Source organism: Lycium ferocissimum, chromosome 11 (genome assembly GCF_029784015.1).
Source record: "Lycium ferocissimum isolate CSIRO_LF1 chromosome 11, AGI_CSIRO_Lferr_CH_V1, whole genome shotgun sequence".
Lineage (NCBI taxonomy): Eukaryota > Viridiplantae > Streptophyta > Magnoliopsida > Solanales > Solanaceae > Lycium > Lycium ferocissimum.
This window is the reverse complement of record NC_081352.1, coordinates 21,216,608-21,288,696: the sequence shown is the minus strand read 5'-3', so window position 1 is coordinate 21,288,696 and position 72,089 is coordinate 21,216,608. Positions and strand designations below refer to the sequence as shown.

The window sequence follows — 72,089 nt, the reverse complement described above, 5'->3', positions numbered from 1 at the left end:
AGTTTCTATTGGTTGACTAATATATTATTATTACTTGTTTTATGGGTATACGCGCTTGTGCGTGTAGTCCATATCAATGAGTATAAAATTTTAAAAATCACATAAATATGTATTAAACAATGTGTTTGAGTTATAAAATAGAATTTAAAAAGTATAAGCTCTTTGAAATGATAGATGTTGATCCTATTTAGTTAATTCAATAAAAGAAAAAGCTGTCCCATAAAAGGAAAATATCAAGAAACAGAAGGTAATATAGTGGCAGCAACTCATGAGCTTTCTGAGTAGTTGCCTAGAATTTAATTACCATGACATGAGAATTGGGGAAAAGGGTGAATAAAGGAAAAGACAAAGTCTTACGCACATGTGAATTACCTGCAACACGTGCCCAGAAATAGATGCTAAAATAGAATATAGCGGCTCCTTTATGGAACTTGTTGACCACCTGTTAAATTATGGTTCAAAGTCACATTTATTATGCATTTTATAAAGAGAATCCAAAATTGGAATTTTCAGAGAAGATAAAAGAACGTGTAGTTTGTATTGTTTTGAGTAGAGTTATAGAATTTGACCTGTCAATTAATAATAATGAAAAACGATTCATCTACCCCTTCCGATCCAAAAGAGAAACTACATATCTTCTCTATCTGACAGTTTATTCTCTTTCAAATGATTCTTCCTTATAACAAAGGTTTATCTTAGAGTTAGTGTGGCGCCATGAAGTGATTGTTTTCATTATGACGAGGCTTGGATAAACCCAATCGATCTCATGGGGGAATTTCATTCTTTATTCATCAAGGGGTGAAATACTTCCTATAGTTTTTGGGTGATCTGGGGTTCCTAATGCCATTATTTATGTTAAGAGTGTATCAGCTTTACCTTGTTCGAATCAAGTTGTTTCATAATAAAGAAGTGCTAATCCCCTCAATCCGTTTTTCTTTTCTTTTTCTTCTCTTTTGCCGTCTATGTCATTGGTCAAATCTCCTTCTGTTTGTCCATCTTTATTTAAGATATGCGCATTGGCCTGGATTTTGTTGACCTTATATGCAGCCAGCTTATATAAGTGCAGAAACGCTCCTCTAAATCTTTAAACTATTCTACAATTCCAAATCCTTAATAGACCTTTTGAATTTTTGTCTGTCCCACTCCTTTATATATACAAGAACTCTCACCATAAAGCTCTTTTTTTTTTTTTTTTTTTTTTTTTTTTTTCTTTTTTTCAAGAAGCTCACCATTAAGCTTTTTTATTGAAATTTGATTCATGAAGTGTTCAATTTTGAGACTGGATTTGGTCCTTGAACAAGAAAAATATCATTAATATATGTGTTTTTTTGGTTAAATGTTGATATGATGTTATAGGTTTGTGAGGCGCGGTTTTTCTGAATGTTCCATCGAACGCATACCAGCTCAAAGAAGGAAAAGGATTAATCTCTCTCGTAGGTCGAAGTATTACATGAAGAAGCTGCTACCTGATAGAAGTGGTATACGCTTCGACAGCCCCTTTTCATAAGAACAAAAAGGAGTTTCTTATCTCTATAGCGGCTCTGCAATAAGCTTGGATTAAGTGGACAATCCTTGTTATCCTGTATCGGATAAGTGTAATCATAGCAAAGAAGTATAAAAAGATGTGCCTGTATAGTAAGTACAAATATAAAATTTCAGGTTTGTAATATTGTCTGCTTCATAAAGTGGCCTATACTTGATTTGGCTGCTAATATTCATCTGTCTGTCATAAAATAAAATGGGTACTAGAATTAAGAAGCAATAAAGGCACGAAGAGTGAGAGAAACGAGCAGTACTATTTCTTTTCTTTTACTATTTTTGGGATATCTTTACATATCAACTTTCAGGCTATATATAATACCTCAATACTTGGAATAGTGTTATTGCTACAGTACACAATACTTGAAGTGGTGTGTTTTCTACAGTACACAAGCGGGCCATTGCATCCACATCGTCCATTCACAACACGGTTCTTTTTTTTTTTTTTTTTTTTTTTTTTTTGCTTTTTGGGTGTTGTGGGGGGGGGGGGGGTGGTTTATGTTGAGGTAACGAAAGTTGAAGAAGGTTACTTCCTGTGATCCATAGATGGTCGTTTGATTTCTTGTAGATTTTGAGTGTATTTGAATTGAGCCTCTAGCTAAGTTGATCTACTGGTACATTAATCATCCTAAGTATAAGCTACCATACATCACAGGAATTGACATTCTTCATTTACACATTTGTTATTTTTTTTATCTACATATAATATTTATGTGTATGGTATCCTTTTACCTGCTTGTAACTCACCGGATATAGTATATCATATGGTCTAGGAATTGACAATTTGCAGATTCAGTGACTTCAACTCTGGATGTCTCCAAAATGGGACAATTGTTAGGAAACAAGGAAGATTATGACTTTATCATTTTGTGTGTTCTATATAAACGTATGTCTCCAAAATGGGACAATTGTTAGGAAACAAGGAAGATTATGACTTCATCATTTTGTGTGTTCTATATAAACATAAAAGATGGCTTCCTTAAAATAGAATATTTGGAAGTTGGTAAAGACCCGTACCTTATTTCAGTACGGAAACCCTGGGACATTGGCTTCTGCAAACAGTGAACTTTCAAGGATTGCATCCCCGCATAATCTATGTTGTAGTCTGCAACTGATTCAGCTTCCGCTTTTGGGAGATCAAACAGAACTCGATTAGTTTCTGCTAACGAGATATAAAGAGAGAGCCTTCACATCTTTCTGAAGTGTTTCTTTCAATATCTTCAATTTGTTCTCAACTCATTTAAAGTGGAAAAGAATCAAAAGTTCGAGTTAATTTTTAAGTTCCACTTCAATGTAAGAAAGTTCGAAAAATTATCCAAATAGCCATTCTTAGGACTGGTTGTTGAAAGATAGTTGCCATTTGAAATGGAATTGAATAATAGTCAATTTTCAGTTACAAAGACTTTCTTTGCTCTTCTTCATTTGAAAGCAGACTTCATCTTTCACTTCTATGATGTTGTCCTAGAGTCTCAACTTATACAAATGAAATTTCCGTGATACTGTTTTGGAGTTCGGTTTTTGCAACTATCGAGTCACTTGTAGAAGCTCCAAAAATCAGCTTGAAAACAGAAATATCAACTCCAATTACTCAAAAATCTCTTGCTCTTTTATATTTGGCTACTATTTGCCATCAGTGTTTTCTTTTCATTGCAAGTAAGCAAAGCAATACAACAACAACAGCAGCAACATACCCTATATAATCTCACAAATGGAGTCTGGGGAGGGTAGAGTGTATGCAGATCTTACCCCTACCTCGTAGAGATAGGGAGGCTAAGCAAAGCAATGCCCGTAGAATAAAAGCTCTTGACTTATGACAAGTTCAATTATGCAACTGAATTCAACTTCTCTCCTTTGGCGCACCAAGCAAGACTTATTTAAAGTTTCAGGGCTTTCGCACTTTTCTCGCCAAGCGAGACCCTACACACTATGTCGGAATTTTAGTGTACAAGTTGTAACTTCAGCATAATATCTAGAAACCAAAGGATGTGGTGCAACGGTTGAGGCTGCTCCTCCCACAGCCAGAGGTCTCAGGTTCGAGTCATGGGTATAAAGATATCCTTGGTTGGGCTTTCCCCGAATGGACCCTAGGTGGTGCGAATTGAATTAGTCGAGCTCCAATGCGGGTATCAACCACCGGATGACAAACAAAACAAAACAAAAAGTTACAAATTGATACTGGTATAATTCCATGGCACTAGCCCGGAATTCGGGGAGACCGTTCAAACTCCAAGAAAATCGGAAACTAGCCATCTTTTAGACCGCTAATAAGCTTCAGCTAGCGTTTGAAAACTATACAAAATTTAGCAACTTTTTAAATATATAAATAAAATTTAGACAAAAATACTTCTAACTAAAATGCACTAAAGAAGTATGTTAGCTTGAAACATTTAAAGTAAAATTTTGGAAGGGTGTGCTGGACTTCAAAAAAAAATTCGAAGTCTGAAATCGCAGTTAAAACTCCAAGAAAAAATCATTTTGCCATACCAAACCACTCATAATTTGGCCTCAACAACTGAGACTGACCGAGCTACATTTAATATATAGTTCAAACTCTTGGAAAAATATCATTTGATTATACCAAACACACTCATAAGTCATAATTTGGCGTCAACAACTGAGACTGCTGTATAAATAGAGTAATTAAAATCAATTTGTTTCTTCAAATAAATCAAAGAAGTTGTCCTTTCATAAAAAAATAAAAAATAAAAAATAAAAAACACATTCGTGATCATATCTCCATAGAAGGAAAGAGGTGCACACACTTCGCAGGGTGGGATAATCACATATGAAAATACATGTACCAACTCTTTCAATTGGCAAAAGAATTTACTTTACATACAGGAAAACTCTTGAGGAAACCAGTAGAAGGAATAAATAGCCTGGCAACTTCAATAGATCAGTAGTACAAGAAAGGTTGTCATCCTCAACTCTTTGATTTTGAGTGCTTAACAAGCCACTCAATGACTGAGTCAATATTGGTTGAATTTTTGCATGATATCATATAGCAACATACCTCCCTATCTGTTATAGATTTCAAGTCCCTGCAAAAAAGAATCCAAATGAAGAAAACATGTAATGCAATGTTAAATTGGGTTGGGGGGGTATCGTGAGGGATAAGAGTCTCATCTTGTTCAAACCAAGAACAGAAACAGAAGGAAATGCAAGGGAATTCGCTTGCTATCACAACTTTTCGACCAACTAGCCAAAATGAGTAAATCTTTCTTGAGAAAATGAGATAATGGTAAAAAACAAACCTAAACTATCGCTTTTTCGTGAGTTTCATACCCCAACGATCACCTGTTCCCTTATCCTGCCTGAACTATCACCATCTATGTATTACTAAAACACACCTCAACTATCAGTTATCCCCCTTCCTACCTGAATGATGGTGACAGTTCAAGTAGGAAAAGGGGACAACTAATAGTTGAGGTGTATTTAATCATCCCCTTTTCCTACCCGAATGATGATGATAGTTCAGGTGGGAAAAGGGGGCAACTGATAGTTAAGGTGTGTTTTAATACATAGATGGTGATAGTTCAGGTACGATAAAGGAATAATTGATAGTAGGGGTGTGAAACTCCGAAAAAAACGATAGTTCAGGTGTGTTTTTGATCATTAACTCATCTTTCTTTAACTTCCTTCTCAATTTTACCAACTTAAGGCAAAGATAAGGTTCAAAAAGGAAGTAAATAACATCCCCTTTCCCTAATCAACCATAGTGCAACTAGCCTGTTTGGCCAAGCTTCTGGGAAGCCAAAAGTGCTTATTTTTAAAAAAACGTACTTATCTTAGAGAATTGTGGCGTTCGGCCAAACTTTTAGGAAAAACATAAGTGCTTTTAGGTAGTAGTAGAAGTTGTTTTTTAGAGGTTGAAATTTTTTGTTTTTCCCCCGAAGCACTTTTGGAACCTTGGTCAAGCATAAATTGTTGCTACAGTATTGGCAAAAGTACTTTTAAAATTGATTAGCCAAACACAAACTGCTACTCTCTAAAAAGTAGTTTTTCCAAAAGCACTTCTAGGAAAAAGCATTTATAAAATTAAGCATATTTTGGAAGCTCGGCCAAACAAGCTAGTAAAAGAAGAGTGACACCAATGTGTGTGCAATTTTATATGCTTACATCTGATCAGTCAAAGCCTGCTTGGAAAGAGCTCCAGGCTTGTCAATCTTATTACCCAATACCAGCAATGGAATACCACTCAATGATGGCTTGCTCAGCAGGTCATGGATTTCACTTCTCGAAATACTAACATTATCATGATCAGCAACATCAACAACGTAACTGCAGTGAGGGACATTTAAACAACTCAAAAACAAGGTATTACAATGGCTACCAGGATAATCAGTAGAATTCCTTCATAATTTAAAAAAACAAAACGAAAAAACCGGCTAAAAGGAAGGGATTCTACCACCCCTAAGGTATATTAGAAATGAATCTGTCAAAAGCCTGATTAGGTAATTTGAACTGGCGGCTGTTCTTTAACAAACCATTGTTGGAGAAAACTAAACGCAACAAAACAAGAACAAGACCAATGATCTACTATCCGCTGTCTACTCTTCCATTACCTCCGAAAGTATTATGATTATGCATAACGATGAAGCAATCAAAAAAAAAAAAAGGCAGTGAATTTGCGTGTATGTGGATTCATTTACTTCCATCTACAAAAGATCAATAAGGAAGGAAGTAGCATGATAGCATCAACTCAATGTAATCAAATAAGCTGAAGATAGATGCATACACTATAGCAGAAACTGCACGACAGTATCTTTCCCACATGCTGCGGAATCTGGGCTGACCTCCAAGGTCCCATAATTTTATAGTCACATTTCCTTTAGTCACTTTCCGCATGTTAAATCCAACCTGAACATCCAACAGACTTTGTATTATTATCACATATCAAAACGATGCAGTGAAATTGGAATTGGCTTACAACTAAGAGCTAGGAAGATGACAACTTACTGTTGGTATCATGTCTTCACTGTATCCACCAGTCTAAGAATGACAGATTGAACAAATATTACTAAGGCATCAGATTTCATCAGAGTACATGAAAGCAGAAGAATACGGAAAAAATAAGCATAGAAGAACAATCACCACTTATCTACTTACAGCAATGACGTTTACAAGTGATGTTTTCCCTGCGTTCTGCAGCCCTATCAAAGAAAGCTCCATTTCCTGCTGAAAGAAGAGGCTGAAGGAAAAACAAGTTCAGTGAGCTGATATGATGAGCTTTTCATAAGAGAAGGAGAGCCAAATCAATCAAAGTCCAAATGCATAAGCAAAATGGCAACTCCAACGTGTGTTATAAGCCCTCTGAAAATAAATATACAAATACTTCCAGTTCTCAAACTTTAAGCCGCAAAGCAGAAGTAACAACTACACACAAAAACTAAGTCGAGTGACTGAAAACAAATAGCAAGAGGCCCAAGTTGCAGAACACGGCGTGAAACTACTAACACTGGATGGATTGGAAATAATCGCAGATCTCTCAATAATTAGTCTGTCAATCCAGTTCATCTCTTGGACCAACCCTCTTGAGCTGCATTGACAGCTCAGGCATAAGATGGAGCACATAGCGCACCATTAACTGCCAAAAATGTATAAAAGAGAGAGGGGCCACCAAGCATTTGTTTGATAGATTTATTTCAAACTATAGAAAGGTGTCCAATCATAGGGATCATCCGTCACCCACACAAATAAATTATGCTTCTTGTGAGAGAGAGGAGGCCTTGGAGACCAGGCAACCAATTGCTGCAGAGACAAAAACACTAGGTGATTTATTCTCATTTGTTCTAGCCTTGGTGGAGACTCGGAACACTTCCCGGTGGAGGGTTGTATCAGGGATCAGCTCTTAGCCCTTTTTTATTTGCCTTGGTAATGGATGGTTTGACACGGCAAATTCAAGGTGAGGTGCCATGGTGCATGTTATTCGCGGATGACATAGTCCTGATTGACGAGACCCGCAACGTCCGGTGAATGCTAAGCTGGAGGTTTGGAGACAAACTCTGGAGTCTAAAGGGTTCAAGTTGAGTAGGACCAAGACAGAATACATGAAGTGCAAGTTTAGTGACGAGACACATCAGGCTGGCGTGGAAGTGAGGTTGGGTACCCAGGCCATCTAAAAGGAAGGAAGTTTTAAGTTTCTTGGGCCTATTGTACAAGGAGATGGGGCTATTGACAATGATGTCACGCATCGTATTGGTGCAGGGTGGGTGAAATGGAGGCTCGCTTCATCGCACGTCCAGAAGATGAAAGTTACGGAAATGAGAATGTTGCGATGGATGTGTGCGCACACCAGGCGAGATAGGATTAGGAATGAAGATATTCGAGATAAGGTGGGAGTGGCATCAGTGGAGGACAAGATGCGAGAAGCGCGGCTGAGATGATTTGGGCATGTGAGGAGGAAAGACACAAATGCCCCAGTGCGGAGGTGTGAAAGGTTGGCTATGAACGGTTTCAGAAGAGGTAGAGGTAGGCCGAAGAAGTATTGGGGAGAGATACTTAGACAGGACATGGCGCAGTTCCAGCTTACCGAGGACATGACCTTAGATAGGAGGCTATGGAGGACTCAGATTAGGGTAGAAGGCTAGTAGGTAGTCTCACGTATCCCGTCGTACTAGTAGTCGCTTTTGATCTTCATTTTCTTGTCCTTTGATTCGTGCAACTATATGTTGGTCCGTGTACCACAATTATCGTATTTATCCGTGGTAGCTACCGTTTACCGTTTTCTCATCTTGCTTTATCATGGCTTTTTCGCTTTCGTTAGTTTCATTTTCGTATTGCTTTGAACCGTTTCTCGCTTATCCGACCTTTTTTCATCATGTTTTCTCTTGAGCGAGGTCTCCGGAAAACGATCTCCCTATCTTCCGAGATGGGGGTAAGGTCTGCGTACATTTTACCCTCCCCAGACCCCACACTGTGGGATTTCACTAGGTATGTTGTTGTTGTTCTAGCCTTGGTGGACCTGGTATCTATTGCTGAAGGGAGGTGGTAGGTATCCCGTGGAATTAGTTGAGGTGCGCGCAAGCTGGCCCCGACACCACTGTTATAAAAACAGAAAAAAAAGCTACAGGCACCTTATGCAAACTCTTTGTTCAGTGGAGGACATGGAAGTCCCCAGCTCGATTAGAACAAACGAATTAACAAACTTTCCAATAATCCACTACGAGAAATTTGAATGAATTTGCAAGTAGTGCTAGCGTCGGTTAAACAGTACTAGGTTGAACCACAAATCAAAATTTCTTGTCATAGAATTAATTGACACTCCCTTGAGGACCTTTTCCGGACTCTGCGTAAGCACAGAATGCTTTGTGCACCTAGCTACCCCAATGACACTTCTTCTATATCCTTGTGCGCAGGGGAGGAGTCTGGATAACGAGTGAAGTGCATTGGGAAAGTTGACTAAGAATATTGCTCTTGATCTCCTTTCCACACTTGGCTCTATCTCCGTGTATTGCATGCCATTTAACTCGGCAATATAAATTTCTAAAACATGAGGCCACTTGATGACCACTGTGATCCAAGTTTCATGGCAAAAGTTGTAGATTCCTTAGTAAATCAATGACACTTGCCACCTTAAAATGAGTCTCTTTAAATTGCACGTCAATCTCAATTACTACTGAGAGAACACACTTTTAATTACTTATGTCTCGAAGAGTCAATAATTATTAATGGCAACCGTGTAGAGTTACACATATCAACTAATTTACGTTCCCGAAACAACTAGAAAAATACAAGTATCAGCAATCATAAATCAATATTCAATTGATAAAATTCCAAATTATCAGCACGCAAAAGAATTCCTTCAGAGGAATCGTTTCATAATGATACTTTTTTTTGATGTCCGGGCATGCTTGAGCATACCTCGACTAATTCCACGAGATACCTGTCATCTCCCATCAGCAACAGGTACCAAATAACTCTATTTTTCATAATGATATTAACAGCAGAGAGCTCGAAGAGGTCTTTTTTTTTTTTTTTTTTTTTTTTTTTTTATATATACCGTGATGTCTGGGTCAGCTTGTTGACTAATTCCACATACCGGATAAGAAATCATCTAATCTTTTGCCTCCGCTAAGAAATAAACCCGAGAACTCATCATTCTCAACTTACTTAATTAACCAGCAGGCCACACCTTTGAATACCAAACTTTTTATATTAAACCAAACAATCAATCAATCACTTAATGCTCAATCTCAAACTAACATTATGAGTCCTTTATATTATATTTCATTCCACTCTATCATTATTATCTTTGTGCTTTTGCTTATTTTTTTTTAGCTCTCTATAATAACTTGATTGTTTCTTTCTTTCTTTCTTTAGCTGCATTTATCTTATTATATATTGCTATTACTGCCTGTTATTATTGTTGTCTTTACACCTTCTCTTGAGCCAAGGGTCTTATCAAAAATCTCAATGTAGGGTAAGGTCTGCGTACACTCTACCCTCCACAGACCCCACCTTGTGGGATTATATGGACCGGGGCAGAGCTAGTAAGGGGCGAGTGGGTTCGGATAAGGTGAAAATTAGTTTTTATGGCTTCTTTCTTTTGTCGACTTGTTTATATTTCTGAACCCCTTATTTAAAATTCTGACTCCGCAACTGATACGGGTATGCTGTTGTTGTTGTTGTAGTACTCGCTTTGGATATAAATATTAAATAAGACGGAAAAGAAAAAAAAGGGAATTAGATCGGAGATATATACCTTCGTAACCAATTGAGCAAAGCTTCCCAAAGACCCATAGCAAATGAGATTGAGAGAGATCTGTAAAATATGTCAGTATACCAAATATGATCTCTCTATCTCTCTCTCACACACACACACACACAAAGTAATGTCTCTGTTAATTTGTCTTTGTTCAAAATTTTGAACCTTTGGGAAATTTCGTTAATTGTAATTTATGAAAATTATGAGAATCGTACATATTCGATGGAATCAGGTGATTATGGTGAAAGATAAAGTTAGAGCGACGGATTTGCCCTTAGAATAACATGGATTTACTGAACAGCCATTGCCTGTGTGAACTGTATGTTGCTGGATTATACCTTTATATTAAAAATAGACTTTCATTTTTATTTGTCCACTTTAATTATTTATGAGAAAGTATTTTTTTTTCTTGTTTTACCTTTAATATTAACGATCCGTTCCCCATATTATTTGACACTCTTTTTTTTTTATTCAATCACAAAAAAAATGATACATTTTAATATTTAGCAATAATTTAACTCTGAAAATTCTCATTTTATCGAAATGATTTCTAGCCACAAAAGTTTCTTCTGCTTGTTTTAGGCCACAGAATCCAAGAGTCTTTATTTTTTTCTTAAACTTTGTATCAAGTCAAACATATTCATATAAATAGGGACGAAAAAGTAATAGTTAATGGGTATTATACTCCTTCCGTCGCATAATAAGTGTCACCTTAGGAAAAAACAGACATATTAAGAAACCAATAATGTAATGTAATGTAAAATTTATTAAATTACCCTTGTATAATAAAAATAAATTACTTTTTCCTCTTGATTAGAGCATGCATAAGTAGTAATCCTTTTGACATTGGGAATCCAACAATACCAAGTTACTATGTGGCTTTTCCAATAATCATTTAGATGTTACTTCAACTTATCAGTTTTTATCTAAGGGTAGAGTTTGAAAAAACTAGTCAATTTATGTCTCGATTTTCTAAAATGATACTTATTATGAAATATATTTTTTTTGGGCTAAGGTGACATTTATTATAAGACTGAGAGAGTAGTTAACTAGGTACTTCATTTAATATTTGTTAAAAGGAGCGTGAAGTCTAACAAATACTCTCTTTGTTTCAATTTATGTGAACTCATTTGATTGGACACGATATTTAAGAAAGAGTAAAGACTTTTAAAACTTGTGGTTCAAAATAAGTCTTGAATATTTGTGTGGTTGTAAATTATTTCATAAAGTGAATTTGTTTTTAAATTAAAAAAGAGGTAATTTATTTTGATATGGATTAAAAAGGAAATAAATTCACATGAATTGAAACAGATGGAGTAAAAGTGAACAGAGCCGTATATGATTATAATGGAAGATTAGAGTGACGGATTTGCCCTTAGAAACACGGATTTACTGAACAGCTATTGCCTGTGTCAAGCGCACTTCGCTGTATGCCAATTAGGCAATTACACTGTCGGACAATCCAACTGGCTATTGGCTATTGGCTATTAGACGTTATAAAATAAGCACACTCGTGAAGAAGTGTGCGTGTACTTCACGTAAATTAAAGTTTATCTATGGGTGAATTAGCCTCAATTATTGGTGAAAAATAAAAGAATTACTCCAATTATTGGGCAGTCCCACTATGCTCTGATTTTCTTGGAGGATATTGTTCAAAAGAAAAAAAAAATGGGTCTCCAACTGGAACATTTTTCCAACCTTGCCCTTTCCCTCCTTTATCAATTATCACGGTAAATATTTAATGATTTATCTACGTCAAGTATTTATTTATATCATTTAAATATAATAGATGTAATTGGTATATATACTTTTTAATGCTTAATCATAGTTAAACATAAATATTGCATTGTGCCTTGTACAGTGTATATAATTTTTTATCAAATGGTATATAATTATTTATCACTTAATCATAATTAATATGTATTTTTACTTTAATTTATTAATTTTTAAAATTAATTATTTAAGTAGATAAATATCCGACCAATCTTACAAGGAAGCTAGCTGCCTCATGTACAAGTCACTAGACGACCTATGCCCGTGCTGCGCACCGGCCCAACACTTTAGATTATAATGCATCTATGTACGTAGTTGTGTTTGAATAGTGATTATGGGGTGCACTTTTTTTTTTTTTTTTTTGGTTTCACTATTTTTATGCATATTATATATATACATATACTATGTTCAAAACACGATTAATATAACATTGTAGTTTATGCTCCGTATCTAAAACTTTATTATATTAGTGTTTCCTACGAATATAAAGTCTGCACTTTTTTTTTAACATTATATTTTTTTTAATATGGGGTTCTTTTTTTATTATTTTTTATATTGCTTGATATTATTAATATGGGGTCTACTTTTTTTTTCATGAGTTTGGAGATGGTGAGTTTCACTTTTTTTTTAGATTGCTCGGTGTTATTTAGTATGGGGCCCACCCCCCCCCCCTTTTTTTTAAGGGGCAACGGACGACGAAGTATGGGTCTAAACCCATGCTTTATATAGTTTTTTTTTTTTTTTATATTGCTTGGTGTTGTTTAGTATGGGGTCCACTCTTTATGGGGTGCACTTTTTTTTTTTGGACATTATTAGTTTGCACTATTTTTTTATGCATATAATATATATACATACACTATATTCAAAATACCATTAATATAACATTGTAGTTTATCTTCTTCCGTATCTAAAACTTTATTATATTAGCATTTGCTACGAATACAAAGTCTGCACTTTTTTTTTTTTAACATTATATTTTTTTTAATATGGGGTTCACTTTTTTTTTTTTGATATTGCTTGATTTTGTTAATATGGGGTCCACTTTTTTTCCCCATGAGTTTGGAGATGGTGAGTTCCACTTTTTTTTCTTTCTTTTTTTTTAATTTTTTTTTATATTGCTCGGTGTTATTTAGTATGGGGCCCACCCCTTTTTTTTTTTTTTTAAGGGACAACAGACGACGAAGCATGGGTCTAAACCCATGCTTTATATAGTTTCTTCTTTTTTATTTTTTTATTTTTTTTATTCTTGGTGTTGTTTAGTATGGGGCCGCTTGCCTTTGGACGTTATTAGTTTTCACTATTTTTATGCATATATATATATATATATATATATATATATATATATATATATATATATACTATGTTCAAAACACGATTAATATAACATTGTAGTTTGTGCTCCATATCTAAAATTTTATTATATTAGTGTTTGCTACGAATATAAAAGTCTGTACTTTGTTTTTACATTGTTTATTTTTTAATATGGGATTCACTTTTTTTTTTTATATTGCTTGATTTGTTAATATGGGGTCCACTTTTTTTTTCCGTGAGTTTGGAGATGGTGGGTTCCACTTTGTTTGTGTTCCGTATTTAAAACTTTATTACATTAATGTTTGCTACGAATACAAACTCTGCACTTTGTTTTTGACATTGTTTATTTTTTTAATATGGGGTTCACTTTTTTTTTATTGCTTGATTTTGTTAATATGGGATTCATTTTTTTTCTCCGTGAGTTTGGAGATGGTGGGTTCCACTTTTTTTTAAATATTGGTTGGTGTTTTTTTTTTAATATTGGTTGGTGTTTAATATGAGGACTACACTTTTTTTTTTAACGGACGACAAAGCATGAGTGTAAACCCATGCTTCTATATAATTGCTTGATTTTGTTAATATGGGTCCACTTTTTTTTTCCCCATGAGTTTGGAGATGGTGGGTTCCACTTTGTTTGTCTTTCCGTATCTAAAACTTTATTATATTAGTGTTTCTACAAATACAAAATCTGCACTTTGTTTTTGACATTGTTTATTTTTTTAATATGGGGTTCACTTTTTTTTTATATTGCTTGATTTTGTTAATATGGGGTCTACTTTTTTTTCCGTGAGTTTGGAGATGGTGGGTTCCACTTTTTTTTACTTTTTTTTTTTTAATATTGATTGGTGTTTAATATGGGGACCACACTTTTTTTTTTTAATGCTTAACGGAGAGTTTGGAGATGGGGGGTTCCACTTTGTTTGTCTTTCAAATGTCTAAAACTTTATTATATTAGTGTTTGCTATGAGTACAAAGTCTGCACTTTGTTTTTGACATTATTTGTTTTTTTAATATAGGATTCACTTTTTTTTTATATTGTTTGATTTTGTTAATATGAGGTTCATTTTTTTTCTCCGTGAGTTTGGAGATGGTGGGTTTCACTTTTTTTTTTTTTTTTATATTGGTTGGTTTTTTTTTTTTTTTTTAATATTGTTTGTTGTTTAATATGGGGACCACACTTTTTTTTTTTTTTTTTTTTTTGGTGGGACGGACGACGATCCCACCCGTGCTTCTATATAGTCGGATTCAATTTTTTTTTTTTATATTGTTTGATTTTGTTAATATGAGGTTCATTTTTTTTCTCCGTGAGTTTGGAGATGATGGGTTTCACTTTTTTTTTTTTTTTACATATTGGTTGGTGTTTTTTTTTTAATATTGTTTGTTGTTTAATATGGGGACCACACTTTTTTTTTTTTTTTTTGGGTGGGACGGACGACGATCCCACCCGTGCTTCTATATAGTTAGAATTTTGGGTGGGACGGACGACGATCCCACCCGTGCTTCTATATAGTTAGAAAGTCATGCTGGAAAGCTACTGGTCCCTGACACCATTCACTAAAGAAATAGGAGTAGCAAATTTTGCTAGCTCAGCACTTTAAATTTACTAATAAATTTTATTTAAATATTTCAATTGAGCACCTGGGTACTGCAAAATTATTTCTATTAAGCCGTTTCGGCTTAGTTTCGGAAATTTTTTACATGTGTTCTCAAGTGTTTATATTACATAAATAAGTTAACTATAAAACATGCAAAAAAATTAATTATGCACACCAACCTCAATTGGAATAGGCCTGCATTTTTACAGTTTATGAAGGTTAATGTGTATAATTAAAAAAGGTGGCACGTTTTAAGTGATTAACTTATCTTCGTGAAAAACATGCAAAGAAGTGTTTCCAAAATTTGAGTCACAAGTGTCTGATAAGAACAATTATCATATATTCAGGTGTTCAATCAAAACAAATCGCAATTCGAGTGTCTAAATCAAAATTTACTAGCAAATTTAAGGAGGTGTCGGTGTATTCCGTCTTCCTACTAACTTACACAGTGATACTAATAGCATATAAGAGTTAATTTCTTGATGGTCATTCAAGTTATAATAATTATTCAGTATAGTCATTTTTGTTTGCTTTATACTAATAAACATCATTTTTGTTTTACCCATTACGTATCCACAAAATAACTCCTTTATAAAAAGTACTGAAAAATAACATAAATGGTCCCTTAATTTTAAGAGTAGGTCTAAATTTATCCTTATAAATGTACTTCTATGCATATTAAGTTCTTTAAATTTGACAAAACTAAGCGTTTTTAAACTCTTGTGAACACATATAATCAAATTAGTGGACAATCACATGGAAAAAAAGTTGTACAGATTTAACCAAAGTTACTTTTACCAACCTTTTCCCCCTTTTTTATGAGATGGTCAGATGGGTAGGTTTGTGAATCATAGAAGATAAGAAAAGGTTGAAAGTCTTGTGTGATAATCAATTACAGTATTAAACTTGACAGCGATTTCTTTTTCCATGTCCTTAGCACGATAACAGCTATCCAAAAACTAGAGCAGTAGTTTTTTTTATTATTATTATTATTTTATTTATTTATTATTATTTGAAAGTTTCAACCTCAGAGTAAATATTAAATTTTTGAATATTTCGATAAGCCTTTAAATTTATCAAGAATTTCATTTAAATATTCAAATATGATATATTTCGATTAAGCGCCTGAACACATGATAAAGTATTTCTATTAGACATTTCCGACTCAAAATTTGAAAAAGATTTTACACATGTTCTCGAGCGCTCATAACGTATATAAGTTAAGCACATAAATATGTCATTTTCTTTAATATCGATATATTTCGTGTATTATATTAGTACATGGGATATAATTCTTAAATATTGAAATACAAATAACTAGAAGATATGAAGTTGTAGTTTGGTTCGGCTTGAAATTTGGTTCATCTCAATAACGTAATAAAAGTTACTCCGTTCCTTTTTGTTTTTCCCTTGTTGACTTGTCAATTTCTTTAAGAAATTATTTATTAGAAGCTTATTTTACTAAATTATTCCATTAATAATATTTAAATTTTTAACTTAATTAATATTTTATATAATTACTTAACAAGCTTATGACAGTTTTACTATCATTCTTAATTATTTTGTTAAGTAATTTAATAATTGAATTAAATAAAATATATTTTAAAAATTATGCAATCACTAAAATTCTTAAAATTTTTCAAGCCAATAATTATTAATAAGAATAAAATAGATATACAATAATAAATTACTATCTTTTAATTTTTTAAATTGAACAAATAAAAATAAATAACTATTTTTAATATTCATTAACGACTAAAATTGGAGGAGAGAGGGAGTACTTTTTCAATGTTTGGAGAAAGTGTCGGGGACCGACAAAGGAACTTTGGTCTGAAGTTTCATCATTGAAGTACCGTTACTTCTGAGATCCAACAAACAACTTCTACTTATTCTCCATTTTGTCTTCTACTCATTTTACTTCTCTTATGTATGTTGTTGAAAGAATTCACTTGAATTAAGCACCCAAAAAATGACTTCTTTTGTGCTGATTTAGTGACAATTCATATACAGAAATGAAATATCCAAAACAGGTTCTTGAAAACTAGTTCAACAGTTGTTTTTCTGAAGACCCCATAATTTGGTTCTTGAAATCTTAGCTGATTTTGTGAAAATTTGTATACATAGCATTTGATGATTAGTTTAGCTATTGGTTGGCTTTGCTTTTTGAGCTGACACGAAAACAATTACTGACAGAAACATATGTCGAGAGATTTTGTTCAATCCACTTCAAGGCTGTGTTCTGGTAAGCTTTTTTTTTAGAGACCAAATAATTTGTTTTATATGTCTTAATCATTTTGTTGGTGTTTGTTTGGCTTATTTTTTTTAGAGTTTGGTTTACCAATGGTGTTTATTGTGGATCTTGAGCTGACCCGTTTGGGTTTTGGATGGTTTTTGCTGAAGAATTGTTTTCACATTAAGGTTAGTTGTTATAGTTATTCCCTATGTTGCTTGGACTCTCCGAAAATGTCATTGGGTGTGTGTTGGATATCCCAAAAGTAGTGCATTTTTGGAGGATTTGATACGGGTGCGATAATATTTTTGGAGAGTTCGCGCAACATAGGTAATACTATAGGGATCAAAATTGCATATTTTAGATGATATTCTTCGTTAGTGTAATATTTAGCCAGAAAAGAGAAGAATTGGTTAGTGTAATGTTTGAGAGATGAACTTAGTCCAATCCGTAGAATTTGGGGCTGATTTTGGTAATATTCTCATCTAGTTGTCGTTTGCTTGGGCCAAAACTGATCAAAATATATAAACTTGGAGGCTATTTATGCTCACTTGCTCAGTGTCAGATAGACCTACTATCCTAAACTTAAAGGGACCATTCGGGTCCTCGTTGATTACATTTGTAAATAGTGTTATTAATGTCTCATCATATGACTTCTTAAAGAAGACTTTAGGATACTCGATTCACTTTTCACTTTTTTTTCCTGTTATCTTTCTTGTTCATATAAGTTATGCACTTTCGTATATTGATAAACTAGTCACGAGATACAAAAAAACCTCCCTATAACCTCATCGTTTGTCAATTTATTTATTTTTATCTTCTATAGCGAACATATAATATAACATAGCATGGAAGATCCGTTCTACAGAAAATATGGTTGTTATAGTGAAATGTTGTTATAAAGGACGGGTATTATGTAGAGGTCTTCTGACTGTATATGTTTGTATGCAGATGTGTCCATGCATATGCCTCTTATCTCAATTATGCTCCACATATATCTTTTGTACTTGTGATTTTAGCTTAAACGCTCTTGAAGATAAAAAGGGTACAAAATGAGGGTCAAGAACAAATTCGGGAAATCAATCATTTTACATTGTAATGCAGGGGGGAGATTGTTTCCACTTGTTGTAGGGTGCCTTCTTTTGCTTCATTTTTTCTCCTTTGCTCATCAAAGAAATGCGCGAAGTTGGGAGACACACTTAAGTACAAGCCAGCGCACACAGTTTCATGTACTTGAAAAGGTTGAGGAGGAGAATATACAGCTTCCACAACCCAGGAAGCGGTCCCCACGTGCTTCCAAACGGACAAAACCTAAACGAGCAGCCACCTTGATCGATGAATTCCTTGACGAGTCTTCGCAGCTAAGGCATATGTTTTTCCCTGATCAGAGGACCACTGTGGATCCGAGGAAGGATTACGGGAACGATACCAATTATTACCAGCCAGGAAGAATGTGGTTGGATACAGAGGGAAACCCTATACAAGCTCATGGGGGAGGCGTTCTTTATGATGCGAGGAAAAAAATGTATTATTGGTATGGAGAGTATAAAGATGGCCCCACTTACCATACTCACAAAAAAGGAGCAGCAAGGGTAAGTTTCAGACTTGGTGCATTTGGTTATAGGTTAATAACTTCCACTCCCTCCGTCTCAATTTATGTGAAGGTGTTTGACTGTGCACATAGTTAAAAAATGAGAGGAAACCTTTTGAAACTTGTGGTCTAAAACAAGACATAGATATTTGTGTGGTTATAAATCATTTCAGTAAGGGTAAAGTGGAAATTTTGAAGTTAAATTGTTACTAAATATAGAAACGTGTCATCTTTTTAAGGACAGAATAAAAAGGGAAGAGTTTCACATGATTTGGGACAGAGGGAGTATTATTTAATGTCATTGCTGTATTTTCTAGAACTGCTACTCTACATCTTGTTGCCTAGGCAATTCTCTTCCCTCTCTTCTGTTATATACGGAGTGCTATGTGCTTGAGTAAACGATGCTGAAAATGGGAAAATGAAAAGAGACTTTCAGCCCCTCCAAGAACATTCTTTAAATTTTTTTTTTTGCATGGCCTTGTCTTGCTCGTGTTCTACTTTAGACAGTAAAAGAACAGTATTTAGTCACCCGTGAAGCCTTGTCTGTGCTAGAGCTCTCATTGTCCTTTTCTCCATTCCATTGGTTATGCATCTGAATTCTTTGTGACTATCTTTCTCTAGTCTATAAGTTAACATCCATTTGCGTACTTTGTGAAATTAAGACAATTATGCAGTAGTGAATATTATATTTTTTTGTGGATGAAATCATCACCGTTCCCTCAATTCTGCAATTCTATTTGCCAGCACAAAACTGCTTCAGTCGATTCCATCCGTTGATGAACTTACGCTCATGAAAGCTGCTCATTTTACACGCCAAGTTACTTTTTAGGTTGTCGAGCGTGTTTCTTGTCTTTTAAATATCAGCAGCATGATGGCCTTATGCTCAATGTGGGAGTGTTATAAAGCAGTGAAAGTGCTCTGTGAAAAAAACAACCATTTGCCACACCAAAATTGACAGGATAAACTAAATAGGAAGGAAAAAGGATGAAAACAAGGGTAAACATAGCGAGTATGAAGAGACATTAATGCATCTAGGATCTGTGGTCTACGATTTTAGTATTCCGATCAGATAGAATGATAGATGGTACGAGCTTGAAGTGATGAAGACACAATGGGAAAAATGACTGATGGAGTGAGTAGGATCCGATTGTGTACAGTTTCAGTTTCTTGATCAAATAAATCATCTGAGAAATGGAGATTATTTGCTGTATTGATCTCTGAAATATTAAATTTAACATTGTTCCATTCCCTTTTAACTGCTGAAATTTAAGAGATGTAGAGATTAACATTTGAATTTGGAAGATGATTTTTATTGCCTCTTTTCCTCATTGATTTATCTATCCCATGAATTCTTGACCTGTAACTTGATAGGGATACAGCACTTTATAGTCAGAAAGAAGAAACGCGTATAAGTTTTGTTCTTAGTTTCTGGCTGCTGGGTCATTTTTCATGTTTTTTTTTCCAAGTGTTAATATCTCCATGCTTTTGTCCTTGCAGGTTGATGTCATTGGTGTCGGTTGCTATTCATCAAAAGATTTATGGACTTGGAAAAATGAAGGCATTGTTTTAGCAGCCGAAGAAAAAAATCAGACGCATGATTTATACAAATCGAATGTGCTAGAGCGGCCCAAAGTAATTCACAATGAGAAGACAGGTAAATACGTAATGTGGATGCATATAGACGATGCGAACTATACCAAAGCTTCTGTGGGTGTTGCCATTAGTGACTTGCCCACTGGCCCCTTTCATTATTTGTATAGCAAACGGCCTCATGGATATGATAGCAGAGACATGACACTATTCAAAGACGATGATGGTGTAGCATATTTGATTTACTCATCGGAACACAACAAAGACCTTCATATTGGTCCACTTAACGAAGAATATATAGATGTGACGCAGAGCGTGAAAAAGATTCTTATCGCACAACACAGGGAAGCACCTGCTCTATTTAAACATCAGGGGACATATTACATGATCACATCCGGCTGCACTAGTTGGTCTCCAAACGAAGCCCTTGCTCATGCATCCGAATCAATTATGGGGCCATGGGAGACTATTGGAAACCCATGCATAGGCGGGAACAAAGTTTTTCGACTAACTACTTTCTTTGCTCAGAGTACATTTGTGGTTCCTTTGTCCGGGCTACCTGGTCTCTTTATTTTTATGGCGGATAGGTGGAATCCGGCTGACTTGAAGGATTCTAGGTATGTGTGGCTACCGTTAATAGTTGGCAGGCCTTTAGACCGTCCGCCAGAGTACAATTTCGGGTTCCCTTTGTGGTCTAGAGTGTCTATATATTGGCATAAGAAATGGAGACTTCCTTATAGGTAGCAGTGAATGTAAATAGGGGTTTTAAACTCTGATTTCTTTGTAAAATATGTTCTCTTTGTTGTTTTTTCGAGTGTTCTTTCACAGCATGTGTTGTAGTTATTAATGTTGATTTTTGAAAAAGATCATCATTGGTGTAAATTTCTAGAGTTTGAGCTACTGAACCCAATATTCATTCTTTGTAATATATACATTGTAATTTCTTGAGCTAGAAGAATCACCTTTTTTTTTTCCAAGTGGAACTTTAAGCTCCCGTTTGGCCATAGATTTTCGAAGTTGAAACTTGAAAATTTGAGTTTTTGAAGTTGTGATTTGAAACTTGAAATTGTGTTTACATTGCATTTTATTTGAAAATATTTTGAACTTTTGTGAGTGGAAGTGAAATTTCTTTCAAAAACTTGAGAATATTTGAAGATAAATTTTCAAAGCTGATCAAATTTCATGGCCAAATAGATATTTTGAAGATAAATCTTCAAAATCTGATCCTAAATCTATGGCCAAACGCTAGCTTAGCTTTGGCATTTGTTTGCGATTTGGTGGTGTTGTTCCAGTGCCACCAGTCCACCACGTTATCACTTTTCACGATGTAGTTTCTGTTAATGGTTAATTTAGAGACTTGTATGTGAGTGGAAAATTAAGAGATTTTCTAGTATTAGAAAACTAAAATTTTATAATATTAGATTGAGAAGGGCTTAGTTGGAACGACATGGATAGTAAAGATGCGAATAGTTGATCTAAATTTGTCTGGGACTGAGGCATAACAGTAGTGTTGTCGTGCATTGTCAATACAACTTCACTTGGCTACATATAAACTAATATGAGGTGATGTGCAGAAATTTATCCTACACTACCTTAGGTTGCATAAAGATGAAGTTAAGGCTAGAAGAGTAAGAACAGATTGATTTAATGGACTACATGTGTGGCTTATTACAAACGAGAACAAAATTTAACCTTTAGTTTACAAAAGAGACACTAGGTGAAATTTTCTGAATAGATTTAACAAACATGGCGTCCCATTCAAAACTTTGTGGAGAAATGGACAAATAGTCATTTTCTGGACCACTAATGAATACATATGTGGAATGTTTAGTGATTAAGGTTGTTAGGAATGACATGCTTATTGTTTGTTTTGAGGGTCTATGTATATGTGGTTTAGATGTAATTAAGAATGAAAAGGATTCAAAAGCAAACCTAAATTTGGTGGTTTCCATATCCGCTAGAGTTGCTCATAATATTCTTGGCCTGTACGTATCAAGATATATTTGGTTCAGGAACATGTAGATAGTAAGAGTTGATGGATAAATAGGATTCATCGTATTTGATAGAATATACGGAATCGCTCAAACAAGTATAGAAAGCGGGTTCTTTATACGTTTCAAGCCCAAGTAAGACAAAAATAAATAATACGAATATTTACGTGGAAAACTCTCGTTGAGATTAAAAATACACGACTTTTGGAGTAGGATTTTCTCAAACTTCACTAAACTGAACAACTTTAGATTACAACCTATTGTAACCTAGAAATTAAACTTTTAATCCCTCCTCTTTACAATAACTCTATTGCAAGACCTTTAGAATAACTTTATTGCAAAGACACACCTTGACTAACTCTAGCCAAGTGAACAACTCAGAATCTTTGAGACATAAACCTACTGGACACCGCTTGAAAGTAGTGTAGGAATACAAGTTAAGAACAAAAGACAAAGACTCAACAAAGACTCAACAAACCTAAGGACTTAAGACATCTTTAGTGGTTGGGATCTGGTCCTTCTGTTTGTTGCAGCTTTGTTCTTGAGAGCACTTTGAGGCGGCGGCTACACTTGAGATGAGAGTAATTTTCAGATTTGCAAGTGTTAGGTTTTCCTATGTAACATGTTGTTTGTATAGGTGGAACAAATGTTGATATGAAAGAGACCATTCATTTGTATTGTCCTCTAGCAACCTTTGCAATTGTCTTTCTTTCTGCTTCTTGCCATCAGGCGCGATTTAATGACTTCTGTTGTCAAGTTGACCGAGCAATGGCTAGAACCTGATCGCATCTGGTTCCTCGAATATATTGGTCAATTCATCAAAACAGGAAATAACATAACTTATCAGTGTTGATCCTAACTAGTTCAAGATTGAGTCCTAGTAATCTTGAAAATCTATTAGGAGGCTTGTATCTCTCGAGATCATAGGATTCTTCCTCTTGGGAAATGACACAAGTGAAATACTATTGTTAGCTAAACTCCATGAGTTGGCAATAATTAGCTTTCAATCGATGACAACTTGGTCATTGTTCCAAAGGTCTTGTTAATTGGAAAAGTGAGTTTACGCTGCTTGCTTTAAAACCGAGAATTTCTAGGTTTGGATTTGGCACCAAAACTGTAGTTGGTATAATTTTGCACGGTCGAATGATAAGGAGTATAGTGGATGAGCCGGCATGTTTTTTTTACCGAAAAGACATCCCATTCCTTTTTTGCTAGAGCCTCAGGGCACCAGGTATTTGATGTAATGTAATGATTTGCATTCTGAATTAGTCGGGGCTGGGAATGTTGATGAGTGCATTTCTTTTGATTTGGCCCAAATGCCTACTTAAGTAATTGAACTTAGATTGGCACCATAGAAACGGAGCTTGCACTTTTCAATTTAGTTTACCTTTTTATCATTCCAGAGTTGTATCAATATCATTGTCTTAGCCACTTCTAAGCATTTTGTGAGAAAATGATGAAAACGGTCCTTAAAATACTTTTGGTCCCTTAATGTATACTAGGGTGTCTATTCGGTTTTTCTGTTTGGTTTTGCATATTCGGTTTCAATTTTTTGTTTTGATAAATTGCCATCTAATCTGAACAAAATTGATTTGGTTTTTCTCTTTTTGGTTCGGTTTAAAATGCCATCTAATCTGAACCAAAATAAATTTGGTTTCATTTGATTTTTCTCTTTTTGGTTCGATTTTTCCGTTTGGTATTTCGTCTATTCAGTTTTATAAAAGAAAAACATGTATCCAATATAATCGAATAGTTACATTTGGGTGACAAAAAAGAGTAGTTATTATAAATAATGAAAAGTCCTAAGGGAGGTTCTATGGAGGTATTTGGTGGCTAGAGGTGTACCTATGGCGTACATTAGGGCGATTAAGGATATGTACGATGGAGCCAAGACTAGGCTAAGGACAACGGGAAGAGACTCGGTGCACTTTCCGGCGATGATGGGGTTGCACCAGGGATCAGCTCTTAGCCCATTTTTGTTTGCCTTAGTAATGGATGGACTCACGCGGCAAATCCAGGTGAGGTGCCATGGTGTATGCTATTCGGGAATGACATAGTTCTGATTGACGAGTCTCGCATCGGGGTTAACGCTAAGTTGGAGTTTTGGAGACAAACCTTGGAGTCTAAAGGGTTCAGGTTGAATAGGACCAAGACAGAATACTTGGAGTGCTAGTTCAGTAGCGTAACGCATGAGGTTGACATGGAAGTGAGGCTTGGTACTCAGGCCATTCAAAAGAAAGAAAGTTTCAAGTACCTTGGGTCTATTATTCAAGGAAATGGAAAGATTGACAATGATGTCACACATCGTATTGATGCGGGTGGATGAAATGGAGACTTGCATCTGGAGTTTTGTATGATAAGAAGGTATCACCAAAACTTAAAGGCAAGTTCTACAGAGTGGTGGTTAGACCAACTATGTTGTATGAGGCAGAGTGTTGGCCACTCAAGAACTCTTACATTCAAAAGATGAAAGTTGCGGAGATGTGGATGCTGAGATGGATATGTGGGCATACTAGGAGAGATAGGATAAGAAATGAAGATATCTGAAGCAAGGTGGGAGTGGCCTTTGTGGAGGATAAGATACGGGAAGTGAGATTGAGATGGTTCGAGCTGTGGAGAGAGATGCGCGATTCCCAAAGACGGAGGTGTGAGAGGCTAGCTGTGGACGGTTTTAGAAAAGGTAGAGGCAGGCCGAAGAATTATTGGAGAGAGGTGATTAGACAAGACATGACAGGTCCGACTTACCGAGGATATGACCTTAAATAGGAGGTTATGGAGGACATGAACTAGGGTAGAGGGTTAGTAATTATTTGAGTGTTGTCTTACTTATCCTTGCATACTAGTAGTCGCAGTATTATTCTTGTAGGTCTTTGTCTTTTGATAGCGTTTTGCCATGCGTTTTTATACTGCTTTGGATTGCTTGTTCTTACCTCTAGCGCTATCCGATTGTTTCCTTTAATACGTCGTCCTATTATCTTGCTGCTATTACTGCTTATTATTACTATTTATTATAATTGATGCGAGATCATCTCTCATTGAGCCGGAGTGTCTATCAGAAACAACGTTCCTACCCGTCAAAAGGTAGGGGTAGGGTCTGGATACAGTCTACCCTCCCCAGACCCCACTTGATAGGATTATACTAGGTATGTTGTTGTTGTTATACTTTTTTCTAAATTCAATTTCACATGATTGGAATGGTGGATACCCTTGATAAGATAGCAATATATATTTGATGAGATAGTCAATCCCTCCTAGTCTCTTATAAAAGCATAATAGAACGCCAAATATCATAATCGCAATAAAAAAATAGGTATTGTTATAAATACACCGTATTGTGGATATCCATTCAAATACGCAGTCAACTGGATAAGCTTACAATTAAGCAGGCAACTTGCCAGCAGCTTCTGAAAAGTCTCGCAGTAGCTTCCTGAAAAGCCTCGCAACAGCTTCTTTTCGTCTATAAATAGGAGGTCAATTCAGTTTATTTATACAACAATTGAAAGAGCAATAAAATATCTCTCTCTTTATCTCCCCCCAATCTCTTTGGCTATATCTTTTGTTGTCGTGTACTTTTATTATTATTTTATAACACGTTATCAGCACGAAATTCTAACTAACTGAGATTATTTTCTTTATGTAGTGTTCATCTCTGAACCGATGATTCCAACATGTTAAATGTTCGGAAGCTTAGCATGTATTAATTTTAACCATCATCGATTGCTTAGTGGCAAAGCAGTGAGCTTGCAGTGAACTTGCAGTATCAGGTAAGCACTACTAAATAATGGGAGACAAGGAAAATCTACTCTATGATTATTTTTCTATTGATGTTAGATTCTTCCTTGAATATTATGTTATGTATTTCATAAGATCTGCAGAAAGCGGGATTGACTTTATTTGGAAAGTCTACTACATATACGAGCTTGTTTCAAAAAGCTATGGTTTGAACTTACAGATTTTAGATGCAAACAAAATTGCTACCGAAGAGCACTGTCGTTAAAAATGGCCAATATTATTTTAGTTACTGCTTATATATTATAGTAGTAGAATTTATTCTACAATAATTTTATAAATTGGATATCTTACTGTGCTTCAGAGCTCCTAAAGCAATAATTGCTTTGAAGCCTGATATACTCTTAAAAGATATGTTAGAGAAAAATATTCTCTAAATTATATGTATGCCTCGATTTACTATTGAAGTAGCAATATTTTGAAAAAGTTCTAACGTATCACAGTTTAATGTGCTTAAGGCATGTTCAGATAATTATGTTCCATTCCTGAAGAATGAGAATTTTCGATAAATGTTGTAAATATGAATCCATTCCCTGAAGTAAATGTGACGGTATGTAGTAAAGCTTATGAATACGGATGTGTATTTGCTTGTATCACGACTCATCTCCAGAAGAGGTAGAATAATTAAGAAGAAATATTCGGAATATTCTACGTTTTACTCCCGAAGTAGCAAAACTCTTGACCCTACTCCTGAAGTAGTAGAACTTTGTACTCTACTCCCACAGTAATAGAGCTTTGAAATCTACTCCCGAAGTAGTAAATATTCGAAATTTTACATCCGTAGTATAAATATGAAATCTACTCCTGAAGTAGTAGAACTTTGAAATTTACTCCCGAAGTAGTAAGACCTTAAAATTTACTCCCGAAGTAGTAAGCCTTTAAACTCTACTCCTGAAGTGGTAAAACTTTAATGTTTACTCCAGAAGTAGCAAAACTCTGAAACTTCACTCCTGAAGTAAAAAGAATTGGTAAAATATCTGAGAAATATTCTTAATCAATGTCTTCTTGTGCTTGAGCAAAATAACGAGTTATTGATGAATGTACTATTGCAAGCAAATTTGAATAATCAGAATACTACGATCTGCCTCCTGGAAAGATAAAATAACAAAGGATATACATGTTATTTTGTGGTGTGAAATTAAGGCATTGCAGCACGTACCTGTCGTACGTAGAACATCTCGAATAATTTTATTAAAGTATCATTCTAAGGCAATAGGGAACAGAGTAGAATACTTTCTATTATAATCACATCGATACATTATATTTAGTTATTATTGATTTCCTTTAAGGAAATAAACACTAATGTATCTCGTCCTGAAGGATGTGATTACTATGTGGTTGCCGCTTTTGATACAAAATATTCAGATGTTAATGGCTAATCTCCTTGAAGGAGATATTTGAAATACTGAAGTTTAGAGCTTAACGTTTTCTTTTGTAATTTGCAGTTTAAAATTTTCTATAAATTTCCGCTTCATTACTGTTTTCTTTCATGACACCAGCAGTGCCTCACCAAAATTTCTTTCGTGATACCAGAAGTATCTAAAAAAAATATTTGGTAGTAGAAACTAATTATCAAGGGTTCTAGAAGAGTTGGTTGTTTATCTACAAGTCTCATGGCACCAGCAATGTACAAATAATATCTGATTATGGTAGATAAATTGAAGTCTCTCTAAGAGCTTATATATGATATCACCATTTATCCTAGATCGTAATTGTTACGATCGGAGAATAAATTGTAGTAAACTTACTAGCAATAAAAATGCGGATCATATTGAGACTACAAATAATTGGAAGATTGAATATCTCCAAGTTATCGGGTAAGAAATACGTATGTGAAACATTACCCGAGCATGACAAGATTAGATGCCACAATAAACCAGAAGTTTATTGATATAAAATCTCATGCAATAGTATACCAGAAGTTTACTAAAACAAATAGCACGTGTCATGCCCCGAACCATGGGCTGGGCGAAACACGGCACTCGGTGCCTTGCTGCATGTGATCGAGCGAACCACATGGCTTGCTGAATCATCATAAGGCATAACATGAGCGGAATATAACGTGAATGCATGATGAGCCTTTATAAAACGTAGTAAGTCATAATACTAAATAAAATACTTGTTTAAACATGAGTGCGGAAATAACATGAATGAGCCAAAATGGATATACTACTCCGAATGTCTGACATAACATAACTGACTTGTCTAGTCTATGAAACCTCTATCATGAGTCTGACTGAAAAACATACTTACTGCGACAAGGCCCTCAGCATACAAGGCCCCCAACATACCTTAGATGCGTAACTAATCATAAAACAAAAGTTGACTAAACCCCGAATGAGATGGGGCTCACCGGTAAGCGATACGAATCTTTGTCATACGAGCCGCATGTGTCGTTCACGTATACGCACCGCATCGTGAAATGCAGGCCCCGCGACAATAGAAAGGGGACGTCAACACTTTGAATGTACTGGTATGTAAAGCAACTAAATGAAATAACATGGGACACGAAATAATAATGACAGGAACTGAAACCTGGTCATGAACATGAATACATACCTACTTATGATATTTTTACCATGTTATATGTATATATATATATATATATATATATATATATATATATATAACATGGTAAAAATATCATAAGTAGGGAGAGCAATAACTTATAACGGATCCGTGAGTGCGTGCTTCAAATCCCGCCAAAGCGAACACTCAATCCTTGTCAGGGAACATGAGATTTAATAAAATATGAAAGGATCCAGTCATTATGAAAGATCGTCCGGGACATGGGTGGAGCGATCCTATCCTACGGTGGCTACGTAGTTTCAGGCTATCTGAAGCCTTCCTCGGTAATTAAAGCAACTCCCAAAATCATGAACATGTAAAATAAGTGGCACTTGCTGCCCATGATTTTCATGAATATAACTTGCTTGTACATGGATATCATAAATTATAGGCCAAAGTCATAGATGAACCCCTGAACTTGTCCTGATTTTTCATCTAGACCCCCCAACTGAAATGTTGACCATCTGAACCCCCGAACATAAGATAAAATGTGCCATTTGAACCCCTCGTGCCAGTTGGGCACACGCGTGAAGCTCACTTGCTATGACATGAAAAAATAGACCAGTGACATGGAGCCATGTCATGTTACCTGTTTTTTTTTTTTTTAAAAATAAGTCATGTCAACAAAAACAATTAATTTTAACAAAAGCTCTATTTTAAAATCTATTTAAATAATTAAAAAAAATTGAAAAACCCAACCCATCCTCTCCGATAGCCCACCTTGCCGCCGCCACCTTCATTGCCTCCTCCGCTTCGCGCGGCCGCTTTTTTTTAAAATTTTTAATCATTAAAAATTAATTTTAACAAAAACTCTATTTTAAAATCTATTTAAATAATTAAAAAAAAATTGAAAAACCCAACCCATCCTCTCCGATAGAACACCTACTTATACACCACCGACATTTAGCCTTGTAGCGCGCGCTTCGCTTTCTTTTTTAAATTTTTATCATTAAAAATTAATTTTAACAAAAACTCTATTTTAAAATCTATTTAAATAATTAAAAAAAATTGAAAAACCCAACCCATCCTCTCCGATAGCCCACTTCACCGCCTTGTATCGCCCTCGCCTCCGCTTCAAAATCTATTTAAATAGCGTTTTTGTTAAAATTAATTTTTAATGATTAAAAATTTAAAAAAAGAAAGCGGCGACGGCGGCTGAGGAGGCGGCGGTAGTGGCGGCAGTGAAGTGGGCTATCGGAGAGGATGGGTTGGGTTTTTCAATTTTTTTTAATTATTTAAATAGATTTTAAAATAGAGTTTTTGTTAAAAATAATTTTTAATGATTAAAAATTCAAAAAAAGAAAAAAATTGGTCTCTCACACTCTGATTAAAGCAGTGAGCTTCATGCATATGCCAGCTGGCACGAGGGGGTTCAAATGGCACAATTTATCTTATGTTCGGGGGTTCAGATGGTTAACGTTTCAGTTGGGGGGTCTAGATGGAAAATCAGGACAAGTTCAGGGGTCCATCTATGACTTTGGCCTAAATTATAGCTTGTTTGCATGAACTTGTAAAACATGTATAGTATTTTCTTGAAAATAGCATAATATATCATAAACTAGCATGTATGAACCCATGGAATGAGATATATGGATTTTTCATAGATTACGGACAGATTCTTAATAATCATAAAGAAATATTAAGAACTCAATGATGGAATTATAACAATTCATACATAATATAATCATGGACATGGACCTAGGGTTATCATGAGCATGATATAGAAACCCTAGTTTTCGTAAAGAATCATAATTTATGGATTATGAGGCGTGGGGAAGAACAATGATGTTCCCACACGTAGATATTAACTCTACTTACGTTAGTTGCTCCAAAAATTGAATTAAAGACTTGAGCTTTGAAGAAGATTTCCAAAATCTTGAATTCTTGAACTTTGAGATGGGTTTTCTTGAAAATCCTAGGTTAGGAATGATGATTTCTTGTTTAGATTACAAGGATATGTATTAGAATTGACTTGGAATAATTAGAGTAGGCTTACCTTGGTGTTCTTGATGATGGAAGAGGGTAGGAGGTCGTTCTAGGGCTTGAAGGAATGAAAAATAATGATTTGAACTGATATGGACGAATATATCTTGTTTTGGAAAATTGAATTTTTCGCCCGGATTAAATCGCCGTATTTTGAAAATCACCCATATTCCGTATGGATACATCGCGTCTCTTCAATAAAATGGTCATAACTCTTTGCACAGATGTCCGTTTGACCCCCATAATATACCGTTGGAAAGGTATTTCAAATCTCTACAACTTTTATCAAGAAAGTTTTCCCAAATTCCAGATACATTTTGAAATATGGGCCGTATTTTGAAATACAGTCCGTATTTAACGATGTAACCTCCAAGTGTTAAATTCCAGAATGCTCAGAAATCTTTGGTACCAGTTTATGACTTGAAATACGGGCCGTATATTGAAATATGGTCACTGTTCATGGGCGTAAACCACCATCTTATAACTGAAAAGGAAATTTCCAATTCCCACATTCTTTATCGGGTTTTCTAAGTCTAGGATCATGGTCAAAGCTTAGGTTAAAGGTACGGGGTGTTATAGCACGTGTCATGATAAACTTGAAGTTTACTAGTACATATAATTTTATCAGTTGACATGATCATTTCAAATGTCCTGATTTAAATCTGAAGTAGTAATTCAATATTCAAATATTGAAGAGCTAGAAGATTCTTCAAAATTTCTTTTATGTTGTTTGTTCTTATGATAAGTTGATTACACCAGCTAATGTTGGGACTAAATCCCCTAAATTCTGAAAAATATAAAAGGTGAATGTGGGCCCGTTCACTTGCAATGTGATGTATTAAATATATGCATCTATGAGACGGTCACATGTATGTTTATTATCAACTGGCAGTTTGACATTTATGAAGTTGCTTGCTCGAAATAATTGAGTTGGAAACACAATTTTCAGAATATGTAATCAAGACAATTCATCTTGATAATGTTGGTTTATATCTAAGTTGGTTTGGCACAAAATGATATCTCGTTGACGATATCTTTGATACAATATGACTCGCAATATTGTATAAGATTTTGAGGATCTGAATTTTACGTCTCTTAAAACATGCTGACGTAGAGATGATTACAAGTGATAGGATGTATCTTGGAAAGCGTAAAGTTTATTAGACCTGCAGTCCAGACATGAGAAGATGTCATGACATTTAACTACTAAATGGATGTTGTCACAATCTATATGTCTTACTCGATAAAATTCAAAGATTTCTAAATGATCCAAGATGCCCGAAGCATATACAAGTTCTTGGGGAACTTGTTCATAATCCTTATACGGATTAAATCGGGTAAGGTGAATGTACTTTAGAATATTCATCGACGAAGGGTACAAAGATGACCCTATTTACCCTTGTCTCTTTATGATAATCATAATATTTTATATTGATGTGCAAGTTGGTGAGTTGTATATTATTGGAACTCTTGAAAATTTTCCAAACGCATTAGATTATCTTCTAAAAGAAGTTGAAATGAGAAAATTATATTGGTCCTGTAGTATCATATATTGGTGCAATTGATCCATTGATTTATCTTGCTTTAGCCATGAGCATGATATAATTTCTCTCCTACATAGAGATATTGAAATAAGATCAATCGCAGATATTGAAATAAGATCAATCGCATATTGGAAATGAAAGCCCTGATATGAGTGTGTTTATCCTAATAAATATCGTCAAGTGTTTTGGATATACAGGGCATTCATATGATCGACATAAGAGTTAGATCCAGATATGTTATCTATTTCCATAAGGATTACTGTCATACAATGTTATTTTACTGACAGTCAAATCATAGAAAGATAACAGCAGTTTATAAAGCAAGTCAAGAATGTACTTGGCATCACTGCAACAATACTATATGACTATGATGCAACTTTATCTAAGGAATAAATATGCAGATGATCAAGCAGTACCCCAAGTGGTCATTTACCATATCTGTTCACAAAGGCTTGCCAACCTCAAGATATGATAAGTTGGTATACAAGACCAAAGTACATCATCTTCAAAAATTATGTGTTGCTTTAATCAGGGGGAGTAAAATATGCGTTGTACTCTTTTTCCCTTAATCAAGGTTTTGTCCCATTTGGATTTTCCTGTTAAGGTTTTTAACGAGGCAACCAAAGAATGCGTATTACTAGATACGTGTACTCTTTTTTTCTTCACTAGGTTTTTCCTAGTAAGGTTTTAAAGAGGCACAAATCTATTAATGAATATCCAAGGGGGAGTGTTATAAATAGACCGTATTGTGGATGTCCATTCAAATATATAGTCAACTGGATAAGCTTACAATTAATGAGCACTTGTAGCTCGAGCAGAGATAGCACCAAGTAGCCATGACGAACTGTGAAATACGAAAAGCCTCGTAGCAGCTTCTTTTCCTCTATAAAGAGAAAGTCAATTCAGTTCATTTGTACAACAATTGAAAGAGCAATAAAATCTCTCTCTCCCCACAATCTCTTTGGCTATACCTCTTGTTGTCGTGTACTTTTATTATTATTTTATAACAGATATTATTTAATGTTAGTCTGTTTTTCTTTTAATCATGTACCAAAAATGAAATGTATTATATATGAACATAATATGTATATTCTGTTAAATAATTCGATCTTCTCAATTTTTGTTTTTTTAATATCCGAAACCAAAATTTCTAAATCTTAAATCCAAAACCAAATAATAACCGAAAAACAAATCAAATAACAAAATAATTGGTTCAAAACCTCCGTGAGTCCTATCTTTCCCTGCCTTGAACTAGAACTCGAAAACAAGGACACATAACTATAAGAGAGTAGCTGCCAAAACAAGCCCATAAGGTCGCACCTAATCGGTTCAATTTGATTATCCGTTACAATCCGAATAATGCAAACCCTAATTTATACCCCTTAATAGAAATAATCATAAATATATGCTAAAACTAGATACTTTTGGTCAACATCCCAAACACTAACCGTTTCCTTCAAGATTTATTTACCTTGAAAGGCTAATGGTATGAGCATGTAAACTTGCGCTTTCCTTATTGTGTCACTAACCTATTTGCAAGAATCAAGAGATCACTACGGAACAACTTGAAACATTAGAAAATACCTTCATCTTTATATTTGGATATGTTTTAATAGTATTTGTGTTTTTGTTGTTGCTCAATTTCAGCTATTCCTAGCAAAAACATTTTCGTCTCTTTACTATCCAACTCGGCTACAGCTACAGATTCTTTCCGCAGAACCATAAATTTTAGCGAATTGCACTTTTTTGTTTTTGTTGGTTATCTGAAGTGAGTATTCGATGTGGTTGTCGCGTTAGAGAAGGTGCATAAATGAGGTTCCAGCTATCCCAAAAAGAACGGGGTCACTAGAAGTCTAATAGACGTAAAAGCAAGATCTTAATTTATCAGGAAAAGAAGCTAAATTTTGGATACTACACTTTTCTCGGCCAGATTTTTTCTGAAAATATTCTCTTGGAGGATGCAAAACTAATGGTGTTTATTTGCATCAAACCATGCACATGCTATTCTCAATCTCAGACAAAATCAAATTGGTCCTACTCATCAGTCATCGAAAAAATAAAGCAATTGCCTGAAGGTCCAGCGCAAAACGGGGCACACATGGATAAGGTAGTATTTGGTTTAAGCAATCGCTGTATTTAGATGATTAATGCATCACCCACAAAGGGAAAAACTGCTAATTTCTGGACTTCTTGCGGAAAAAAATTGCTTATGTAGACTTTCTCAAAACAGGGGAAATGGTGAAAGACAATAGAAAATTGTGAAATGCCACAAACTGGTCTACTTTTGGAACCACCTATAAGAATCTATCCATTCTGGCAAAAAACAATGTCTATGAACTACTTATTGAGTGTCTCCTCTCGCGTGCTACCCCAAAAAATTTCCTGAGTATGAGTTCACGAATGCAGGCTACAAAGTGCTATCAAGGCTTAAGAGCTAGGGCCACACCAAACCTGGGAGTCTTATCCAAGGCCTTGGTGTCGAACTCACTAGAAATGGTCAGCAACGACTTTGGAATCACCTCATGTTGCAAGACAGCCCCCAAATTTCCATGATTATTGAGCTTGACTTTCACAATTGTCAGGTTATCAACAGCATAGGACCCTCCAACTGTAAATGTGTTCTCATTTGTGGAGAACCGTCTAGTGATTTCACCTGTAGCAGCACTCTTCTTCAGTGAATCCAGATGATGTATGTAGGATGCCTTTATCGTGTCCCCTTTGTCCCCTCTGAGGCCAAAAAAGAGAAACGAATATCACACGCTCTAAATCTTTTTATCAATTGTGCTTCTAATCGCACAAGTTACGGACACATTAATGCTGAAACTTACAAGATTATAGCAGCACAAGAATCTGGTTTTGTCACGCTAATGCCAGCAGTATACTTTATTAGTTTACTTGTTCCAGTCTCATAACTTGCCTCTGCACCAAGAGCAAAAGTTGGAGTACCAAGCGTGATTGAAAGATCAACTGCAGGGGACTGTTTCAGAGCAACAGCTGTGGTGAAGGTTGCATGATGATGAAAGTACTGAGTCTCTAGCTGCAAAAGAAAGCAAAAGGCAAGTTTTGAGAAGGGAGAACTCTATCATTTCCAGCAACGCACCAAACCATGAGCACAAAACAGATGAAAAAACCTTACCTTGCCAGAACTGTAGTCAGGGAATTTCAGAGAGGCAATGGTTTTTGTTGATGGGACAATGTCAGTCAAAGTAAGAGTTGTTGAAATCTGCAGGAAGATAGAAATGTGAAGGATATCCAACAGAAATAAATATCATTAAGACAACCAAGGTGTGAGCAACCTACATTTGATCCTGTATCAACTTTGACATCAATCAAAGTGTTCTTATATTTGTACTGCGCTCCTACATCTCCAGTTGAAAGCCCTCCTTTCTTCACTGCAGTTGATGTAAGGGCCTGCACTAAGAAATCATGATTAGAGAACATGAAATTCGGTTTCCGTAGATCTATTGCTATAAGAATTTAATTAGAAGATAACTACTGCACATAAGAAATGAGATGATCGAGGGAAAAGAGCTGAAACTATATACCGGATTGAGAAGAAATGTTATGGAAAAAGACATAAAAGTCAATCAAATCACCCTAAGGACAAAACACTAGCAAGGTTTTTGCAAGTTTCAAAAATCTTTTTTTTTGATAAAAAAAGAAAAGATTTTTGAAACTTGCAAAAACCTTGCTAGTGTTTTGTCCTGTCTTGAAGAAAGTGACTATAGTGGATTTCTTCCATGTGTTGCATAAAAGATTTCAGTTGAGAAGCTTCTTTGGTTTTCATGCAGTAATTTTGCTTGTTAATTTGTTTCAGCAGGACTCTGCGCAATATTTCAAGACCATGTTTCGCAAGAAACTACATGAACGGGATTATAAGATTTAATACCAATGGGGATAGGGCACATAATCAGTGAACCTTTCCGCTGACTGAAGAGAGGAGGGTAGATATTCCCCAAGTTTCAAACATGTGGACCAACTACTATTGGGCCAATTGACACACAGGGTGTTTCTTGGTAATAACATAGGGATAATATAAATGCAAACTTAGTTACTTATCAAGAAGCATAGTATTTAAGTGAAAGCAGGGTAGAGAGGAGGGTACATATTCCCCGAGTTTCAAATATGTGGACCAACTATGCTTTCGTCAATTGACACAGAGGGTATTTCTCGGTTATAACACACTAATATAAATGCAAACTTAATTACTTATCAAAACAAAGATCTTATATAAATGCACATTTTCTTCCATGTACGCCTCTAAGTCAAATTGGATGACCTTACCAAACTCCAACAAAATGCCAGTTCCATTGAACAACAAAATGGGATGACTTGAGCTTCATGATAGGACTCGCAAGAGAAATATTTAACACGGATGTACCCAGAAAACATATGGCAGATAAACAAAGGAGAGAAGTTGCAAAGAAATATTGTATCTCATCAAACAAGCACTACGAAGTATCTAGCAAAACCACATCAAAGTTTTAGAGTTTGACGTTAGAAAGTGATAACTTTATTAATGCTTCTTCCATGTCAAATTTAGTGAATGAAAAGTTGAAAACTATTGCCAAGTTTACTCCAACAAAACCACATGAATGCAATGATTGAGACGTGACTTTTGAGGAGAGTCAGAAGAGAACAGCTGAAACTTAGATTTGATTCAGATTCGAAGGTAATATATCTAATTAGCCTGTCTGTAATCAAATTAAAAATTACTCCTTTTTAATAGAATCAGAGGTATCCTCCAAAAACAGGAAGATGGAATTCAATTCATTTTAACAAAATCAGTTTCCTGGTAATGGAGATTGTTTTGCTAGTATTACTAAATGACATTTCCTAATATCGTATATTCTTTGTTGACTTCAAGTGCTGAATTCGATATGCTCTGTACTCTACCAACTGCGATAACTGATACGGCCTAATGACTTTTCATTTGGTAATATCATCACTAAAACGTGAAAAGTAACACAATGAACCGAACAACAAAATATGCAGATATAAACCAAAGCTCTGCACATCAATTAACGTACCATAACACTAGAGCTGTTCTCTCATCAAGCTCAGTGAATCCGCACACAAATTAGACAAACAAAAGGCCATTTACATTCGAAACTAAACATTCCCTTCACAAAATAAGCATAAATAAGCTAAAGTTGAGCCCAGTCATAATAAATAAGCAAAAATTGAACGAACTCATACAGTGGCGGATCGAGGATTTTCATTCGGTGGGGTTCGGAAAAACAAAAGCTGAATATAAAAAAATAATGTTCTCAATGGAATCGAACCTAGGACAATAGATATAATTTTGAACACCGCAGGATATTTGAGCTAACCTTTTGCATTTTGTTCGGGTGTTCAAAAGTTATATATGTACATAAATACAGAAAATCTACCTTATATATACACTGTAATTTTGCCCCTTTAAATCCGCCCCTGAACTCATAGTCCCTCTTGTGTTGATTATATGATACTTTTCGCTTTTCGAGAGTCAATTTCACTAAACTTTGAAGTTAAATTGGATTAGATTAACTCAATATTTTAAGAGTAAAATTTACATATTTGAAAACTACATGAAAAGTAGTATACATTGAAATTTTTCTCATATCAATTTGGTAAAAAAAAAAAAAAAAAAATCTTAAAATATTAGTTCATGCAGTTTGAATCTGGAGAAGCTAAAGTTCATAGTAAATACGGTAAAATTGAAAGAAATCATCTAAAATTGAAGGAACTCATAATTGATAAGCTAAAACAGAAGGAAATCCTAAATAAAGGTAAAATTGAAGGAATTCATACCACTCCTGTATCGCTGTAAGTAGAGATTGACAATTTGTGATCAGAGATATAGTCCTTCGTCAACAGATCTATCAATTCAAACAACACAACATTATTTATCGGAAAATTATTCAATTAAAAATGAGAGAAGTAGGTGGATGGGTAAAAAATTACCTTTGGACTTTTTGCCAATATCAGAGAACAATCCAGGCCCCATGTTCGTAAATGAGAGAATTTTGGTGTAGTGTTGTGGAAATGTGAATATTATGGAGGGGGCCTGCTTATTTTAATGGATTTTCGTGGTGGGCAAGACAATAAGGCTACGTCCTGACCCGTTATGCTCGCCAACACCAACTACTCCCCCATCCATGTAATTCCTTTGCATTTTTCTATTTTGTTAAAATGAACACTAATGAAGGTGAGACTCAATTTTTTAAACAAAAATTGTATTAATTCCAACATCGATTCACTAAAAATTGTTAAAATCAAATTTTAAAAAGTATGTTGAATACTACATTCCCTTAAATTTGTCAGTAAATTTCATTTAGACATTCAAATCATGACTTGTTCTAATTGAGCACTTTAATATATGATAAACTACTCCTATTAGCTCCTACTACGTAAAGAAGTTAACTATATATAATATGTCAATTTTCTTAATTTTATGCATTAGCCTCAATAAGCCGTAAAACCTCGAGGATGTTCTAGTTGTGGCTGATGTACATCATTAAAGGATGTGACATTATTTTTAAGTGGTTAACTTATCTATGTAACAGGTGCGAGAACATGTGCAAAAGCTTTTCCAAATTTGAACCAAAAGGTCCAATATGAATAGTTTGTCATGTATTTATATGCTCAATTGAAACATGATGTAGTTGAATTTCTAAATGAAATTTATTGACAAGTTTAAAGAGTTATCACTGTATTTAGCTTAAATAGTACTACTATATACCTAATATCACACCTAAATATGATAAAAGATGTTCTTTGTCGGACTCTCGGAATAATAGTAGTGGGCGTGAAAATGAGTTTGCTTTAAAAATCAAACTCCCCCTGAACTTTGAACAATAGTCATTCTACCCGCTTTATCCTAATTAACTTTTTTAAATTCCTATTTTACCCATACATTATCAACTTGCCTTTTTTTCTTTTATTTCTTTAAAATCATTATATTTTTTTTATTTCCTTAATCTATGTAACAAATTTCCTATAAGAAAATAAATATTATTTTCAAAACGGAAAAAGAAAATTAAGTAAGAAATATTAGTTGAGTATATAACTTAATATCGTTCTATAATGAAATAAATGAGAAGAATAAGAACTTTTTTTATTAATAATTTTCAAAACTCTAATATATGTATCTACAAGTAAAAATAACCGCTAATAAAAATTTTATAATTATATTTCAAAGCAGGTAATACAAAATAATTAATAAATATAGAGATATATTATCTATTTATGTTATAATTAAATTTTAAATTATTATTTAAAAAATATTTCATTAATGACAACCAAACTCATTTATATATTGCCAATGGAGAATAGAGAGAGAGTGAAATTTAAATATATACATATACATATACATATACATATATATATATATATATATATATATATATATATATATATATATTTATGAAACTTAAAATACATAAATAATATGTGTGTGTGTGTAAAATAACATGTAATATGTATATGTATGTGTGTGTATATCTATATATATACAAGCATGTACATACATAATATATACTTAATGCATGTGATATTAAATATATATATATATATATATATATATATATATATATATATATATATATATATATATATATATATATATATATATATATATATATATATATTATATGAAACTTAAAATACATAAATAATATGTGTGTGTGTGTAAAATAACATGTAATATGTATATGTATGTGTGTGTATATCTATATATACAAGCATGTACATACATAATATATACTTAATGCATGTGATATTAAAATGTCAATCATAAAGTAACATTAGATTATGTGATAAATTCATAAAAGGATTATTCTACTTATAATATGAACTTAAATAAAATTTATAAATATCTAGGTTAAAAAAAAAATTATATAATATAAACATAGATGGAGGATTGAAAATGTCAATGGTAAAATAGATATTGCATAGGATAAAGGGGGCAGAATGTCTATTGTTCATAATTGAGGAGGATATTTAATTTTTAAAGGAAAGTTGGAAGGTGAAAATCATTTACACCCATAGCAGTGGTCATATAAGCCGAAATGAAGGACATACTCCTTTGGGGTTCTTAAAATGTCATACAAAAGGCCCTTAGCTGTTTATTTCGTACACATGTTTCAACAAAGTTTATGTGAATTTTGCATAATTGGTTCTAATCCTGTTGAGAAAGAAGGGTTACACTAAAATTAGCAGCTAATGTGAAAATAGTCTTGATAATAAACAAGAATGTCATTATATAAAGATACCAACTAAAGAGTTTCAACGAGCTAAATCTGCTTTTAGTGACCCAGAAAGTGATATTCTCTATTCCTCCCCACCCCCACGCCCCCGCGCCGCCCAAACCCCTCCTTCAATGCAAAAAGTGTACCGGTCTATATAAGGAAAAAGTTCAAAGTTGCCCTTGACTTTGTGAAAGGTATAATACATAAATAAGCTCTCAAACTTGTCTCATTTTTTAAGTATGATCTTCAATTTTGGGTGTGCACAAGTAGGCACCTCAACTTATAAAAAGTTGAACACGTAAATATAAATGTTGACGTGGCGCTGACGTGGCACATAAATTTTGTAGGTGCACAGATGATCATTTTGTAAGCTAACGTGTTCAACTGATAAAGTGGAGACAAGTCGAGGTGTCTACTTGTGCACACCTAAAGTTAGATGAACTTAAAAAATGAGTCCAAGTTTGAGGGTCCATTTTTGTATTATGTCTTTGTGAAATTGTTCTACTATGCCCATCATTAGAAGTTCGAAATGGAATAGCTCTTGCCATCACGCAAGCATCTCACATCTGTTCTTATTTTTCAATTCAACAAATGGAATCCACGTAAGGCGTGTTATCTGAGAAAAGCAACCAAGATCATCTCGCATAGGAAATCCGGAGGAGTTGTCCAACTGTCTCCCACTCTCGCCAACTCCTGTCACATCAGCAATTCTCGGTCAGAGTGCCACCATAGGCATGTGCGTTAGATTGGCAGAAAGATCACGTCAGCCGCAGGGGCGGATCTACGTGTTGTCGAGGGTGTTCACCTTGGCAAAAAATTACGGTGTATATATAGGGTAAATTTTCTGTGTTTATGTGCATATATTAACTTTTGAACACCCTCGGCGAAAAATTACAGTGTATATTTAGCTTCTTTTTTTTTTTTTCCAAACACCTTGAATGAAAATCCTGGATCCGCCACTAGTCAGCCGTATCTTGGGAATTATGAAAAGTGGGGGAGTGTCTTGGATAGACTTAGCTTAGGGACGAAGGAAGGAGCAATGGGCATAACGCATGTCCGGGCGAGCTTTCGCAATCGGAAGCTCGGAGTGTTCGGGGTATCTACACAGCTGTCCTCCACTCCCACTAACACGGGTCACGTCCACAGGCCTCGATCAGAGTGTCGTAGCAGAGGCAGGCGCTGAGCGACTGTCATGTCACATCACCCGAACGTTAGGGTTAGAAAAGTCTTGTTTTAGCCTATATAAGGGGACTGAGGGGAAAGTGGAGGATCATCTTCTTTTCCACACACATTCTGGTAGACATATACTCTTGTAAACATCAACCTATTCTTAAGAGAGGGCATATATATGGAATCATTACGTTCAGATCATTTTTGTCTGTTTTGCTCATATTATATTATATCTATTAATCAATAAACTATATCACGATCTAACTTCTCCGAACCAGGCTCGTAAAAAGAGTTCTCGGGATTAGATATGTCTCACTTGTCTTCAAACCCTTAGTAAACAAATCTCTAACTAATTTTTTGGTTAAACCCGATTTCACCGAAAAACACTTTGGTGTTACTGCTCTAATCAAGGGATTTCGGTTGCTTGTCATTCAAAATGAGATGACTAAGCAAACTCAATCTCACTATAAGACCAGTAACAACTAAAGCATTGATGATGAAGATTAAGATAGTGTTTTTTTTCCAACATAACACAGTTTACGTGTATTCTATTTGTTGAGTGAAAATAAGGGCAAATGTGAGACATTTGGGTAACGAGAACCTTTTGTTGCAACCTCCTAAGGATGGCATAGTTAAACAATTTCATCCAACTCATAGGCAGAATTTGGACTTTTCCCCAAATAATTACATTTACTCCTTTTGCCCTTCATATGCTGGAAAAGTAAAACTCAAATTTTAACAGCTCCTAATATGAGCAAATTCTACATTAACAGCGACTATTAAATGGCTCAAAGGCCCCATTGGATCTTGAAAGAAAATACAGCCCATCTGGTTTTATGACTGCCCCCATTAGCAACATGATAATTGGTCTGCACATCTTCCCTCCCTTCATGTGGAATATGAATCCTGCATCTCCGATCTTTAAGAGGTGCAATGCAATGTTAGTATGTTCGTACTTGCAGAGGCAAGGAGTCTGATAGCTTTAGTGTTGTCACATTCCAATTAAATACATCCATACAAAACATATATACATATATTCGGTTGATTAACACCGATATCTGTACTGCTGTTCAAAAGCTATCAAGTTCTCCCTTTATCAGCTTGGCTAGTGTCCACTGCTGTCCATTTATCCTGCTCCCGTGTCTCAGGGTTGCAAGATGTTTCCACAAATTGTTAAGATGAGAAAGAAACCTACTCTTCTTCAAAGGAATTCCTTGCATCATCACATAAATAAGATCTCCAAACAGGTTCAATCAATGCCCTTGCACTCTGTAACTCCTGTCTCGCATTCTCACCATTACATGATTCTTCTTCCAACTCAAGTTGAGGGTAGATTTGCTGGAGGGATGTCAACATTGATGTGAGGTCCTTCCACTCTCTTTCGTCATGTTTGACTAGCTTAACACACACAAAATGCAGGAGCCCAAACACGAGACCAAAATTCTTTCTCTTCAGCCCAACTAGCAAATTGTTCAATAAAGTCGGTCCAACTGCATCCAGCACATTATAGTTAGCTCTCAACAGCTGAACCATTAAGTTCACAAGTTTCTTGAATGTTTTGAAGTCCCCCGTCTTAGAAATTCTATCAGGCTCCTCATCAGAACTTGTATCTTGTTGTTCAGCCAGCTCAGTCCTCGCTAATGTGGATACCCACAATGGAAGATCTTTTGGACTGAAGGAACTACTCTGCTTCATCAAGTTTACAGATCCTAATGCCAGAATTAAATCAGGAACCCATGGTTTGACTGCAGGAAAAAGACGAACAGCATATCCATAGCCCAAACATTCTTCAATGGAAACGTAGAGGTTTAACAATTCATTGGCAATGTCAAAAGCTCCCCATAAGGGTTGTGACCCCTCAGAGAAACTCTTGAGCACTACATTCATCAACTTGGCTGCATATGTGAAGGAACTCTTCAGACAAAGATAAATCTCTTTCAACATGTCTTCTGTAAATTGCAGCTCCTCATCAGAACTTCTCCTCAAACTTGAGATGACAAATTTTATGTTTTGCAGAGTGAAGGATAGGCATTCCTCCTGGCTTTTATGGACAAGATCCATTGTATGAGCATCAGCAATGAACTTCAGCACTGCAGTTAGCATCTTGACCTTATTTAATATCCTCTGTTGTTCATTAAAATCAGATCCTGGATACATGTCGAAAAATAGATCCATTCAGTTCATGCATTGGCCAAAAAGAGGAGAAAGAACTAAACCGCCAAAAGGGTTGTACTTACGATACAAATTTTGATGTTATACAGCAATTCTACAAACAAGGTGGTTCAAACTAGAAAGTTCAAGCAAGGCCACATTCTGATCTAATGGAGCAACTAAGAGTTTTAACATCCCGAAGGGCCAATGTTTTGAGTTCAAATGTTAGTCCCACTAAGAACATCATAGTGGGAAGAGGAAACACTATGAACATTTTGCACTATCGAAACTTCCTTACCATAGAGGTTATTTAAAGAAAACAAGACAACTTGAACTCCTTATCACAAACTGAGCCTAATCTATTCTTCAATAAGTTCACCAGATACATATCGTAATAATCAGGCTCCAATAGCAGCTTTGACAACTAACAAGGCACCATTATTGATAGATCACAAGAAAAGTATTTGAAAACCAATAACATCATATGATTTATTCATCAGTCTAAGCTCCGCACACGAAAAGAAAAACTCTATTTTAAAGAGCATCTCAAAAGGAAAACCAGAGGGTAAGGAAAAGCTAACCCTTACCGGTGAGGTCAGATATTTCACTAAATGGTGCTCTGAATAGCTTATTTGTGCAGCCAAGAAGATGATGAATTGTCATTTCCAATGCAGTTTCCTGGAAGATAAAGTGAACCATATGACCAACGAATTGCTACCCGTAAAGAAGTGCGAAAATCAAATCACCAATATGCATAGGTAAAAGTTAAGTCATTTCTATGTGTGAAGTATATAGTTTCTCATGAACAGAAGATACGGAACAAGAAAACTTTTCAATGTTGTGTGCAATCAACCAACAAGAAAATTTAACCTAAAGCAGAAAGAGTTTCACCAAGAACGGAACTTCAAAAACAGTGTTACCACAAAACAGCCTCCATAAACGTGAACTGCATTCCATAAATGAAGTTAAGCTACTATGATATTTTGGTTCAATTATTTAAAGCAATAATATCTCTGAAAATATTAATTATATGCTGTATAGATGGCTTATGTGGAAGACTTAAAGGATTGAAACCAATCAATTGAAGACAGTTATTTTTCATCCATAGCACCAGACTGTAACAGAAAATAGGAATATTTCTGCATTAGGAAACAGATAATTGAAATCCTGACGGAAACATAAATTTGAGATCTGCTGCATCTATCTGAATACCAACAAATAATATCTCTATTATTTTCGCTGCAAAAGCTTGATGCCTCCTTATCCCTTAAGCTCAGAACAATTATTTGAACTCCTTCGATACCCGATGACGCACAGAACACCGAACTTTGTTCTAAATAAAAGACTAACTCAAAAAAAGAGCAAAAACTGGTTTTAATCTCTTGAACCATATGTATTGAAAGTTTCATTGAAGCAGAGAGCAATAGAAAAAAACACCACTGACCTCCAATGTTCCATTTGCAGATTCCATTCTACGCTTCCTCTTATTGACATTTTTGTCTCCACCTAAGCTGTTGTCCTTAAAAGACCTGTGAAGAGCAAGAGCTGTGTATGCCAAAATTGGGGACACGCTCATATATTCACATTGTGTACATTGTAAAATGCTAACTTCAGAGATAGCCTTCAAAGAAAGGAATATAGTTTCTAAGCTTCCGCTCTGTAGAATAGCATTCCTTGTACTTTCAGATAAAAGGAGGTCCTTTATCTGCCAAGCCACCCCTACAGTGATTTCGTACTCTTCCTTGAAGCTACATTTAACCTTATTGGACATCTTTTTCTCCTTCGCCTGCTTTGATTTAGAGGAGAGCTTGATGGAGGACTTAGTATTTCCCCGTTTAGCTGATGGAACACTGAATTTTACCAGTTCTGTTCCAAATCTCTTGTGGCATTGAGAAGCAGTTCTTTGCAGAAGCCTAGCTAGATTTTCAAACATCTCGTCCAACCAATGGCAAGATACCATCATCTTGTGGACAGACCTCACCTCATCTTGCTTTTCTAAAGAATTGGATAAACCTCCACAATTTGTTACCAAGGTCATGCATTCATCGAAAAGGTCATCCACTGCATCTGGACAGACACTTGAAATAATGTTACAGACAGAGGCCTGGGCACACGCTGAGGTTGCAACAGCAAACAAATGCTTCAGTTTTTCACCAGACAATTCCTCTTTAAGTTTAGTCTGATAAGACTCGTCATGCACAAGATAGATACAGAGGTGGGAGACTGCAATAATTGAACCATCAATTTGCTCCGCCTCCAACTTTCCAGGCGATACAATCAAACTGATGAGAATTTTTAAGAGTTCCATCCATGACTGCAGCGAGGTTCCTTCTGATACGGCAAATTCACAGAACCTTGCACCAGCCAACGGAGACCTTTTCATAAGTGTGACACAGCGATTGCATGCTTCTTTCAGGTTTACTTTTGAGGGGAAGTATGAAGGAAGGAGAAGCTTAGTGATTTTCTGACCAATCATTGGTTGGTCATTTGCAAGTGTAGACAACAACAGGTCTATATGCACAACCTGCATAAGAAAATGTAGAATTAACTTAAGCGGAAAACCTCAATTATCCAGGCTTGTGTATGTTTTAACAAGGTTATACAGCTCAGAACATACCTTGTGAAACTGAAATTTTCTTAAATCCGTTAAAGCGAGAAGGAGATCTACAACTGCAGCACGAACTGGAGGAGAAATATCATTAATCAAATGACCCATTCTTGGTAATAGCACTTTAAGGATGTCGTGAGAATGGGGGTTTCCAAGTAGGTATATCACAGCATTTACTGTTGACAACCTGACTTCAGGGCATGAGTCATGTATCATATGTTCGAAGATTTTGGTAAGAGTTTTTGTGATTGTTGGTGAAGGGATAATTTCCCAAAACAAATGAAGAATGCGGCAACAACCTTCAACTGCTACAACCCGCACATCGGGGCACTCATCCACAAGTAACTTGTCCAGTAGAAAGAATTGTTTATCAAGAAGTGTGTCTTTCGCCTCCTTTGTCGCATCAGGATCTTCAAGAGGGAATAGATCTAGCAATAAGTGCAATGAATTTTGTCGGACATTTGAGTTTGCAACCTACCAGAAAAGCAGCGGTGTTATAAGTCACAATTATTAGTAGGCATAAGACTTCATGCTATTACTAATGCTCAAGATACAGTAAGCATCAAAGAATTAGCATATTGGAGAAGAACCTAATAAAAAGCAGCATCAGCGGTAGCTTTTTTTGAGATTATTGAACTAAATTTCAAGTGAATTTCAAAATCCTAGAGGCCAAACAAAGAAACAAAGTATGCAGTTTGAAATCCTTGAAATGACAATTTTTGGAAAAACAAGACGGAAATTGTAGATTGGGCTCATCAATCCACTATTAGAATTAGAAATGCAGAAACTTCCATGCTTTTAGTAAAGTTCTCTATTTATTGAACTCAACCCCAATGAAACTTGTGAATGAATTATGCATGACACTTTATATCTGAATGGAGAAAACTTTTCAAGTAGAAATCTAGGAAAATAAAGATTAGTTGAGTAAGATATTCAAGAAGTGGAAGGGTGTCATAGAAAGTGAGACCAAAGTTAGACAGTTACTACAAATTCCTGATACTTGAAAAACAGAGAAAAAGTATACCCAAGTAATTTCCAGAATCCTAGAGGCCAAACAATAAACAAAGTGTATAGTTTGAAATCCTTGAAATGACATTTCTTTGGAAAACAAGACGGTGAAATTGTAGATTGAGCTCATCAATCCCACTATTCAAATTAGAAATGCAGACAGTTCCATGTTTTTAGCAATGAAACTTGTGAATGAATGATGCACAACTCTTTATATCTGAATGACGAAAACTCTTCAGGTAGAAATCTAGGAAAATCAAGATAAGTTAATAGTTGAGTAAGATGTACAAGAAGTGGAAGGGTGTCATAGAAAGTGAGACCAGAGATTAGACGGTTACACAATTCCTGAAACTTGAAATAAGGAGTAAAGCTATACCCAATTATAAACGTTTGTTACATTTCTTTATGTTATTTGTACCAATAACCGGTTTATGGATGGGTGCTCTTGGAATAGTCTGTCATACCTGCAAGGACCGGAAAATGACAGGCTCAGCAAGACGAAAAATGAGCTTCTCAACCCCCTCTGTAGTTCTCTGATTAATAAAACCCCCTAAAACCCTTCTAGTCGACACAGCTAGTACCGATGAACCCGCATGTATACAACTATCAATCATCCCCTGCAAGAATCCGTTCTCAATCTCATCTTTCGCCACCCCTTCGGCCACCTTCCACGCCCGAAAAACAATCTCCCCGAACGCCTCCAATATCGACTTACGCCCAAACGGAATCTGCGATTTAAGCATAGCCAACGCCTCTTTCAAAACCTGCACGCTCAAACCAAACGTAAACGCGACAAATTTCCTCCCATCCTCCGTCTTCAAAAACAAAGGCGAAATCACGCAACGCATTATCAAATGCTTCAAATCCTCAATACTCTCATCCTCAAAATCCAACAACGCGAACGCCTCTCTCAACACATAAACCCTATGAACATCCACTTTCTTCTTCAACGTCAACGCCCTCGACAACAAAAACGGCAACGCTTGCGAAATCAACGTTTCTTTCCCATAATACCCTTCCTTCCACCATTCCTCACATAAATTAGCAATTTCACTTAACAAAACACAATCACACTCGAATAATATCAAATTATCATGTAATTCCCTAACCCCGGGCAATAAATCAACATCCCTAAACACCCTTTTCGGATGTGTAACACATAAAAACGATATATAAACATATATGCGAAGACCCTCAACGACTAATTCCTTCGCGTCTTCGCTTTCATTTTCATCATTATTCTTCTTGTTTCTCCCAGATCTACGTAGTCGCTTCGTTGGCGGGGTTTGAGGAGATAATGACAAAACGACGTCGTTTTGTGAGTTAGGGTTAGGGTTTGTTAGGGTTTTGTATTTACGTATCGATTGTGTGATGGAGTTGTGGAGGGCTAAAGGGAGGGTAGATGTGAGATCTGATGAAGAATTAGGGTTTAGGGTTTGATGGATTAGGGTTTTGAGAGAGGGTTTGATTTGTTTGAAGGGTAAGTTTGAGGTTGAATTGAGGAATTGTTGGGCTGAGGATTTGAGAGATGAACGAAGTCTTTTCTCCATTGAATAATTATTTGTGGTAAAGATAAACCAATTATCAAGAAGAAATAACAAATACTATAAGTAAACCCCTTTTGTTTGTTGCTGTTTGAGAAATAGCTTTCTTGGAAGATTTGATGGTTTTCAGAGATGAAAAGAAGTGTTTTTTTCCCAGTGGGATTTCGCTTTCTTGTTAATGGTGTTTTTTCTCTTGTGAGAGGGAGGGGAGTGAAGACGTTGAATGGTGTAATTTGAATTTGAAATATGGGCGCTCGAACGTGGTTTTTTTTTTTTTTTTTTTTTTTTGGGATAAAAATTGACTTTTTTTTTTAAGGGGAAAAGGTCAAAAATACCCCTCTATTTTGTTTTATTAGCTAATTTTATACTCCATTACACACTGCGGCTACTCTCCGTTACCCCTGCTTTTAAATTACCCAATTTCGAAAAAATTAATCAAGAAGTTAGCTAATAAAACAAAGTACAGGGGTATATACTCCCTCCGATACAAAAAAAAGTGTCCATTTAGCAAAATTTTTTATTTTGTTTTGGTTCAAAATAAGTGTCCACTTACATAATGAAAAATAAATTAACTTTATTTTTTTCAAATTTGTATGTGTTTACTTAAAGGCAATAAATAAGCAAGAGTCTTATTAATTAAGGTAGTTTAATAAAAATACCTATTTTTTTTAGGAGTTAGTTTTTTCTTATAAGAGATAGTGTTTTCTTAAGGGGTGTGAAAAAAGCTAAGTGGACAATCATTTTGAACCGGAGTGAGTATAATATTCCCTCCATCCCAATCTATATGAAGGTGTTTGACTTGGGCACTGAGTTTAATAATAAAAGAATGATTTATGAAATTTGTGGTTCAAAATAAGTCATAGATATCTGTGTGGCTACAAATCATTTTATTAAAATGCAAAGTTTAAAGTCAAATTGTTACAAAATATTGAAAGGTATCATTCTTTTTGGGACTGACCAAAAAGAAAAGAATGTCATATAAATTGGGACGGAGGGAGTAGTAGCATTTTGGTCTCCTAAGTTTAGAAGTTATTGGTATATTTTTTATTTTTTATTTTTGTGACATATGACTTTATATATTTAAGCTTCAAATAATTAAAATGTCTCTTTTTTGTCTCTTCATGCAGAAAATAATTTGTATTTGACTATATATAGAATTATATTATTGTAAACATATGAAATGACATTGCAAATTTAATATAAAACATGAGTAATTAAGTGGTGGAACGATTATTTCTTATGGTGAATTTGTAAGGCCCCGTTTGGACATGGTTTGAAACCATGTTAGGACATGCAATTTGGATATTTTAAGGAGTATTTTCTCTTATAGACATAAAAACCCCACAAGTTGTGAAAACTATCAATACATTCTCAATTCTTATACAATCTTACCAAATGAGCAAGTCATAGTTCATAACAAAATTAATACGCTAATTCATAACAACCGGCTCAAAATTAATACTAGAAGACCTTTCTAAAAATACAACATCAATTGATCAAATTTTAGTTCAATAAATAAAATTGGTAGACATATATAAATTAAAAGGTTGGTAGACATAAATAAAATTTGGTGAAAGTTAATGAGATTGGTAAATGATTGATGGGGGTAACTGCTAAAAATATCTACCAACTTATGGGTCTTTTTTTTACAAAATATAAATTTATGGGTTAAATTTTATATTTAAAAAAATTGAAACCATGGTTTCAAACCATGACTAAAAACGCATGTCCAAACGCTGATTTGAAACCATGGTTTGAAAATTGATGGCCAAAAGCCTACTAAATATCCACACGCAAAAGGATCAAATTTGCATAATTTGATTAGTTAACTATTTAATGTGCTCAGTTAGATATTACAGAGACTCAAATCAGAATTTACTAGTAATAACTAAGTGACCAAAAAATTACTATTAAACATTTTAACCAAATATCATTGAATATCTTTCCTGTTTTTTCCTTCAAAAATTGATCGGGGCGTGCTTTTTTTAGATTTTTCAAAAATTGGAAACTTTTCTTTAAAGGTGTTTGGTTGGAGGAAAAAAAAAAAACGAGAATATCCTTAAAATTTCTTTAAAATCTAATGTCACCTGATCACTGTAAATTATTAGTGGAGTTATTGCTATCAACAAACATGTATTAGTAGTAATGTAGAACCAATTGAAATTGATCATATTACAGTAATTGTGTACAGACATACACATATATATAGTGGCGGACTCTACGAACAGCGACTTACTGGAGAGGAGAGCTATAACTTTTCAAGTTAGGGGTTCGTCCCTGCAGCACTTCCACACAAACAAATTAAATAAGCACAAGAAATTCAAACAAAACGTTATTTGAAAGAGAAGGTAAATATAGAATGATCCCATCTTATCTTTATTTTTTGTCCAAGTTATGGAATACCTTTCCAAACAAGATGAGCCAATTGCCTGATTTCAAGTTCCATTCTATGTATAAAGAGCAAAAAGTTACTCATCTCATATTTGCAGATGATTTGATGATATTTTGCAAAGGTACTGACGCTAGGGTGAGGAGAATTATGAAAGCATTACAACATATTTCAGCAACTACAGAACTACTTGCTAACACAGATAAATCTAGCATCTTTGTTGTAGAAGTAGACAATAACACTAGATTCAGGCTGTTGGATATCACATAGTTCTTTGTTGGAAATTTCCCTGCTGCCATTATCTCCTACAAAGTCGAATAAAATAGATTGTTATCAATTGTGTATATAGATCAATGAGAAAATATCAAAGCTAAATCAACGAAATATTTGTCTTATGTTGAAAAATTACAAGTCCTTGACTCTATTCTATTCTCATTGAATAATTTTTGGGATGCAGTATTTATCTTACCTCATAGTGTATTAAAGAAAGTTAACGGAAAGTGTAGAGATTCCTTATGGGGGGAGCTCAGAGGAGAAAAGAAAGATTGTTCTAATAGAATACAGAAAAAATATGTAGGCCACAGAAGCAAGGAGGATTGAGTACCAAAAGTTGTAGACTCTGAAACAGTGTTTTAAAAGGCGTTTTCGGGGCGAGCCCTGGGGCGGGGCGTACCAAAAATGCCTCGGGGCGATGGGTCGGGGCGAAAGTCTCCAAAGGCGTATGCCCAGCAATTCGGGGCGTACGCCCGGGCGTTTGGGGCGAGTTTTTTTTGTTGGGGCGCGTTGGGGCGTAAGCCCAGAAAACTTCTTCAAACTAAAACAAAATTTGTTAAATAAGTCCTCAATATAATGCCCAATTCTCAAAAGTCAACATGTAATTACTCAAATGTTTTAAAAAGGAACCAAACATTAAATTTAAAAGTCAAGACCTTTTTTATTGCTAGAATGCCTAATATATATTCTTTTCCAATTATTTATCTTGTCTTCTACTATCTCAAAAAAGTAACGAGCAATTACTTGTACTTGTAAGTAGCGTATAATAGGTTGTTCTAATTAGTTTTTTTGTGGGGGCGCATATATATATATATAGATTGTTCTAAATAGGCTTTTTTTTGGGGTGGAGCATATATATGTATGTGTATATATATATATATATATATATATATATATATATATATATATATATATATATATATATATATATATATGACATATATACATATGTATATATATACATATATATATATACATATATGTATGCTATTTCAAATTTTTACGCTATTTCACCTATTTAAAAGTATTTATTATAATTATATCATTTTATAAAATACTAAAAATTAAAATCCCATGGGGCTTACGCCTCACTGGGGCAGACGTAAAACGCCCCGCCTTACGCCCTCGCCTTTTAAAACACTGCTCTGAAATATCGTTTTTATTGGCAAGTTGATTTGGATGTTATTGAACCAAAAGGAGGTACTTTGGGTGAAGTGGGTAAATCAAATTTATATGAAAGCTAAAAGGAACTTTTGGAGCCACAAACCTCCAACAGATTGCAACCGGTACGATGAAAAGGATTAAAATGGTGATGAGAGACTGGTACAATGATGTTAGATAGGCCCAACAACAAATTGTAAGTATTCTGTCACAAGAAGTTATTTTACCATGTTATTGGGTTGTACTAACACTTGATCCAAATACCTTAGTTTGGAACAAATTGTTGCAACCAAAAAATAAATTCAATTTATGGCTGGCATGTAGAGGAAATCGCTGACTAAAGATAGATCTCAGCATAGAAACTTATGTGAAAATGCAACATGCGTTCTTTGTGAGCAGCATAATCCTGAAGACTCTCAACATCTATTTGTGGGATCTACTGAATTATAGCAGGAGCTGACCAACTGGATAGGAATTCAAGTAACAGATATGAAAATCATGAAGATAAAATAGAAGCATTAGAGCAGTTTTAAGAAGGCAACAATGATTGTTATTCATGGGGATGTGATTTACTACATTTGACACGCAAGGAACTCCAAGATTTTTAGAGGACATGATGTTAATATGAGTTTTTTTATTCATCAAAGACAACTTCTAGTTAAAGAAAGAATGGATATGTTTAGAGAATACAAAAAGGAAAGAAAATGTAAATGGCTAATAGAAACTCTTTATATTTAGTTCCGAGGCCTGATAAACTTGGCACTCTTTTTAGAAGGTGGTCGGGATATTAGGTGCTCTTTAGGTGTATGATTTTTTATTTTTTTTATATAAGGTAATATTTAAAGTTTATTACAAAAAACAAAAACAAAAAAACAAAAAAAAAATTAATCTCTAACGTGGTCTTTTAGCACCCTCTCTGTTTGAGGTATAAGCAAAATACACCAAAAGATCAATTAATATTTCGGTGCTCAAGGAACAATAATATCATTTAATATCACACAATCTATATAAATATACAGACTCACTGATAAACAATGGGTGCTCCAACATCCAAACTTGTGTACGTCAGTCCTCCCCCGTGAGGGAGGTGATGTGGACTCTCTAAAGTCATAATTCTTTTTTTTATCTTTTACCTTAATCTTTTGCGTTATGTATCTTAAGAAGTCCAACAATCGCCTCACTTATCTCTATAATCAACATTTACTTCACTATAATTAACATTGTTAAAGACGACTAATACCCATTTAATTGCAACTCTTTAATGAAAGATGAATATGCAACGTCTCAAGATTATCCTAAACTAGTGTACTTTTTCGTGCTTTACGCAGTTATTAAAATCATTAGTAAATTTACAAAAAAAATTGTCAATTTATTATTATTTGAGAAGTTAACTGGACTCTTTTACAATTATAAGTTTTTTGGGGTATTCTTAAAAATTTTAAGCTATTAATAATGTAATTATTTTTCATTTTCATGCATATTCTAAATATGTATGTGCAATACACAGAAATTATATTAACACATCTGCAGAAAATATAATTTGTTCACTACGTGTACTCTGAATCTCAATCCTTTGGAGATGTAGGGAGTAATAGAAAAGAATTCTCAAAAGATGTGGTTATAAATATAGGATTTGATTTTAAATAAAAATATGATACAAATATTTACATATGATTTTGCACGCCAATCTTTTTAAAAAAAAAAAAAAACTTATTTCCTAATTCTATTTTTAAATTTTAAAACTTTGCCTTCAGACACTATAATTTCCATGCAAATAATCTTTGAAACACAAAAGAATAAAAATAATTTTAAAACATATTACTGATTAAAAAAAACTTAGAACTTATAAGCAAACCACTTTTGAATCTTGAGCAGAGCTTTCAAATTTAAGATTTTCAATAGAAATTTTATCACTCGTTTGCTCCACATAATTGGAAGTATTACCCTAACTCATGTGCTTTACCTTTTTTCCGCTTTCTCAAGATCATCTCTGCTAGTATTCAAGAAAGAAAAAAAGATAATGTTTAGAATGTGAAGTTTCGACTGTACTGTATACGTGAATATGCAAGAAAATTAATAGATAAATAATTGTAACGGTTTGCTTTTTACGCGGTGTTAAGGCATAAAAGGCTACTCCGAACTCGTTGGTGCTCTTTCGGACTTTATTTTTGAAAAAGAGTCGCCACTTAATTTTTAGGAAATTAGGAAAACTAGTTTTGAAGAGTTTATTCAAATACTGTGAAAAAATCTTCGTAATTCAGAGTTCTAGATAAGGGTTCTGATGATCCCCTGGGGAAGGTGTTAGGCACCCCAGTATTAAGGATCCGTACTATACGGTTGACCTTCGAATTCCAGTGTATGAGTATTTGCTTAAACTGCTCATTTTGTGTTAGAACTGTCATCAATAAATTGCATATTATATGTTTTGAAAAAATTTGAATATATTCCCTTTATATATAGGGTATCGTAGTTCCGGATGTATAACATCCGTGTATAAATAGTCTCCTTTTATGTATAAGGAATATATATGTTTATAAAAGAAAGTGTACAGAAAAAGTCTTGGTTTACAAATTAAGTCCATATTATACTCATATACTTGGCTCGGGTTAGTCCAAATTGGTACGTTCAGTCTTATTAGGAATTTTGTATTACGAATTGGTTTTATACGTTATAAGGGCATTTTTACATTTAAAATGAGTATATCTTATCCGTAAATATCCGTTTATTTGGGCCTGCTTTGGGCCAAAACAACATCACATTTAGGAGTCCTTATTTATTTTCACACTTAAGAAAAGCAGGTTTTGCAATTTTGTAAAATCTGGTTTTAGATTCAGAACTGATCCAATCTTGTCAAAGATTTACCATTTTTATTGATGAAAAGTGTATAAGTTAAAGCCATTGATGTTAAATCTGTTTATTGAAAGCTAAGTTGGGAAAAATCATTTCGCAGTAAGAATTGATTGAGTTAATAACTCAGTTTTGAAACATCTCTTGCCATAAAACGTGACTACAATTTAAGACTTGGGAAAATCAATTATTGGTTTATATTTTGAAGGAAAAAAAAACAGTTTTGCAGAGTTCCAATTTTATACTTAGTCATATAAACGTTATATTTAAGTCCATGGTTTTTTGAAAACACGCATGGGTACCTAAAGTCGACTAAACGGCATAAGAACCGTTGTCCTAAGACGTCTAATTCCAATCACAAGGCTTCCACTATATATATGAGTTTAAATACAAGTTTTTTTTATCAAATTAAACAACAAGCGAGTGAATATGAAGAGGCTAAGTTAGACTAGGGGCGTACCAAGCCCCTAGTTGGCCATTTTCACCCATGGCTGGGCCTTCTGCACGCCTTGCTATTTTCTTTGTCTTCTCGGACTCGATTTGAAATAATATTCCCATTTGGGCCTTAGGCCCAATGGGTGGGCTTTGAGTTAGACCCGAACGGCCACGTACGAGGAGGAGGAGGAAGGAAGAAGAAAAACACCGGTTAGTTTATAATCGCTGAACTTATCACTAAGGTAAATGACTAAAATGAATAGACACACATATATATAAGTCAATACATATACATATATACACACATAAGGCAGTATGTAAACTCATATATACATATACAAGACAATCATACTTAATCTATACTTACCCCTCTGCCTATCTAAATGACATTCAAATTAATTCAAGACTTAGAATAGTATGGGAACTATGTCCTAATCCCGTATTCCTGATGTCGCACAAGTTCCAAGGGGCCTCAAAGGACCCCAGGCATGGCTAACACCCAGGAGATTAAGACAACCCCGAATTACCATACTTGGTCTTGGATTTATTTGAACCTCATTAGAAGAGGCAGAGAGAGTATGGACTGTATAAAGAACAAAATAGAGCACAAGGAGGCAGGCAGTACTAATGTAAATTCAGTGAAGATAGGTGAGCACAGAAAATGATACACTAGGTAGATATGGTGAGATGATCATTAAGGATCCAAGCAGCATAAACAAATCAGTAGCAGCCAAAGAGATAGTCAAAATGTTCTCACAAACTGAAAGATGGTAACATACATAGTGACCAAACAGTCCTAGTATCAATCAGAGGATGGCAAGACCTATTTCAACACATGGGAATGAGCTAAAGGATAGAGGTAATGTGAATAGCAGCAGAGGGAGTAGATAGTTCAGTGCTAAACACAGCTATGGTGCAATCAAGTCACAGGGCAGTCATAGCACAGGACAAAGAGGTTCAGAAGCAACTACAACAAAGATAGGCAGTGAGCAAGGGGCAAGAAGAAAGCTAAATCATATGTAATGCAACACTAGTTTCAGAGGTCTTGGGGAAGGTTCATGCTTCAAGTCATGGTGGGAATGAGTCATTTATCTAAATCCAGTTTTATCATTTTGGGAAAAGGGCATTTAGATCAGTAGTCAAGCAATACAAGATCATGGCAATAGTTTAGATATTCAAGCAGGCTGTAGATATGTCTGTTTCAGACTCAGTGAGGAGTAATGAGTTCAGCCAAGGAAAGGACACACAGTACATGGCATGGCAGCAAGATTCAAGTTGAGCAACTAGCATGATAGGCAAGGGTCTTGCCTCACACAAAGAACTACAGGCCAAGTATATGCAAGGTAACTGATAGGCGTTTGGAAAAGAGCAAGTAATAGCAATCATCCAAGGCACATAAATCACAAAGCAAGTCAGTTCCAATATCATTAAGGTATGCCTAAGCCTGCTGGGCATACTCATATGCACAAGGCTGACACTAACTGCTTCTACAGTGCAGGTTATCAAACAAGGCGCACAAATGTGACACTTAACAACAGATGCCAAACATGGGAATATGTAGAGCTCAATTTTCAGATAAGAGGAATGGAGGGTAGGAACATACATGTGTAAAAGGAAAGCAAGTAAGTAGGCTAGTATTCATTTCCACTTTAGTGCAAGGTTTTGACAGCGTGAGTATGGGATCCCAAATTTCAAAACAAGTGGCACAAGAATCAGGACACCGGACCGATTAATCATACAAGGCATAGAGGTAAACTGAGTGAAAATAGCATTCAAAACAAAATGCAAAGACCAAGCATGATAGGAATAGTATTCAGAAGGGCATTCAGAGATAAATTCAACCCACATTCAAATATGCAGGATAAGATGTAGACAAGTGAAAGGACCACAAACTTAGGAAAATGAGCTACTCATGCTTAAATAGATAAGCCTTTTGAACACACAGAGATGGGATTTGGCACTTCACACAAACTGCAAGTGTTCACTGACACCTCATTCTACTCTTTTAGGCATGGCATAACAGGAGGAAGAGAGGAGAAAGGGACCAGCAATCACAGACAATGGTGCATACATGGTATAATCAAAATGCTCTGTCTTCTCAGATTTTACACACAAGCACAGTTAAGTTCAAAAGGAAATAAAAAGAAACACTTTAAATCATCTTGCACAGAGAGTATATACTCAAGTCTAACTTCTTCCAATATGCAGACAACACAAAGATAATTATAGGCTAACATAAATGATCTAAGCATGGTTTTGGGCCCCTCTTATACATAACCAATGAAAATTCTAAATCAAGGTCAATAGACTACTACAAGATCACTTTTCTTGCACCACAGATGGGGTAAAACAAGGAACAAGCACTGCACTTTCATAGCTGCAAGGCAGCAGACCCTCAATGTTGACACAGAGTTTAAGTTAGACCTCTATAGTTAATTGAAGAGGTGATGCTACACTAACAAGCCTTAAGTCAAGATGAATATAGATGGATGGCATGATCAGAGAGAAGCAGACCAATAGTTAAGAGATTTAAGAAATATGGGATATGACAGAACCAATCATTCACTATTCTTTTCATATGAGTGCAAGGAACTAAATCAATCCAGTCATTTTAACACCTTAACCATGAAATGCAAACAAGGTAATTTACATACAGAAAGCAGTATTACAATAAAACTAGCTCAGCAAGACCACATTAAGGCAAACTATACACATATAAGTCAAAACAGCATGTCTTGAAGGAAGATTTTCCCTTCCAAAACACTCAAATAAACAAACCAAACACTCAAGCAATTACATTTCTAACAACCTAGCAGTCCCAAACTTCACACATAAGCAGAGCCATCTATAAACTGCATAGCATGAGTTAAAAATAAACTAAGCTAACAACTAAATTACTACTAAAACAGAATTTAAAGACAAGAAAAGCTATAAATAAAAAATTACCTTTTTTTGAGTGCAGCCGATCACCAAGAATGGAATTGAGAGTTCTTCCACATCCCAAGCTCAGCCAACGGCCCAACACTCACAATAATAAAAACAACCGATTAAATTTTTTGACTAAAAGAAACTTTGCTTTTAAACTCGAATTTTATCAAGTCCAAAGCTTGTTTTTACTGGTTTTACACATAGCCAATTTTTTTTTTTTTTTGGGGAAGTATAGAACCCCAAAAACAACAACAATCTCTAAATTTTTGATGTGGGAATCCCACTTTTACACAGGTTTAAGGGGGCGATTGAGATTACACCCAAAGAAATCAACAGTTAAAAATTGAGTAAAACCATTGAGAAAAGAGAGATTGAAAGTAAAAAGCAAGGATTGTACCTTTAAGGCCATGTTTGGCCGGAAAATCGTGAAAAAATTGAAAAGTAAGGATGAGTCTCTTCCTTTTTCTGTATTGTCACGCCACCGACGTCACGGTGGTGACGTCTACGCGGTGATGGGACGCTCTTCTCGCAGAGGGTTGGGTGGAAGGTGAAGACAGTATGAGGGAGTATTTGTCACACCCTAATTTTCGTTAGGGCGTGATGGGCACCCGACCCTTATTTAGGGCCGAGCGAACCCGCGGACTCACATAATAGTCATACTCACGCTGACTCTCAAATCATGACACAATTATACATAACAAAAATTTATCGAAGAATAATATGCTTTTTGCTTTTCTCAAATCAAATAAAATCTTGCAAAGATATGAAACTTATAACACAACGCATAATAATATACCGGCTTACATAGCCATTTACATAACCGACATCTAATACCCACAACACTGTCAAACGAATTTATATCGCTATTTCTTCCGTCCTAATCCGTTAAATCTTTAAATAAACTTGTTAACAATGAAAAGGAACCTTCATATTACCTTAAGTAGGCAGCCACCATGTTATCACTCTCCTCCTTGGTTGATTTTTAGCTCAAATTGAAGACAACGCAACAGTACAACACTTTTCCCTTCATGGGCTTCGGATTCGGCGCTCGGATTTTGGTCAAAATTGGTTTTTCTTCTCCAAGGCCTTTTTTCTCTATCTCTCCAGAATTTTCTGGTTGTTCCAGGTCTTAAAATTAGGAGGGAAGGGATGAAATATCACTTAAATAACATGGGTCATGGGCCTAACCCGGTTGGGCCCGAGTTGGGCCTAGCCCACTGACCTTTCTACCTTAAAACGTTCATATCTCCTTGTACCGACGTCACCTGGGAACCCACGACCTATGGTTGGAAAGCTAATTCAATTATCTACAACTTCTATTTCTCGGTATTTTTCCAAATTCCAAACTTATAATACCGTTTTTGCCCCTCAAAGTCAGGTCACCCGAAAACGTTTTCTTAAAAAATATTCGTTTGGAGGGCTTCCACTTTGATTTGGCCCAAGGGTCCTTCATGAGTTGTGTTTAACTTTACATATGTGATTCATATAACTTGTCACATGTTCCAAAAAAAAAAAAAATCTTAACGTGTGGGCCCCACCTCGCTTACAAATAATCCGACGTTCAAAAATACGGATATAACATCCTCTCCCTTTAAAACATTCGTCCTCGAACGTTCAACTAATCGTATAGAGTCTTAAGGATCTCGAGGGGGGGGGGTTTCATTCACTACCATGAGCCGCAATTTCATTTACCAATCATACTTCTCTTCCATTTCCTCCTCGGTTCGCAAGTCATTTCCTTCGTTATTATTCCGCCGCGGTGCCTTAACGGGAAGCCGCATCTTTAGCACGCACCCTTCTTGCCTTACAACTAGTGTAATCAGGTTCAATACGTCTTAAGTTAAGCTTTTCCTTCTTGTCGAATTTAATTACGCCTTTCGTGAAACACATAAATTCGCCCGCTTTCGATAGCCGACTAATTCCGATCACTTGCTTAAATCGTCTTACAATTTTTCTTTACTCATCTTGTTACATTTTCAACACCTTGCCTCGTGTCATTACCTTATCTTTGATTCGAACTCGCTATTGTCCCTTGCACGACCTCGCGTATTTAATCTTAATCACGCTCGTTCCTTTTCCCTGATTCATACTATTCCAGATCTTACTCCCGTGCTCGCATTTGCTAGGAGTCTACTTTATCATACTTCTTTTCCCCGCTTTTCTTACTTTCTACCATAGGAAAATTTTTTTTTCCTGCTAACAACCCCTCTATTGTCTACATCTTAACCTCTAATCCGTATAGCCGTACCACCTTTCACAGTGCCTCCGTAAGCTACTCGTTACTTTCCTTTATCGTACTCCCTCTTTAAGTCTCCATTTTCTAATATCATGTTATTCGGATACTTACAATTAATCCTCGCGCCACCTCGATTATTACCCCGACTCCTATCCCTTTACCGCCGACTTTTCGATCCCTTAGCTTGTCTCCGCAAAGAGCTCTACCGCGGCCCACGCATCCGTATCCAGACATCGTAGCGTCGATTGTCTTCGCCTTATACTTGTATCTCTCGCCCTCGCTTCCCCCCTTTAGGGTGTGGTTATACTATCGCCCAATTCTACCTTGCCCTAAATCCGTATTTCCAATCTCAATTGAGCGGCATCGTTATTCCGGCATTTTGATCTTCTTGCCGTTCATTTACTCGCTTTCTTTCCTTTCCAAATATCGTTGTATTAGCACTTTCTAAGCTCAACTTATAGTGAAAACAGCATCAACTTGCCTTATAACATTCGTGCCATTTATAATTTTCTCCTCACTTGAACTTTGTTACCCTGTCAGATTAATGCCTTCTACACACCGCCACTCTGATTACGGGATACATATATCCGCTAATCTAACCATGTGTAGATATCCGTGCGTACCTATGTACACATATAGTCTCTACTATCTTGCTTACAAGATATCTCCACACGCTATTCCAATTCACCCTAATTCTAAAGCCGCGATGTATCTTTTTCCTCTTTATCGGTCTAATTTGCCCCGTTCGCGCGACCTTCTTGGGTTTCGTCCACCCTCGTACTCTTAATTTACCCTTAAGTCACTCTAACTCCTTATTCACTTCTTGCGTCCGAATTTGTAGAATTTTCGAAAACTTCCCGTGGGTCACCCATCCCAGATTTCTCTCGCTTCAAAGACGCTTAACTTTGAAACTTCGGTGAAATACGATGCCTCAATGCCGCATAATCGCATCCACCTCACCGCATGACCTCCGTCACGTGATCTGGAGTAAGTCGAAGTCTTAACGGAGTTCGAAGCGCTCTTATAGCATAATTACTATTTTACCCCTCTTTTGGTCCTCGGTACTCGCTTTCCACCTGGGAATATGATTACTTTTCGTCCTGAACTTCCGTGTCTCAATGACGAGGAATACACTTCGATCACCGTTACTTATAATCACTCGGTCATCGCCTTCCCGATTCTGTTCCCATTCTTACCTCGTTCTTTATCATTTCTATATCCGAGTCTTTTACCGTTCCGTCACTCTAGTACTCGTATCCTTGACTACACATATCATGGCCTATTACTGCACTGTTGTCTCACTCCCTTCTCATTTCCTTCTTCCGATTACCCTTTCTTTTCTTACGCTCACTATCATTTCCACTGTTATATAACCCTTATCCCAAGCTTTCCTTACGTAACTTGATAAGTCTCGCTTATTCGCTCTATAGCTCACTTTTTCGTTTCACCCTTACTTTTATATTCTAACTACGTAGACCACATCATAGCTTTAGCCGCTTTCTCATTAGGCTTTACTTATTTCCATAGCAAAGCCTCGCTATACTCATATTACATCCGTTCGTAATCAATCCGATAATATAACACTTCTTAATCCTTTACCCTTTTTTTTTTGATCCACTTTATCCTTATCGTTAACAGTCGCCTTATCCATTCATTCGTACCCGTCACAGCTTCTTTTCTCGGGTCGGCCATACTCATAACTTAGTCGAATCTTATCATTGTTATCGGCATGACTTTCCAAGACATATTACGTACTTATATCTTATTCTTCCTTTATTTTAAAATTTCTACAGAGTTTCCTCTCGTAATCGTTATCTCAAAACTCCGTACACAGAAATACCAACAACGCCTCACGTGGCCAACATATATATACGCATATCATGTAATATCACGGCCACATTGTGGCTCCCAACATCATCGACAAGACAAAAATAATAAACATACCTTGTATGCCCAACTCAATTCCAAGCACTCGTCACACTTTGTTGTTTACTTTCCCTTTTGATCTTTCGTTCGTATTCCGCCGTACTTCTATTTCTTACCTGACATGCATCCTTTCCTTCGTACCGTGCTTACCTTTACGCTTTATAGCTTCCAATATCGCCATTGCTTTCCTCCATCGACATCATTCTTCGCTAAAATCAAAGATTAGTGTCGAATCTCATTTCCTATACATGGCTCTACGGCACGATCTATGATGTCAAAGAAGAGAACCATCCTAGATGCCCGTAGCCTCCCCGTTTATAAACGGGCGCGCTTCACACCATAAATGTGACTCTACCCACACGACTTTCGCGTACAACCCCCGAAGACGAACCGCTCCGATACCAATTTGTCACACCCTAATTTTCGTTAGGCGTGATGGGCACCCGACCCTTATTTAGGGCCGAGCGTACCCGCGGACTCACATAATAGTCATACTCACGCGACTCTCAAATCATGACACAATTATACATAACAAAAATTTATCGAAGAATAATATGCTTTTTGCTTTTCTCAAATCAAATAAAATCTTGCAAAGCATATGAAACTTATAACACAACGCATAATAATATACCGGCTTACATATAGCCATTTACATAACCGACATCTAATACCCACAACACTGTCAAACGAATTTATATCGCTATTTCTTCCGTCCTAATCCGTTAAATCTTTAAATAAACTTGTTAACAATGAAAAGGAACCTTCATATTACCTTAAGTAGGCAGCCACCATGTTATCACTCTCCTCCTTGGTTGATTTTTAGCTCAAATTGAAGACAACGCAGCGTACAACACTTTTCCCTTCAGTGGCTTCGGATTTAAGCGCTCGGATTTTGGTCAAAATTGGTTTTTCTTCTCCAAGGCCTTTTTTTCTCTATCTCTCCAGAATTTTCTGGTTGTTCCAGGTCTTAAAATTAGAGGGAAGGGATGAAATATCACTTAAATAACATGGGTCATGGGCCTAACCCGGTTGGGCCCGAGTTGGGCCTAGCCCACCGACCTTTCTACCTTAAAACGTTCATATCTCCTTGTACCGACGTCACCTGGGAACCCACGACCTATGGTTGGAAAGATAATTCAATTATCTACAACTTCTATTTCTCGGTATTTTTCCAAATTCCAAACTTATAATACTGTTTTTTCCCCTCAAAGTCAGGTCACCCGAAAACGTTTTCTTAAAAAATATTCGTTTGGAGGGCTTCCACTTTGATTTGGCCCAAGGGTCCTTCATGAGTTGTGTTTAACTTTACATATGTGATTCATATAACTTGTCACATGTTCCAAAAAAAAAAAATCTTAACGTGTGGGCCCCACCTCAGCTTACAAATAATCCGACGTTCAAAAATACGGGATATAACAGTATTATGTGCGGATTGGGCTGGGTCAGCCCCTTTGTGGGCTGGACCTTGCCCTATTTTTTTTTTTTAATTTATGAAATTCTTTTTTTTGTATTATGCATGTATACTTGCGTATATCGAGTGTATATATACTCGTAGGGGTAGAATAGGAATTTTAGTAAAATAGGTCGTTGTTTGAGGCACACAGTCGTACAAAGAAATAATTAAAACGAGGTCAAATGAAGACGTAATAAAATTTACAAAGTGTTTTAAACTCATTTTGCAGAAATAGCCCTTAATTGAAGGAGGGTTCCAAACTATGGCCAATCTTTGTAATTAATTGCAGAAATATCCTTGCAATTAACTATTTGTAAAATGTAGCCTTATTTCGGTATTTAATTTAACCAATTAAGACTAATTTGCATTAACGTCCTTAATTAATCTGCCCATGGCTTGGACATTTCGATTAAGGCCATTCGGAATTCAGAATTTGCAAAACTGACCCCAGCTGTATTGAACCATGAGTTGGTTAATTTTGAGGTGGTCATTTATGCAAGATAAGAACAATTAGACTAAAAATCATAATTTAAAACAATTTTGCCAAAATTGGCACAAACATGCATATATAGTAATAATTCAAAGTTCGAGGGGTAAAAGTGGTAAATTCTTTTAATTACTCAAATTCCTTGGATATAAATAAATAAATTGCCTTTTATCTAATTTTCTTGATTTTGCTGAATTAAATGAACAATTTTTTGAAATTGTTCTGCTGCTGGTGAATTATAGAAAATACTGTAAAATGATGTAAAAATGTTGATAAATTTCTGAACAATTAATAAAGCCTTGAAGGTTCCCCTATCAATTTATGAAAGTAAAATGTTAACCTGAATAACTGTTTAAAATTATTCAGAATTTTTGTGAGTGTGCAAAATTATCTTATTTATTATCCAAGGACCTTGAGTAAATAAATTAAATTACGGGAGGTCGATAATCAGGTGTCAACACTAACAACACCTAAGAATCATCCTGTTGAACATCAAAATAGAAAAACACCTCTAAATACCAAAAATTTGAAGAAACCTGAAAATCAAACTCATAACCAACTAAGTTTGTTTTAAAACAAAAACATTCAAAAAAGATTTCTAATTAACATATATTAGACAACATCTTCAGTTAAAAGGAAATTCCTTGTACAAGAAAAGAGAAGAGTATAAAAAATTTGTGGTGTTTTCCTCCGCTGCTCCAACATATAATCCACATTTATATTGCATTTTATTCTTAAGAAGAGTGTTGTTCAATATATATATATATATTCAAAATTTGAGTAATGCATCAATACCACTGCATTATGCATGAATAGAAATTTAATTATCATTAAGGTTGCTGCAACATGGGTTATTAAGGCCGAAGGTTGTTGCTATTAGGGGTGTTCATGGTTCGGTTTGGATCGGTTATTGGTTAAAACCATAACCAAACCAATTTAGTCGGTTTTTAAATGTCTAAAATCATAACCAAACCAAGTAAAATAATAACCACCGGTTTGGTTATTGTCGGTTTGGTTCGGTTTGGTTCGATTTTTCAATTTATGACTAGCCGACAATTCAAATATTCTCTCTCTACATTCTTCAAATTTCTTATGAAGCTCTTTATCCTCACTACCACAAGGCTTGCGAACTTTGTCGATATTGAGGGAAAGACATGTCAAGAATGTAAAATAAAAAGAGATAGTAGTGTTTTACTTTTTACCCTTGCTTACGACTTATTAGAGTTGAGCTTTGGATTGTTGACTTGGACATATTCTTTTAAGACATGGGCCTTAAAAATAGTAGACCAAAATTAAATTAATAATTAAAAGGTATAAAATATCTTTAATTATTTATGAAAAGTTAATATTATACATATAAATAATTATAAATTTTATGTATATAATTATCGGTTTGGTTCGGTTATTTATTCGGTTATTTTTTACTATAACCATAACCAAACCAAATATTATCGGTTTTTCAAATTTAAAACCAAACCAAACCAAATGTCGGTTTTTTTATTCGGTTTGGTTAAATTTTCGGTTTGATTTTGGTTTTAACCAAAACTGTGAACAGCCCTAGTTGCTATGTGGGTTATTAAGGCCGTACGTAGGTTGATGATTTTATTGCAAAGGTTAAGTCTTCAATATCAGCTTTAGTTACTGCTACTACGTGGGTTTGATTTTGTGCATTTATTTTATAGACACAAGCATTTATTTAAAAGAAAAATTAGAGGAAAAGCTCAAAAAAAGGAGAAAAAAGATAAATACATTTCTTGGCCATATAGAGGTGCCACATCACCTTATCTATGCCTATCTTTATTATATATATAGAATCCCTCTATTTTTTTCTGCGTTACTTTATTGTTACTCTTGTTTTATCTTTTTTTTTTTTTTTTTTGGTGTTGTGTTCTTTTTCGCCACTCTTATTTCAAGGGCGGCTCAAGGGGGAGGCTAGTAAAACTTTATTTTTAGGCCCCCAAAAATATTTCATAGTGACTTTTACGATTTAGTCTTGCTTAGAAAATTTTATAGTTTTATAGAAAAAAGTAACAAAATATTTGTAAACAAGCAAGAAAGATTGTGCCTATTTTTAATCACAAAAATATATTAAGACTTTGAATTAAACTACTTAAATTTTAATATTACAATTAAAAGTTCTCCATAACAGTGTTGTTTGTCTGAATATTTTTTATTGATATAGTGAAATGCTGCTATAGAGAATATATAATATAACAAAACATGAAAATTGGTTTACAAAAGAAAATTTGACTGTTATATTAAGATATTGTTATAGAGTATTGTTGTTATAGAGAGGTATGAACATAGTAAATAATGTTTTCTACAACAAGATCTAAGGTGACACATTGCAAACACATGTCAAACTTCTTATTAACTTGAAAACTCTTGCAGAGTTAAATGAAGGAAAAGGGCCAAAATTTCCTCTCAACAATGGAAAATGAAATAACTTTACCGTCCATTTGTAAATAGACTCAAAAATGTCTTTTCCGTTAACAAAATCGGTCATCTCTACTCTTAAAAAATTTGACTCATTTTTAACTTATTTAACTGTTGACATTAACTACCATTGTGGAATAAATATACCCATCTTTTTAAAAAAAATATATGTCTTGTTCTCCATCTTTATTATGATTTGACCATTCCCTTAACTGCTTAGCTCTGAAGTTAGATATAACTAGTAAAAATATTCTACTTAACGGTGGAGATTTGAAAGTCAAATAGTAGTCTATATAGCCAGATCTAAATACAGTAGAGAAAAAAATGCAAAGAACACTAAAATCAAACAGTAGTCTATAGCCAGATCTAAAAACAGTTGAGAAAACAAAGGAAAGAAGAGAGATTACCTCCGAATCATTCAAGAAATTAGTTTTTTTTTTTATAGATCTACAAGTCTAGAAGTTCATCAATAGTGCACAAATTTATTAGAGAAAGAGAATAGGGTAAGAGTCGACGAATTCCTGTGGACAAAAGTGTATTTGGGCCTTGGGAGAGAAGAATAGGCTTCTTTGTAGGCCCAACACAAAGCGTGTTGAAAATTTTGCTAGCCTATTATTTTTCTCTTAGATTTTAGATATAACTGGTAAAAAAAATCCTAATTAACGGTGCAGATTTGACGTTTGAGCCTTAGGAAGAATTTCTGGGCAGGCCCTTTGAGTTTAAAGAACAAAATTAATACACACAATAAAAACACATACAGTAAAATTTTAAATCAGATATAAGATAAACATATTCTTGGAAAATAAAACTTATACGGAATGAAAAAACACAAAATACAAATAAACTTTGAGTATTCATGTCTTGATATGTTGCACCGGATTTGAAAGTCAAACAGTAGTCTATATAGCTAGATCTAAATATATGGTATATACTTGTGATGTTTAGTTAATATATGAAATATGTTTTCTGAAGCAAAAAAAAAAAAAAAAAAACACTACTTAGCTTACTTGATTCGAAGAAGTAGATAAAATAAGCACATTGCTATTTTGTGGAGTAAAACCATCTGCCGTGATTGAATGACCATCCAATCTGGATATAAATCGGTGTTGACTACTCAATGAAAACTATCCATTTAGACACAAATAAACAAGACAATACAAAATGTTGGTTGGAAAAATTTATCCTTTCTTATGCTATCATCTTCTTTATCGTATCTCCATAGTCATTTCATTGATATGTTGTTATTGTAGACCTTCAAGTTTCTGATGCCAAGCCCTCCTCTTTTGCTTATAAAGAATCACCTTGTCCCACCTCACCAAATGAAAGTATCTCTTATCTTTATTACCACTCCACAAGAAACTCCTTCGAACACTATCCGCACACCTCTCTTCTATCTTTTGCCATATTTGTTTTCCCTTACACCTAGCCCAATGGCATACCAGAATATTCTGTAGGTAGCTCCCCAATCTGACAACCTAAAACATTTCCTAAACTGTGGATGTTTTGCACCTCATTTACTGCATACAAATAGCTCTTTCCCAGATTTATCTTCAAGCCAAAAACCACCTAAAAAAAAAAAAATAGAATCACCATGAGATACTTCATTTGCCGCACCTCAGCCCCACATAATATAAGTGTATCATCTACATACAAAAGATGTGAGAAATTTACACTCTATTATGTCCATTGCCCAACACTAAAACCTTTAATTCATTTAAAAGACCCAACCCTTCATGATTTGAGCTTAGCCCCTTCATGGCTAGGATGAGTATGAAGGAGAAGAGATGATCCCCTATCTTAAACCCCTGTAGGAAGGAAAAAAGCCTTCTGGAGTACCATTAATAATCACAGAAAATCTAACAGTTGATATGCAACATTTTATCCATGCAATCACTTATCCCTGAACCCCATATCTTTCAACAAATTAAGTAGATAATTCAAGTTCACATGATCAAAGGCTTTCTCTATGTCAAGCTTGAACATTACCCCAACTTCCCCTTGTCTCATTCTACTGTCAAGACACTCATTTGCAATAAGTACGACATCTGTAATTGTCGACCTTTGATAAGCACCATCTGTGTGTCACCAAATGAATATTCAGCACTTTTTAACTTTTTCTACCGACATTTTTGATAAAATCTTGTAATACCTTCTAACTAAACTTATTGGCCTGAAGTGTTTAATTTCATCTGCACCAGCCCTTTTTGGAATAAGAGCAATGAAGGTAGCATTAAAACTTCTTTCAAATTTTCTAGTCTGGATTTTTTTTTACAGCTATCATAACGTCTTTCTTAAGATATGCCAACAATGCTTATAAAAAGCCATGTTGAACCCATCTGAATTCAGAGCTTTTTCCCCCTCCAAATCCTAATGGTTGCCTCAGTTTCTTCCTCTGAGAAAGACCTTTATAGCTATTCTCTATCATCTTTTGCTGTACTGGGACAATCCGAATTATAAGACGACTTCCAACTTTCAATTTCCTTATACAGATGGCTGTAGAAGTTGTTGTTTCCCTCTTGATTGCTTTTTGATCTTCCACCATCTCTCCCTTCACTTTTAGCTTTTCTATCATGTTATCGTGAAAAAAATTTGTGTTTGGCCTTGATCCACAAGAACCTAGATTTTTGTCTCCAAGAGATTTCTTCAAATTTTTCCACTTCTTGCAACTCCATCGTATTTCCTTCTCTCTGTACTAGTTGGTCTGCATTCAGTTCTCCTTCTTCTTCAATGCCTTCAAGCTACTTCAATTTACTAAGTACAACAAACTTCCTTTTTTCTAAGTTGCCAAAAGATTTTTTGCTCCATTCTTTCAGTTTAAGCTTAAGCATTTTCAACTTGTTTGCTAGAATACAGTCAGGAACTTCACCTTGGAGGTGGGCTCTCTCTCTATTGTTCAGATGATTAATGATAACAAGTGTTTCCACTACAAGTTGAGAGTGATCATTGAGGAGACACAACAGATGAAGAACTAAGCTAATGTCAAGGTTGAACACTGTTTCAGAGAGGCTAATAAGGTCGCTGATCATCTAGCCAAACTAGCTTTAAGCAGTCAGAACGGGTCCTTCTATGACTCCTATTAGCAGCTTCCTATGGGGACTAAAGGTCCTTGCTTTCTGGACAAGAGCCAATTGCCTTATATACGGCTCAAATATGACAAGGCAAGCTCTTTTGTTAGTTAGTTGTATAGGTAGTGTTTTGCGAGGGTTGGAATGTCTATGTTAGCTTCACCTTCCCTTTTTTTGCGAAGGATAATAGTTTTATCCTAGTGTTATATTTGGGGGTAAGGCCAACTCCACCTCTTGTATTTACCTCTTAATATATAACACCCTAGTGCACCTGGAAAATCTTATTTAAAAGAAAAGAATAAGTCAGGACAACCCCTAACTACAAATGTACCCCCCAGCCTTTTACTCTATCCAAGAAGCCCTCGTCTTCAAGCCATATAACTTCAAACTTGAAATAACACTTTTTCGTTGCCCAGCTACCTCACTGCAGTTCAATATGATTGTGGTCTAAAATTGTGTTAAGAAGCGCATACTTTTTGATGTGGTCAAATTTATCATCCCGTTCATTGTTAAAAAGATATCTATCCAATCCAATCTTGAGGCCTCCTTTGAGTTGACACCCCTCGACCAAGTGAACTTCCCTTTACATAGTTGTAGATCTATCAACTCTAAATCATTTATGAAGTTTGAGAATTCTTGCATCATTGTGGTGTGTCTGGAACAATTCTTTCTTTTCCTTATATGCCTTGTAATAATGAAATACCCTACCACAACTCATGGAACATAGACCACTAATTGCTGCAAGTTCGAGCCCTTCTGTCTACTGTCTGATGAGGTCCATACATTATTGAGATAGCCTAATTGAAGTCAAAGGCCAGACTAGATAATTTCACTGATAGTGAAAATGTGCTTTTTCAAACAATCAACTACCTCCCAATCCCATAAAATGATTATTCCCCATTTGATGCCTTCTGCCTCAAGAAATCTCAGAATTCATCCACCTATTTGGCCAAATTTCTCTCACCAAATCCTCCCTCCATTCTTCAATTTTTGTCTCTTGAAAACAATATTAGTCAATCTTCCAATTTCTAACTAGTGACTTGATTATCTCCCTTTTCCTATTGCAATTAAATCCCCACATTCCAGTTAATAATTTTTACATTCATCTCATTATAATTAGGTCTTTACTTCCCTGCTCCACCGGATCAGGATCCCCAAATTTCATATCAATAACTAAGTTTTTAACCTCGATGTTGACCTTACTCTTTTGCTTGAGTGGAGTTCTATATTGCACTAGTTCCTTACTACTAGCGTGGCTGCACTCCACTTTTGTGAACAATGCTAAAGCTTTCTCTTCGCAACCCTTAAAATCCACCCCATTTTATTTTCCACCTTGATGATGTTCTTTTGTACCCATGTCGAGGCGCTATGAAATTTTCCAGGTGAACACGTAGATTGGAGACATTGTGGCATGCCAGTGACCTCTTTTTCCCATGGTAGAGCAAAAAGACTCTCTTGACCAATGAGAATAGGATTTGCCTCAACTTCCACAATTTCCAAGTCTCTTGCCCTCTCTAATTCCTCATCCCG

General features: G+C 35.2%; 5 protein-coding genes across 7 annotated transcripts in view; 2 read left to right on the top strand and 3 right to left on the bottom strand.

Annotated features, from left to right (window-relative positions):
• The window catches only part of LOC132038675 (probable amino-acid acetyltransferase NAGS1, chloroplastic), a 16,788-nt gene extending 15,064 nt beyond the window's left edge, over nucleotides 1–1,724 (top strand). Inside the window, exon 10 of the mRNA XM_059429362.1 lies at nucleotides 1,357–1,724. Coding sequence (XP_059285345.1) covers nucleotides 1,357–1,507 — 151 coding nt within the window. The 3' untranslated portion in view covers nucleotides 1,508–1,724. The remainder of the gene's footprint in view (nucleotides 1–1,356) is intronic.
• A 2,536-nt stretch (nucleotides 1,725–4,260) lies between these two features.
• LOC132036014 (ADP-ribosylation factor-like protein 8b) lies at nucleotides 4,261–10,326 on the bottom strand. Its single transcript, XM_059426233.1, has 6 exons — nucleotides 10,244–10,326; nucleotides 6,649–6,730; nucleotides 6,499–6,531; nucleotides 6,278–6,399; nucleotides 5,659–5,820; nucleotides 4,261–4,580 (listed from the first exon to the last, which is right to left on the bottom strand). The coding sequence occupies exons 1-6, from the start codon at nucleotides 10,279–10,281 to the stop codon at nucleotides 4,463–4,465; spliced, it is 555 nt and encodes a 184-aa protein (XP_059282216.1). The 5' UTR covers nucleotides 10,282–10,326; the 3' UTR covers nucleotides 4,261–4,462.
• Nucleotides 10,327–16,840: 6,514 nt separating this feature from the next.
• LOC132035993 (uncharacterized) lies at nucleotides 16,841–21,284 on the top strand. 2 transcript variants are annotated; one of them, XM_059426202.1, is made up of 3 exons: nucleotides 16,841–17,167; nucleotides 18,260–18,747; nucleotides 20,244–21,284. In XM_059426202.1, the coding sequence occupies exons 1-3, from the start codon at nucleotides 17,125–17,127 to the stop codon at nucleotides 21,078–21,080; spliced, it is 1,368 nt and encodes a 455-aa protein (XP_059282185.1). In that variant the 5' UTR covers nucleotides 16,841–17,124; the 3' UTR covers nucleotides 21,081–21,284. The 2 variants fall into 2 exon arrangements, with proteins under 2 accessions (XP_059282185.1, XP_059282184.1); XM_059426201.1 differs by lacking the exon at nucleotides 16,841–17,167 and having other exon boundaries at nucleotides 18,193–18,747.
• Nucleotides 21,285–34,447: 13,163 nt separating this feature from the next.
• Nucleotides 34,448–38,239, bottom strand: LOC132037681 (mitochondrial outer membrane protein porin 2-like). Its single transcript, XM_059428232.1, has 6 exons — nucleotides 38,158–38,239; nucleotides 38,005–38,072; nucleotides 35,512–35,622; nucleotides 35,348–35,434; nucleotides 35,040–35,248; nucleotides 34,448–34,938 (listed from the first exon to the last, which is right to left on the bottom strand). Exons 1-6 carry the CDS (start codon nucleotides 38,198–38,200, stop codon nucleotides 34,632–34,634), a joined length of 825 nt encoding a protein of 274 aa, XP_059284215.1. The 5' UTR covers nucleotides 38,201–38,239; the 3' UTR covers nucleotides 34,448–34,631.
• Nucleotides 38,240–42,241: 4,002 nt separating this feature from the next.
• Nucleotides 42,242–49,143, bottom strand: LOC132037680 (uncharacterized). 2 transcript variants are annotated; one of them, XM_059428230.1, is made up of 5 exons: nucleotides 47,844–49,143; nucleotides 46,381–46,845; nucleotides 45,208–46,287; nucleotides 44,345–44,441; nucleotides 42,242–43,759 (listed from the first exon to the last, which is right to left on the bottom strand). In XM_059428230.1, exons 1-5 carry the CDS (start codon nucleotides 48,927–48,929, stop codon nucleotides 42,804–42,806), a joined length of 3,684 nt encoding a protein of 1,227 aa, XP_059284213.1. In that variant the 5' UTR covers nucleotides 48,930–49,143; the 3' UTR covers nucleotides 42,242–42,803. The 2 variants fall into 2 exon arrangements, with proteins under 2 accessions (XP_059284213.1, XP_059284214.1); XM_059428231.1 differs by having other exon boundaries at nucleotides 44,351–44,441.
• Nucleotides 49,144–72,089: the final 22,946 nt, after the last annotated feature.

What these genes read in the sequence shown, in the direction of transcription:
- LOC132036014 (XM_059426233.1), bottom strand. Translation starts at nt 10,281, where the DNA reads ATGGGTCTTTGGGAAGCTTTGCTCAATTGGTTACGAAG. An exon ending in TTGCTCAATTGGTTACGAAG is followed by an intron (nt 6,731 to 10,243) that starts GTATATATCTCC and finishes TTTTTCCTTCAG; the next exon opens with CCTCTTCTTTCAGCAGGAAA. An exon ending in CACTTGTAAACGTCATTGCT is followed by an intron (nt 6,532 to 6,648) that starts GTAAGTAGATAA and finishes TGTCATTCTTAG; the next exon opens with ACTGGTGGATACAGTGAAGA.
- LOC132035993 (XM_059426201.1), top strand. Translation starts at nt 18,208, where the DNA reads ATGAGGGTCAAGAACAAATTCGGGAAATCAATCATTTTACATTGTAAT. An exon ending in ACAAAAAAGGAGCAGCAAGG is followed by an intron (nt 18,748 to 20,243) that starts GTAAGTTTCAGA and finishes TTGTCCTTGCAG; the next exon opens with GTTGATGTCATTGGTGTCGG.
- LOC132037681 (XM_059428232.1), bottom strand. Translation starts at nt 38,200, where the DNA reads ATGGGGCCTGGATTGTTCTCTGATATTGGCAAAAAGTCCAAAG. An exon ending in TATTGGCAAAAAGTCCAAAG is followed by an intron (nt 38,073 to 38,157) that starts GTAATTTTTTAC and finishes TTGAATTGATAG; the next exon opens with ATCTGTTGACGAAGGACTAT. An exon ending in CTGACTACAGTTCTGGCAAG is followed by an intron (nt 35,249 to 35,347) that starts GTAAGGTTTTTT and finishes TTTCTTTTGCAG; the next exon opens with CTAGAGACTCAGTACTTTCA.
- LOC132037680 (XM_059428230.1), bottom strand. Translation starts at nt 48,929, where the DNA reads ATGGAGAAAAGACTTCGTTCATCTCTCAAATCCTCAGCCCAACAATTC. An exon ending in TCATTTTCCGGTCCTTGCAG is followed by an intron (nt 46,846 to 47,843) that starts GTATGACAGACT and finishes CTTTTCTGGTAG; the next exon opens with GTTGCAAACTCAAATGTCCG. An exon ending in GAAAATTTCAGTTTCACAAG is followed by an intron (nt 46,288 to 46,380) that starts GTATGTTCTGAG and finishes TTTCTTATGCAG; the next exon opens with GTTGTGCATATAGACCTGTT.